The following is a 72,089-nucleotide window of genomic DNA, read 5'->3' on the forward strand; positions in this document are numbered from 1 at the left end:
CGTAACAACATTCTTGAGTACTAAAGTTTGAAAAAAATAATATTGCTGTTTTTGTTGTGAGGTACTAGCAGGTTGGTTCCAACACATAGGGACTCGCTGTATAATAAAGCAGAATGGAACACTGCCCAGTCCTGGGCCACCCTCATAACTGTTGCTATAGCTGAGGTCCAGGGCTGTAGTGTCAGTCAATTTTAATATTAGGTTACCAAATAATAATAATAACAATTCTAACATTTTTGTCTGCCGATCTTTTGCAGGGTGTTTTGAGTGCTGTATCAAATGCCTGGGGGGCATTCCCTATGCCTCTCTGATTGCAACCATCCTGCTCTATGCTGGAGTGGCCCTGTTCTGTGGCTGTGGCCATGAAGCACTTTCTGGATCTGTCACTATTCTGCAAACCTACTTTGAGATGGCAAGAACTGCTGGAGACACACTGGACGTCTTTACCATGTAAGTCAATCCTAGTACTTACATTTTTTGAGTTTATGATCACATTACTGTGTGTTAAACAAACTGGGCTATAGAGTTTAGTGGAGTGAAGGTAAATATGAAAATACAACTCTTGGAATATCCATAAGTCAAAAAACTCCTTTAAAACAATTACTCTTTACAATATATACAGGACACCTGGCACAAGGTCAGAGGGCAGCTCAATCTGGACTGTCTATGCTTTTGAGTTATATGCAGAGATAGGTTGAATATGGGTAGCACACACACTCACCCCAAGTGATTCTGCGGAGGATAAGGATTCTCTAACCACTCAATGAAGGAGTGCTGTTACTGCAGAAACTTGCTCCCTAAAGCTGCAGTATCAGAGCCTTGTCAATGGCACTGAAAAATGGAAATGGAGCATAAATAGCTTTTGAAAAACTCATGAATTAGAAAAAGTCAAAGAAATATCACTTTTTATTCTTTCCAATATAACTGTTTTACAAATTAGGTCTGAAAAACAACAGCATTATCTATGATATGGAATTATTTAAGCACAGTGGGCAGCTGATCATTATACATAAAGTATGAAGGTAGACAGATATGTGTGTTATTTAATAGTTTTCTACATAAAACTAAAATCCAGTGGTTGTTAACTTAGATTCAAGGAACTTGAAATGATCTCTGAGAGTTTATAGATGATACTCATCTCTCTGGATGTAGTTAAACTATTCAACTGTGCTTTAGATCGTTGAAGGTAAGTTTGAAAGAGTTAAGAAAATGGTTTGTGGTTATATTTCAATGTGTGAAAGCTGACATTTTCGTTATAATTTTATCTCAGCCTACACTGGACAACATTTTTTTCACTGCACAGTATTTTAAGCTACCACAGATGTCCTAAAATCTCCAGATTTTCTATCCTCAAGTTACATCCAAATTTATAAATTTGGAAATAAAATTAAGAATTTGTAGGAAATTAAAAACTCAAGTTAAGTAACATGTGTATATGTCTATCAGAATTCAATTGACAAGACATTTGCTGAATATGTAGACAACAAACTTAATGCAGCACAGAACTAGTAAGGCTCATAAGAAGCCATGTGTGGAGTTTCGTATCAGAGATTAGAAATCATATGCTTGATTTGAAATGCTTACCACTGGTCTGTAACATTCGAAATTAAATGTGAAATCAATAATGTTTTACTAGAATTGAGGAGTATCATTTTGTTGGAATAAAATTAAATGACCAAATGATCTCTTAGCGGTTTTCAACCTGTGGCTCGCAACCTCATTGGGAGTCGAACAACCCTTTCACTGGGGTCACCTAAGACCATCTGAAAACACATATTTCCGGTGGTCTTAGGAACCGAGACACTGCTCCTCTGTCTGTCTCCAGGCAGGCTTGCCCACATGCAGATACACCCACATATAATTATCTGGTGTGAAGACTGTTACCCGTGCTATATCATGCTTCAAGACAAAGTTTTTCATTTACTTGTCATTAGAAATAAATATAGATTTAGTATTAAGGAAACAGATGGACAGTGGGCCCCTCCTCAAGTACTCTCTCAGCACAAGAATACTTTGTTCTAACAATTCGGCAGTTAAGATGCTCAACTGCCAGGCACGATCACTGATGACAATGGGTGCACAGGCAAATGTGGTGAAGAAAGCTGATGGTGCCCGGCTACCAAAGATATAGTACCTGAAATCTCTGAAGACAATGGGTACACAAGCAAATGTGAAGAAAGCTGATAGTGCCCAGCTACCAAAAGACATAGCACCTGAAGTCTTAAAGACCTGACGACAAACATGCAGCCATCTAGCTGAGAGACAACAAAATCCACATGAAAGAAGCACACCAACCTGTCCTGACTAGATCACTGAGTACAAAGTGGGTGCATAAGAAAAAATTGTGAACAAAGCTGATGGTGCCCGGCTATCAAATGATATAGCATCAGGGGTCTTAAAGGTTTGAAGACAATCAGGTGGTCATCTAGCTAAGAAACAACAAAGCCCACAAGGAAGAAGCACACCAGCCTACCCCGATGTGAATGCTGAAGAAAAAGCGGGTGCATGGGCAAGTGTGGTGAAGAAAGCTGATAGTGCCCAGTTGTCAAAATATATAGAATCTGGGGCCCCATAGGCTGGAAGATAAACAAGGGGCCATCTAACTGAAAAACAACAAAGCCCACATGGAAAATGCTCACCAGCCTGTGAGATGACAAGGCATCAAAGGGATCAGGGATCAGGCATCAAAGACAAAAAAAAACCCAACAACAACAACATAGCATTGTGAATGAGGGGGAGTACAAAGTGGGGGTCCTGGGCCCTTGCAGAAGGGTTGTGGGGAGGTGATGAACCAGTCAGAGTGTAGTGTAGCAACGATGAAACATACAATTTTCCTCTAGTTCTTGAATGCTTCCTTCCCCCCACTATCATGATCCCAATTCCAACTTATATAACTGGCTGGACTGGGAGATATACACTGGCATGGATGGGAACGGGAAATACGGGGAATCCAGGACAGATGAGCCCCTCAGAAACAGTGGTGAGAGTGGCGATATTGGGAAGGTAGAGGGAGGGTGAGGGAGAAACAGAAAACAGATGGCAAAGTCTACATGTAACCTCCTCCCTGGAGGACAGACAGTGGAGAACTGGGTGAGGAAGACATCGGATGGTTTAAGATATGATTAAATAATTATTACTTGTAAATTATCAAGGGTTTGGGTGGAGGGGGGAGCAGGGAGGGAGGGGAAAATGAGGAGCTGATGCTCAGGGGCTCAGGTGGAGAGTGGGTGTTTTGAGAATGATGATGGCAACATATGTACAAATGTGCTGTACACAAATGATGTTTGTACGGATTGTAAAAAGAGTTGTATGAGCCCCTAATAAGATGATTAAAAATAAAGAAACATATTTCACAATATGTAATTACATATTGCTTTTGTGATTAATCACTATGCTTTAGTGATGTACAATTTGTAACAATGAAAATACATCCTGCATATCATATATTTACATTATGATTCACAACAGTAGCAAAATTAGTTATGAAGTAGAAAGGAAAATAATTTTATGGTTGGGGATCACCACAACATGAAGAGCTGTATTAAAGAGTCACGACAATAGGAAGGTTGAGAACCTGTCTTCGCTCCTTTCAGATATCTAGAATTATTTATAACACGGTTTTGCATTACTAAATGTATTTAAACTCTCCCCATACCATGAAAATTTCACGAAAACATAGAGAAAATGTGGAATGTGGACTGCTTGACACAATTAATGCCAATTGCTAAATTTACATTAAAGTTTATAGGCAATAAAGAATCAGATGTGACTTATAGGGTATTGGAGGAATGTGTAAGGTAAAAATAACACAAGGGAAGTAAAGCTAGGTAAATAAAAATACAGGAGAGGGAAATATAGATACGCAAGCAATGCATCTTGCTTGGTAATAAGCTGTATTTTCAAAAGTATAAGAAGACTTATTGGATAAGAAAGATCTGTCATGCAACTTCAGTGACTTACAGAGTATTTCTTGTTCTTAATACTTTCAGGCTTGATTCAATAAAATTAAGGAACCATACATCATATATTTATCAAAAAAGAAATCTACTTGATATATGACCTAAAAAATAAAACTAATTTTCCAGGTCCATAGGGTCTGCAAAACTAGTCCATCCTCGCAATCTCAGGGCACGAAAGAGATCGTCCTCCATGTCTTTTACTCTGCTTCTCCTCCTCTTCTTTGAACTTTCTCTCTCCTCTCCATTTCCTTCGTCTTTGACGGTCTTTCCCGACTTTTTTTCTCTCCTTCCTACTCTCCCTCCAATGTCTTTTCCGTATTCTCCCTCTTCTTATTTACACTATTTGACCATGTCCAATAGCTCTGCTTGTACAGGGAGACATGAAAGGTAGTCACACAAAATATGAAAGGGACATTTTGCCATCATGGCTATAATAAATAAAACCCACCTCTTAAATATATATTAGCAAATAATTTTCATTTTATTTAATATACTTTCCTAGTATGTAACTATTAAAACTCACATCTTTCACAGATAGCAGGTAATTTGAACTTCAGCTCCCATATCTGAATATGCCATCATTAAATCTTTTTTTTTTCATAATTTGTTTGAAGCCTTAAGGCTCAGAGAAGAGGGTAAAAGCATCAAAAATATTGCGACTCACTGTTATATTCTTTTAGCACTACTTTAACTCGCTTCATCTTAGTGTCTGAGAAGCTTTTTATTTACTTTTTAAGTCCCTTTATTTCCCGGGTCTCATGGTCATTTGTTGTCTACTTTTTAGATAATGTGTTAACCCTCTGCTCCCATGAGCAGATATTCCTAACTCAAGCCACAACATCATGAAGGTTTCCTGCAGACCGGTCTGTCCTACAGGTCCACTATGCGTAGAATGTACTCACCTGCACAAGCAAGAGCAATTTAAACTCTCCTGCTACAGTTTACTATGTGACAAGGAAGATATTTTCCTGAACTGATTTAAACTCTCTAATCTCAGAGTACTTTGTCAAGATGTTATGGTGCTCTATGAATGCCACTGAAATAGCAAGAAATAAAGTAGATCTTTTGGTATTATAAATTATATCATAGGTCTGTAGCGTTGATATAACTTTGAGATAGGACAGTGAAGGTGTGTGGCCAGCTGAAGGAAATTTGCTTCTTGTGGCCCTTAGAAACAGGTATGGCAAAGAGGTATTAGCTAGATCAATAGCATATCAGGGACCAAGAGATGTACTATGTAATTTGTTCATGAACAAAGTGGCTGGTGGCTTTTAACCAGTGTTTTCCCAAGTGAGAAATACAGCCTGGGCACTGGAACAACCCAGGAATGCTCCAAATGGCTTTCAGTGAAGAAAGATACAATGCTCTGTGAAGTTGCGGAGAAGAACCACTAGTGATGGAATGCAGCTCTGTCATTAGGTGCCTGCCATTCAGTCAGTTACAACCCACAGCATCTCAATGAACGACACACTGAAACACTGCATTGTCATCTGCGGTCCTCACAATTGTTCCTACGCCTATGCCCAGTGATGCAGCCACTGTGTCATTCCAGCTCATTGAGGGCCTTCCTTTTTTCACTGCCTCTCTACTTTACAAAGTAGCATGTCCTCCTCCAGGGACTGGTCACTCCTGACAACATGTCCAATGTACATAAGAAGTCTCATCATCCTTACAACTAAGGAGTAATCTGGCTGTACTTATTCCAAGACAGATGTTTTTTTGTCCTTTTAACTGTCCTTGGTATTTTCAATATTCTTCGCAAGCAACACAATTCAAAGGCATCCATTCTTCTTCAGTCTTCCTTATTCAATGTCCAACTTTTGCATGCATACGAAGCAATTGAAAATACCATGACTTATACGCCTTAGTCCTCAAAGCAACTTCCTTGCTTTTCAGTACTCTATAGAAATCTTGTGAAGCATATTTATCCAATGCAATGCATCCTTTGATCTCTTGACTGCTACTTCCATGAGCATTGATTGTGGATCCACGTGAAACAAAACCCTTGACCATTTCCATGTCATCTCCATTTATCCTGATGTTACATATTGGTCCAGTTGTGAGGATTTTGGTCTCCTTTATGTTGCGTAGTATGTGTACCGAAGGCTATAGTCCTTGATCTTCGTCAGCAAGTGCTTCAAGTCCTCCTCACTTTCAGTAAGCAAGGCTGTGTCATTAGCACACCTCAGGTTGTTAATCTTCTTCATATAATCCACCTTCCCTGATGATTCGTTCAGTATAAAGACTGGAGAATGTGATGAGAGGACACACACCTCTCCTGATTTACAGCCTGCAGTGTCCCCTCGTTGCTCACACAGCCGCCTGTTGGTCCCTGTGCAAGTGTGGCAGGAGCACACTGAAGTGGTCCGGAATTCCCCTTCCCGTGAGGGCTATCTAGGATTTGTTACAATCCGTGCAGGTGAATGACTCGGCACCGTCAATAAAAGACAAGGAAACATTTTTTTTCTGGCATTCTCTGCTTTCAATCAAGATCCATCAGACATCAGCAATGATATCCCTTGTATCTCTGCAGCTTCTCCCTTAGCATTTTTGGACAAAGCGTAGCCTCCAATACCATGATTTAGGCCAACTGAACTGAATTTTGATTTCTGACCTTCAGAGCTGTAAGAAAGTGCTGTTTCAAGGGGGAAGGGTTGCGGGAGCTTTTTAATAGCAGCAACAGGGCATGAGTGCATAGGAGATGAGTTTGGTGTGCTGCTCACTTCCACTGGCTCTCATGCTGTGGGCAACTTACATGGTAAAAGTTAAAGAGATTATGATTGATATTTAATGATCATCAAACTTTTGTAAATATGCTTCTAATGATGTAATGAATGTGAAGCTTAAAGTGTTCATGAAGTTTAGCTAAAGAAAAGACAAGTTTTATTAATCACAGTTAGGAAACCCCAAAGCAACTCGGATGCAGCCTTGAACATAGCTGAACATGCTGATGCTGTTGCCTTTGTTCATTTAACAAATCAAACGACAGAGAATCAAACAAATGGACCCAGGAACCTCAGTATATCTATGATTATTGACTGGGAAATCCACTTATCTCCTACTCACTAAGCCATTCATTTAAATTTTAGCAAGAAGCCACCATTTTAAATACTATTAAAATATCTCCATACCCTACTCTCAGAAGATATCTTATACACTCTACAAACTTCTCTGCATTACTATCAAACCACTGCATTCTAATACCTGATTTGCAACATACAGGTCAATTAGATGACTCAGAACTACTTTCAAACTAGTTCTTAAATTCTTGGGAAGAAATGAATACATGTAGATGCACACACATAAAGGGTAAATACTAACCACATTAGTTGCCATGGCTGCTGTAAAATCACCACATCGTTTTTAGCATAAAGCAACAAAAATGTATCGTCTCATAGCTTTAGGAGAATTAAGCTATGGACAGAGCTGTGTTTCCTCTAAAGACTTTTCTTAACCTCATCCAGCTTCCGGCGGCTTCTGAAATGCCTGGGCTGAAGGCTATTTCACACTGTCCTCTCTTCTGAGTATTTCTCTCAAAGATTACTCTGCCTGTGTCTCAAGTACACATGTGACTACATTCAAAGCCCACCTGTCACCCAATATACTCTCTCTTTCACAAACCTAAATCACACCTGCTGTGACATGCATTTTTCCCACAGGAAAGAGTATTAATACTTTCTGGAATTAGGAAGTAAGTGTATACGAGAAAGATGCAACTTTCTTTTATTTAGTCACATGACCATGGTTATTTTCACACTTGCAACAATTTCTGCTTGGCAAACACTTTAATATAAAATATAGAGCTATGTGGCCATAGGAAGGTATGAGAGCATGTTCATATAGTTCTTTCTGTAGTTTTGTCTAATATCCTATTAGGTGAGTCATAAGAAGGATTGAAAAACTCTAATCTTTTCAGGTTGGTGGAAGGAACTAGTATCATATCCATAACACCTAATGTAAACATATCTACACAAACATGTGCTTACACAAAATCTTCTATTAAAAAATTAATCTAGGTAGTATGTTACTAAGATGTTCTATTTCATAGTGAAGTCTTAGAAAATGCGAATAATGAGAAGTATAATGGAGCTTTAAAAAGCATGTGGAAAACTTCCATTATCCTTTAATTCCATTTTACCATGAACTTTCAAAGTACTCTGGTGTGTTCTAGTTATATGTATGTGTGTATCTATCTATCTATACACATATGCATATAGACATACACATATATAATATAAATAGATTAAGTATACCTGTAGACACATGTACACACACACACTGGTGGTGTCGTGATTAAGAGTTGGGTTGCAATCAAAAAGTTCTTATTCTTAAACCACCAGCCACTTCTCTGGAGAAAGATGGAGCTTTCTACTCCAGTAAACAGTTACAGTCTCAGAAACTCACAGGAGCAGTAATCCCCTGCCCTACAGTGTTGTGAGTTGGCATGTACTAAGCGGCAGAGAATACACACACACACACACACACACACACACACTAAAATTAGGAACAAGAGTGGTCCCAATCTACATGTGTTTACTGATTCAGGTGATGTGATACTGTACCACATTTCAGATCATGTGAAAATGTTAGATTATCATAATAAAATTCTATCCAATAAAAAAGTAATGTAGCAACATTGTTGTTAGGTGCCATCAAGCTGTGTGGGACTCATAGTGACCTTCTCTATAACAAAATGAAATGGAGCCCCGTCCTGGCCCATCCCCGTAACTACTGTCATGCTTGAACCAGTTTCAACTGCTCTGTCCATCTATCTTGACATGATCTTCTTTTTCCAGCCCCTCTACCTCACCAAGTGTCATGCCCTTGTACAGAGCTTGCTCTCTCCTCATAACACATCAAAAGTGCATGAGACAAGAGTCTCCCTGTCCTGGCTTCTGGAGCATTCTGGCTCGTCTTCCTCCCACAGTGTGGCAGTCGATGGCACTGTCATTATTCTTCCCCAGAACCATCGGTCAAATGCAGCAATTCTTAGATCTTCCTTAATTAGTGTCCAACTCTCAAATGCATAAGAGCTGCTTGAAAATACGAAGGCTTGTGTCAGGAACACTTTAGTCTTCAAGGTAATATACTTGCTTTTTAACACTTTAAAGGGGTCTGGGATAGCAGATGTACCCAACATAGTACATTATTTGGCTTACTGACTGCTGCTTCCATGAGCATTGATTGTGGATCTAAGCAAGACCAAATTCTTGACAACTTCAATCTTTTCTCTGGTTTTCATGGTGTTGCCTATTGGTCCAGTTGTAAGGATTTTTGTTTTCATTACATTGACTTGTAATCCAAACTGAAGGCTTTACTCCTTGAAATTCATCAGCAAGTGTTTCAAGTCCTCCTCACTTTCAGCAAGCAAGGGTGTGTCATCGACATATCACGGGTTGATAATAAAATAAGCCTTCCTCCCACCCTGATGCCACATTCATCTTCAGAGAGATGATTTGCTTGGCATTTTTCTTCCCTGATTATATGTTCATCTTAAAAACTGAATGTGTGGTGAGAACATACAACCTGACACACACCTTTCCTGATTGTAATCCATGCAGTATGCTCTTGTTCTGTATGGATCAATGTACAAGGTTCTGCATGATCATATTTAAGAGTTCTGGTGTTCCCTTTTTCTCAAGTCTAGTCATTGTTGATGTTGTTCTTGTTGTTTTTATGGTACCCACAGTCGAAGACCTTTGAATTGTCAATAAATACAAGTAAACATCTTTCTCATAGTCTCTTTTCTCAGCCAAGATCCATCTGACAATCATAGCCTTTGATGTATGTCCTCTTCTAGATCTGCCTGGGTATCTGACAGCTCCTTGTCAATGTATTTCTGCAACCATGTTCAGTTATCTTCACCAACATTTTAATTTCAAGTGATAACAATAAGTGTTTTATAATTTTCACATTCTGTTAGGTCATCCTTTTTTATGGGTACAGATATGGGTCTCTTCCAGTTCATTGGCCATATAGCTGTCTTCCAAATTTGTTCACATAGATGAGTGAATGCTTTCACAGCTTCTACACCTGGACCCGGTTTCTTGGCTTATTCCTTCAGTGCAGCCTGAACTTCTTCCTTCAGTAATAATTGGTTCTTTAAAAAAATAAAATAATAAAAATAATTGGTTCTTCATCATATACTACCTCTTGAAATAGTTGAATGTCATCTAATTTTGTTTTTGTACACGTCAATTGTATTACTGAATGTCTTGATCTTGAAAGCCAACCGAAGTACACTGATCCGAAGAGGGGAAATCTGAATCTAAGTTCAAATGTTTAATGGAGTCCAGATTTTCTGAAACCATAGCAGCAGATCCAATCACCAAAACGACTACACTGAGATCATCTTTAAACCGTAAACCTTAAGGCCAATAATAGCCCCTGAAGATTTATTTCCTAGCAATAACAAACAGCTTCTCTTAAATTTAAGTGATGTGCATGTGCTTTGGGCATGTGCTCTTTTAAAGAATAATCTTTGTGGTGCTAAGTTGACAACAGCAATCCAAAAGTTTAGATTTGGGGAAGCCTAAGAGCAATGAGTTCAAGACAATGACAGTGAAATAATTTGGAAAAGGATGGCCACAATAGTAGCATAACTTCAATGCAATCATCACCACTGAAGGGAACATCAAGAAAAAGCTTTGTGTATTTGTTCACCAAAAAAATATAAATTCACAACAAGCAAAAACATTATAACAGCATTCAAAATACCTAGATGTATACCAGCACTGTTGAACTTCCTATTTTTCATTTTTTATCTTGGGTAAACTTAACAGGATCTTTACATTATTGAATGCTCTCATATAATAGGCCCCTGCCTTATATACACATCATCCTTTAAACCAGTAGTTCTCATAACAGTAGCAAAATGACAGCTATGAAGTAGCAACAAAAATAATTTTATTGTTGGGGCGTCAGCACAACATGAGTAACTGTATTACAGTGTTTCAACATTAGGAAGACTGAGGACACGTAGCAATGAAAGAAGATAGCAAAATCAACCTTGAAAAACTGAAATAAACAGAAATGCCTTATCACTGGCTACCAGGTATACAGAGACAGAAATCTTGCTAACACTTCATACACAATGGGATGAAATGCTGTGTGGATCATTTGCAGATCAGACCTTTGTGATCCATAGAAGGTTCAGTAGCTGATTTTCATAAGAAGATAACTGGGTCACCACACCTCTAATTTAACTCAGTCTGAAACTACTGAAATCTACTAGCATCACAGCCAGCCACCACAGCCACATTGGTCATGATTGCCCATAAGCTTATTGGCTGTAACTGAACCTAGGTCTCCTACATAAACATGAGAATCCTACCATTGTACAACCACTGCTCCCAATTAATAAGTATACTCCAAATCCACTCCAAACCAAACTCTCTGCCATTGAGTCAAATGGACTTATAGAGACCCCCTGTGGTTTTCTGGAACTGTGACTGTTTACAGGAGCCGACCATGCAGAATGCCGCCCAACATGAAGCCACTACTACAGAGGAAATATCTTGTGAAGTTATCTAAATATTGTATCGTACTGATTTGGTCTTCACATGCTCATCTGTGTGTGTGTACACACACACACATACACATATACATCATGTCGGTAAAGCAGCAATATTTTAAAATTCAACCTCTATTATGAACATAAATATTCTACAGCTTTCTGAGCAAACGGACAGTGAACATCTGAGAATCCACTTCTGGAGTCCTGTCACAGAGCTTCTGAGGTCAATCCCTTTGTCTTTTCTCCCTCAGGATTGACATCTTCAAGTACGTGATCTACGGCATCGCAGCTGCGTTCTTTGTCTATGGCATTTTGCTGATGGTGGAAGGGTTCTTTACAACCGGTGCCATCAAGGATCTCTATGGGGATTTCAAAATCACCACGTGCGGCAGATGCGTGAGCGCCTGGGTATGTTATTACTCGATGTTCAGTGTTTAACATGGTCTATTTTAATAGCACACAGGTGTTTTCATTCATCAGATGTTCATTAAAGTTAGTTTTTTTAAACATAGTGAAGCTTTCTCTTTCAAGGCTATTGAAAATCTTGATTGATATTATTTTTTAATTAAGATTATTTCTTGTGAAAATTCAATGTCAGTTACTCAAGCCATACGTAATGCAACTAGTTTGATATTTGGAGACAGCAGAACAGTTGATTGGTTTACTATTAAATATTTCAAACGATTTCAGTGTCCCAACACAGTATTTGGACTTAATACAGAAAAATCCATTTACAAGTTATAAAAAATATATGTTTCTTTCATAACTTGAAAAGTGATTAAAATAAATTTATTCAATTTAGAGGCCAAGTATCTCATGTAATGTCTGTTTTCTATGACATGATATAAGCATCACATTAATTTAGGTTTTGCATCTTTATAGCTAATGATATTTAATTATAAAACGTTTAGTCACATTCTAAAACTAATGTAGACAATTTCATGGGTAAATCCCATACACATGCATGCACAGAGTGGCAATAAATACTATCAATGTAGCTGTAAGGACTTTGCTGTTTCTGGGAAATTGTTTTTCTATAACGAAAGGTTGGACTTGCCAACTTTGACTGATAATGTTTTCTTTTTTCCATGTTAAATAAGAACATACACTTAATTTCTGCATGTAATTCATAGTAAGTTTTCTCTAAAGAAAGATGATATAAATTATTGGAGTCTAAAATAAAGTCTGAAAAGATGCTTTTAATCAGCTCCTTCTTTTTAACCAGCATGTAACGTATTTTATAGACACGAATAGTGATAAGAATCTGATACAATAGACTAAATTTCTGTTTGTCTCTGGAATAATTTCTCACAAAACTCATTAATTTCCATTTAGAAAAATGCTTACTGTAGTACTCACGGGAACCAAATATATAAGTCTGAGCAAAATTAAGATATCAGTAATGTGCTTCTAACTGCCCTGGAGTCTTCTCTGACTCACAGTGACTATGGTGCTTTAAACTGTACCTCCATGTGTAAGTTATTAGGACGAGTGGTATCAAATTACTGACCCAGAGGAATATAAGATACACAAAGATTATGGATACATTTTAAATTGTGTGTATATTTTTTTGCGTGTAATTCTTTAGTGTGCTGTTTTTCAATGATGCTTAATCCCTTTCTCTCGTTAGGAGGCAGATCCCTATCTAGGTTCATTTAGGGCTGGCCGACAGGTTTTTGGATAGGATTGGAGAAATATCATTATAATGCTACTTGTGATCTGGTCATGGCTTGGTTTACTCATTTGAAATATAATGACATTAACCGATGTCTAAAACTCATGATGGGATAAAAATCTTTAATTCTAAAGCACTTGAGTAATGCTAAAAAATAAGTAGCATCTTAGCACATTTTTAGAAATTCCTGGGTATTGCAAGATATTAATAGGCTCGGCTGTTAACTGGTAAGCTGGCAGTTTGAGGACAATCCGAAGATTCTCAGGCGAGCGCACGGGAGCCTAGAGGAGTGAAGAGCCTGTGGTCACACGGGCGGGGAAGAGCTGGCTCTACTCAAGCATCTGACACAGAGCCCAACCTCTTGCCTCGCGATTGTAAGATTGAGCATTTCATGGCATATGTGGGCTAATGTTCTAGGACAGTTATGTTTGTGAGGATCTTTAATTTTCTGTATTTGAGAAATATGACTTTAGCATTTTAACAATATCATTTACTGTAAATTAGCAAACATCTTCATTACCCACCAATTCTCGGATACTTTCAGGTCGATTCTGACTCACAGTGACCCATTAGGACAAGCGGAACTGTCTCTATACTTCCACAGACTGTAGTTCTTTATCCAAGCAGATAATTCGTATCTTTCTCCTACAGGGAATCCGGCGGATTGGAACCAGTAACCTTTTGGTTAGCAACTGAACATTTAAGCACTATACAAAGAGGACTCCTTTATTTATAAACAGTCCCAATAAGTTCTACTTGGGACATTCATTTATGTTTCTTTCTATTTGTTATTTACACAGGTTGATAAGGTGGTAAAGTAAAACAAATAACTAGTTGAGAGATTTATCTAAGTGGTTTTGTGAGCAGGTGAATGTGTCCCAATAATAATACATTTCCTTCAAAATTCCCTGTGTTTCATAAAAGGGAATAGAAAAATCCTTAGGCAGATCTTTAAACATGCTCTTTGGTATGACTCACTCCTTTGCTCTGTTAAGATCTATGTGACCATATTTTCTTTGTTTCTTCTTATTTTTAAAATAATTTCATTGGGGATTCTAATAGTTCTTTTAACAATCCATATATCCATTGTGTCAAGCACATTTTTACGTATGTTGCCATCATATCTTACCATTCTTAAACTTTTTCTGCTTTTGCTTTGTTTTGCCTCTTTCTCTAGTTCTCCAAAAAAGATTCCTATATTAAGTGTTGGTAAATTAAGAATAAAACAAGCACACACACACACGCATGCACACACCAAGTCAGAAACCACTCTACAGCTCTTCCTCATTTCCTTCTACAGTTATTCCATTGCTACCACATGTGCTGAAAGGCAAGTTGTACATAATAGGTGCTTGAAGTTCTAAATCAATAATATACTCACTGCCACTGAGTCAGTTACTCCCAAATTACTTTTTTAACAAACATAAATTTCTTTTGTGCAGTCGTGAGATCAGATTTTAACAAATATTTTTGTAAAATTATATCAACATATTAGATTGGTCCATGTATATTTAGTCCATATAAGCAGTGCTCTAATGAGTTCCAATAATGATATTAATCCACTTTGTCTCAATAACATTTTAAAGGTTGCTTTATATTATATATATTATTGTTTATAAACATTTGTTATATAATGATCACACATAGAAATAATAACTTCTGAGCTGCCATTTTGTAGAAAAATGGACACATTACTGATCTATAAAAATCTTTCTCCTCTTCCCATGACAGTGATACCTATATGTGATCCATTCTTTCTATGACTCACTTTCTTGCTGTTATAACTTCCTGGAAGTTCTAGTAGAGAGACTAAGCTTGAAGAGGAACAACAGACAGGCGGCTTTGGAATGACCGCCTGAGGAAACACCTGCAAAAACAATCATTTCACTTTAGCATGACCTTCTTCACTGCCCCTGTTTGAAACTGTTAATTAAAACAAGTGTTTCTAGTGACTTGTTATCTGCAATAAAACAAGCATCAAGGAAAGCATGCTGGTTATCACTGACGTATATGCCATCTAATATAATCCTATCTCTGTTGGCTATTAAAGTCACTCAATGTGGTAAAGTTGTCATTCTGAATCTAATATAAGTAATATTCTAACCTTTATATCTCATTTATATTTAACTTTATTAAATATGAGGAGGCTTCCAAAACTTGTTATAAAAATGAAATTAGAAGAAAATGGAATTATTCCATGAACTTTTGAAGCCCAGTCATGTATATACTAAGTATTTACTAATACACAGTTAGATGTGTTCAAAGTTCATTAGCTCATCTGGTATCTTAATGAACTTTGGTTAATTATTCAAAACAACATTCGGTAACTGTAGTCAATAATTACCAAAACATTGAAGTTCACGATAATTACTCAACAGTGATAAAGGAAATTTCTGACAATTTGCTCCCATGTCAGTCAGACAAACATGCTTTCAACAACGCGATAATGTAATTATTTTTCAATTCTCTCAATTTAAAAAAATTATTATTATGCTTGTTAAGGAGGGAATTTGAGTAGTTTTAGTTCATGCCTAGGTTTGTATGGCTTATTAAAAATATAGCAATACTTATTTTCTGTAATTTTTATATTTTATGGCTACATTATTGTATACATTTAAGATTCCTTATGATGACCCCTTTCAGCATCATATTTATGAGAACTATTTATAAGTTATGATTACTCCTAGAGCTTCTTATGCTTTTGACTGGTGACATTTTAAAATTAATGACATTCATTTTATATAAATTTTTTAATGAAGTGCTATTAATTTCATAGAAAATGGAATGAAAAGAAAACGGGATTTTCCCACAAACTTCATGAAACCCTTTCTTAAGTGTGTGCACGTACATTTACAAGTCTCTGAGCGGCACAACGGTTAAGTGCTCAAGTATTAGCAAACAGATGAGCGGTCCCAACCCACCCACGCAGAGGCACCTGGAGACACACATTTGGGAATCGAGTTTTGAAACATCACCATCTTTAAAAGATGATCAAAACCTCGCTGGAATTAGAATACATTTTCAATAGCTTATATAACTGCATATAAGGAGATGAGGCTGACTTTGGGAAAAGGCAAACAGCTGAATGAATGTAGACACAATGCAGCTCATGAAGAGACAAGGGGAACAGAATAAAAGACCAAATATTGGCTAATCTTAATGTGACTGAACCTAGCCTTCTCTCCTTTAGGGATGGAGGTCAACTGTTATCAGTTATTTCTGCCCTTGCTGCTAATAACCTGGCCTTTCACCCCTCGTCAGGCATGAGGTTTGGGATATTTATATTGGGAAGTAATGGTTTGGCATCTCTCCTTCTTTAGCTGGGTAAGGCAAAGCATAAGAATAAGGTAACTGGACTAACAAGCATTGTCACAACAAGCAGAAGGAAGATCAAACTTATCAAGAGTGTCCTTTCCCTTGGACCCATTGACAATGCCCATCGAACCAGTAGTCAGGAAATCCAAAGCAGTATTGCATTGGGGCAAATCTGTTGCAAATGGTTCCATTTGAGTGTTAAAAGTAAAACTGTTGCTTTGCTTACTAAGGTGCTCCTGAGCCAAGCCAGGGTCTTTTCAATAGCCCCATGTGCGTCTGACAACTGGAAAATGAGTAAGAAACATTGGTGACGGATTACTGCCTTTGGTTTATGCTGTTAGGGAAAATATTAGATATCCTTTAGACTGCCAACAAATCTTTCTTTGAAGAAACAGTGCTAGGAAGTTCCTTACATGTGAGAATGAGCAGCCTTCAGCTCACATCCTTCACACACGCCATCAGGAGGAACCAGACTCTGGGGAAGGATGCTTGGTCACAGACGGGTCAGTGAAAGCCAAGGCGACTGCAACAATGGCCACAAACACATGGACTGGACGTCTGTGAGGCCCGGGAAGTTTCACTGAATAGTACACAGGGTGGCAGTTCATTGGCTCGGACTGAGGGCACCTGGCACAACAACAAGGTGTAACTTCAGAATGACTCCCAGTTTATGGTAGGGATGTTTTTTATGATTAATACTGGTTTTCTGGATATGGAAAACCTTACAATCAAAATAGAGTTGTCTTTGCTGAATTTTAATTTCCACAGAGCAGCAATTTCTAATCTTCGTTTACTAGGGGCCATCCAGTCAGTTTTCATTGCGACCTCACGCACAACAGAGAGAAACAGTACCGTGCTCGAGCCCACTGTTGCAGCCTCTGTGTCCGTCCATCTTAATCGACACTTTATTTTTTTAATCATTTTATTGGGGGCTCATACAACTCCTTATTTTTCAATTTTTCCCTCCTTCCCCGCTCCCCCATGACACATAATTTATAAATTGTTTTTTTAATCAATTTATTGGGCCTTGCACAATTCTTATCATAATCCATACATACACCGTGTCGTGCACATTTGTACATTTGTTGCCATTATCATTCTCAAAATGTTTTCTGCTTGAGCCCCAGATATCAACTCATTTTCCTCCCCCTCCCCCTCCCTCATGAACCCTTGATAATTTATAAATTATAATTTTGTCACATCTTACACTGACGTCTCTCTTTACCCACTTTGCTGTTGTCCATCCCCCAGGGAGGAGGTTATATGTAGATCCTTGTAATCGGTTCCCCACTCGCAGCACTGGTCTTGAAGGGATCATCTGCCCTGGATTCCCTGTGTTTCCAGTTCCTATCTTTACCAATGTACATGTTCTGGTCTAGTCAGATTTGTAAAGTAGAATTGGGATCATGATAGTGGGGGGAGGAAGCACTTAAGAACTAGAGCAAAGTTGTATGTTTCATCGCTGATACCCTGCACCAACTGGTTCATCTCCTCCCCACGACCCTTCTGTAAGGGGGTGTCCAGTTGCCTACAGATGAGCTTTGGGTCTCTACTCTGACCCCCCCTCATTTACAATATGATTTTTTGTTCTTTGATGCCTGGTACCTGGTCCCCTCAACACCTCATGGTCACTTAGGCTGGTGTGCTTCTTACATGTTATTTCAGAACTAGATGGCCACTTGTTTATCTTCAAGCCTTTAAGACCCAGACAGTTTATCTTTTGATAGCTGGGCATCATCAGTTTTCTTCACCACACTTGCTTATGCATCCATTTGCGTTCAGTGTATCAGGCAGATGGGTATCCACTGAGGCAAAACACTAATGGTGTGTGGCAGAGCAACAGGGGGAACAGAAGAGGGAGCTTCCTCGGGAGTACAAAGGATAGACTCTGGAGCCAGAGGGTGGCACCCTATCGAACTAGAATGGAGGAAATGCCTAGAGGTCTAAAATCAGACCGTGATCTATTTACAGGTTTTTCTTTCTTTTTTAAATTTTTTAAAATTAATTTATTCTTCTCTGGGTCATTGGTTTTCTTTTTTGTTGTCACCGTTGTGTTCTCTTTCGTTGCTTTGTCTTGCTGTGCCTTGTTTGTTGGTGCATATTATTATTATCTCTGCAGGTCTATCTAGATAAGATAGGCTGGATGAACAGTCTCAAGGAGAAAACAACAGGACCAGTGGTTCCGGGGGTACATGTGAGAGGGGGAGGTGGGGGAAAGGAGGTAGTATTGACCAACCCAGGGACAAGGGAGCAACAAGTGATCCAAAATTAGTGGCAAGGAGGGTATGAGAGGCCTGGTAAGGGCAATGTAACTGAGAGAAATAACTGAAATCCAAATGAAGGCTGAGCATGATAGCGGGACAAGAGGAGAGCAAAATGAAATAGAGGAAAGAACTTGGAGACAAATGGTATTCAAAGAGGGATGCACATATGTAAATATATTTATATAGGATGGTGGGGAAATAGATCTATGTGCATATATTTATAGGTTTAGTATTAAGGCAGAACATGCGCATTGGACATTGGACTTCCACTCAAGTACTTACTCAATGCAAGAACACTTTGTTCTATTAAATTGGCATTCCATGATGCACACCTTCCCAACATGATCTCTGAAGACAAATGGGTGCATAAGCAAATGTGAAGAGAGCTGATGGTGACCGGTTATCAAAAGATATAGTGTCTGAGGTCTTAAAGGCTTGCAGGTAAAAAGCAGCCATCTAGCTCTGAAGGAACAAAGCCCACATGGAAGAAGCACACCAGCCTATGCGATCACAAGGTGTAGAAGGGAACAGGTATCAGGCATGAAATTGTTGTTTTATATCTTACACTGCCTGACATCTCCTTTAACGCACTTTACTGTTGTCCATCCCCCAGGGAGGAGGTTGTATGTAAATCCTTGTATCAGTTCCCCCTTTCTACCCCACCTTCTCTCCACCCTCCCGGTATCACCACTCTCACCACTGGTCCTGAAGAGTTCATTGGTCCTGGATTCCCTTTGTTTCCAGTTCCTAGCTGCACCACTGTACATCCTCTGCTCTAACCAGGTTTGTAAGGTAGAATTGGGATCCTTCTGCAGGGACTGATCTCTCCTTATAAAATGTTTCAAATAGGTGAGATGCCATCCTTGTCCCCACACTTGCATGGTACTTCAAATATTTTCCAGCACCATAGGTCAAATGCATTTATTTTTATTCTGTCTTCCACAGTCAATGCCCAAATTTCACAGACATACAGGGCGACTGAAAATGACATGGCTTGGTTTAGGCGTACTTTAGCCCTCAAAGAAATTTTCTTGCTTTTTAACCCTTGAAAGAGGTCATGTGCAGATTTTCCCAATGCAACACATCATTAGATCTCTTAATTTTGGCTTCCGAGAATAGATTGTGGATCCAAGTGAAATTAAATCTTTGACGACCTCAATCTTCTCTCCACTTATCACGATGTTACCTTTTGGTCTAGTTATGAAAATCTTGGCCTTTTTTAGATTGAGTTGTAATCCATACTGAAGCTTCAATTTCTTGATCTTCATTAGCAAGTAATTAATTTTTCCTCATTTTTAGCAACAATGATTATGTCATTAGCTTCTGACAGGTTGTTAATAAGCCTTCGTCCAATACTGATACCACATTCTTCTCCAGAGTCCAGCGTCTCTGATTATTTGCTCAGCATATATCACCTCAAAATAATCTTAATATAGGTATTTTTTCTAAATCAGGAGAATTTTTCAAATATCTGTAAACCATACTAATAAAAATAAGAGTAACTTGAATTCTTTATAACAGTGTATAAATTTTTACATGATTTGCAAGTAAAACTAGAAATAAATGTATAATTATATATTTTATGATATAAAAGGCTATTTTTCCTAAGATGCTACTTGAACAATTTAAATAGTTCTTCAATTTGTGCAAATATCAGACAGTGAAATAAAACTCATAAAGGAGACAGATTGACTTTCATTGTTAAATTGTTTAATATTTACACTTCAGTGAATGAATTGCTATTTCCTGAAATAAAACTATTTGGTCATTGAAATTTGAAAGGAAAGTCATTTTGAATCTTTCATATCCCAAAGCTTCTCCACTAATTGGCAGTGAACATATTTTCTTACGGTACATTTACGACCTTCAGCTCTATTGCATTGCGATAACATCGTCCATTGCAGAGATGGGGAAACATGAATCGGGGTGCTGTGGATTCAGCAGTCATCCCTTTCTTTATTTTTTCAAGTAGAGGGAGCAACACGTTGAAAGTGGTTCAATCCACTCTGAATCTAAAGCCCCTAAACTATAAGGCCCCTTTTACTGTGAAAGACACCTTCAAAAAGAGCTTTTGGAAAATCCCCTAGGGCAGGAAGAAAGAAACAAGATACAGAGGATGTAGCCCTAGCGTGCTGACTGCTCACTCTCATGACATTTCACTTGCTTTTCATCCATTGGGCCAGTGTGCTCCAAACTGCTTTATTACACTTACTGTTCTTGGGACAGAAAATAAACTTAACACCTTCCATTGCAATCAAGACACAAATAAATACAGCTGTTCCTCCCTCCCCCTTACCCCTATCCTGAGGAGTTCCTTTAATAGTATTCCTCCCACTTGGGGGAAGTTTCCAGTAATTTCTGAAAGCTTTCCTGTAACTAGAGCCCTCTTTGAATAGTCTTACCACACCCAAAAGCTTATACTTTGAAATGATCCAACTATGAAATATAATCGAATTCCCTTATATCATATTTTTCTACCATTCAGCCCAAACATACATTCGGGTAGCAGCAGGAATAATCAAGGATTATTATCAAGAATAAAAGAAGCTAATATTTTCTCAGTGCTTCTAAGTACCTGCTTGGATGCTAAGGCTTTTGATGTATTATCTCATTTTAGCATCACTACAAGTGTATGAGGGTAATCAGAGCAATTATCTTCATTTCACAAACGCAGAAATGGAAGGATTAAGAACAGCCTAGATTCAATCCCAGGTCAAAATTGTGTGCCTCCAAGCAATGTTATAATAGACACCAAAACCAAACTCACTGCCATTGAGTCACTTCTCACTCAGTGGGTCCATAAGACATGATGCACAGCCCTGCCTCTGTGGGTATCTGAGACTAACTCGTTACATGAGTAGAAAGCATTGTCTTTCTCCCATGGGATGGATGGCTTTCTGCCACTATGACAGCTCCTCCCCGCCCCCATGATTGCTAAGTAAAAGGCATTTAAGTTAGATGTACAAGTAGTATAAGCATGAGTCAAATCAATACATTAACAGATCGATATCCCACACATTAGAACGAAATGGCAGAGGTTGGACAATGACTCCCATTGCATCATTATTAATACAAGAAGTGAATGAGTGCTGATAGTGCAATTTAAGCAGTCTCTGTGATAGAAGCTGAGTGCTCCCCTATGAACTAACAGGTTGGCTCTGCTCTAGTTGTTAGATTAAACCAAAAAACTCATTGTTTTGCAGACAATTCCAATTTACAGAGACTATAGGACAGAGTAGAACCACCCTCTTGAGTGTTTGAGGTTACACATGTTTACAGAAGTAGGGTGCAACGTTTTCCTTTTGTGGAGGTGCTGGTGAATTTGAACTGCTGACTCTTCAGTGAGCACTCAAGTGTTTAACCACTTGTGCCACCAACCCTAGGAACAGTTTTACTGTCGAATGTGGTTGTGATGGAAAACAAAGGAAACCACAGCACACAACAAGAACAAGTTGTATTATGCTTGTCAATATTTTGAAGCTTAGTCAAGACTGTATATACAAGTAATGATGGGATTATTAATCAAGGTTATTACTAGGCTAGAATTCTGAGCATGAAGCTACAGGACTGAGACGTTTGTTCTTTAATTTCATATTTAGGCAATTATAAGGTTTTAAAGCACCTTTCTAATATACACTGTGGCCACATGCTCAGAAACTAGTGTAATTAGCAACTACTAGTGTAATTGTGAAATTGTACACTCATTCTACAGACCTCGGGAAATACTGCTGAAGACCAAACACATAAAGGAGATACCAAAAGAGGAGCTGAAATTCAAACACTAGAGAATATATTTCTGTTGTTTATGTGTTGGTTATGGATAAGCCAAACTCCCCAAGATTCAGAAGAAAGTCTAAAAGCAACAGAAAATGTTGAAAATGCAATAAAGCAAATACTGATCATCAAGTAATTCATCATCACAGAAGAAGCAACAGAAGAAAAAAATCAATGATATCAGTGCTCCAGAGTGATCACTGGGCGCCAATGATCTGTTTTGTGCAACCACATTCTATATCGTGATTGGTATACTTTGATTTTTCATGAAAAGAAGGGTGAAAATGTATGATTATTTTTCCAATGGATTTTCATTCTTAAGCCATGTGGAGAATGCATGAAGATATGTGTGTTAGTCCAGGGTAGAGTAGAGAAACAAATCCAGGGAGACTCGTGTATAAGAGAGAATTTTATATCAAAGAGCAATTGTACAGTAAGAAAACATCCCAGTCCAGTTCAGAACAAGTCCATAAGCCCTATATTAGCCCACATGTGTGATACCGGTCCTCTTCAGACTCATACAACACATGCAATAATGTCTAGCGAAGGAAGTTCACAGGCCAGTGGGTGGAGAGTCTTGCGAATCCGGTGGCAATGGAAGCATCTTAGTGCTGGCATGGGTCATGTGGCTCCTCCCGCTCTAGGGCTCGGGCTATCATCAGTATAGCTCCATGTGGCTTGTTAACAAGTATGTCTTGCAGGGAGTCTATGTGTATCTGACCTCCAGTGAATATTTATCTCCATGGTGCCTCCAAATTAGGTCATCAAGCTGTGACCTGACTGATAGGCTAAACTCCACCTCTTCTCAAGGTGACACCAGATTATGTATATATCACAACATCCAAGAAACTAGTACAGGTTTATTATGATGCACCATAAATGCAAGTTTTCATTTTGAAATGTGGAAATTTCCCTTTTTGAGGAGAGGGTGGTTTTATTTATTTTATGATTATTTACTTCATTTTCTTCTCCACTTATTTTAATTCTTACATGAGCACCAAGTTTAAAGATTCAGGAAAAACACATTTTACTCCTATAGGCATTTAAGATTCTTAATAGAATACAACATAAGTGTCATCCTTTAGGTCTAGAACTGAATTTAGACTCCTGTGTTAGAATAACTAATCATTTAAGGTCAAAAGGGCAGCATTTACCAAAGAAAACAGTTACAGGGTGTTAGGAAAAAAAGAGGAATGAAAACAAGCAACACAAGGAGCAAGTGGAATACATGGTAGTACACGGAGAGGATCACAGTGGATGAGTTGAAAGAAAGTGTCTGTGAACTGTCAGATGTAAAACTGACGATCTGCTCTGTAAACCTATATATACACAATTCACAAAAACAGGAGTTACATTATGGATAGCTAACACAGACGCAGACACACACATACACTCATGCACGTGTACTTTATGAATTACCCTCCTGATCAAATGCGTGAATGTGTGAAAAGGGGAGAGGGGTAGCCAAGATTTAGTATTTAGGTCTCTTACATGCCATAATCTGCACTTGAGGGGCAGTGCTATTTATCTCCTTTTTGAAGTGAAGGGATAATGAGCAAGTCATTCCGTCAGTGAAAAAATGGTCCAGGTGGACATAAGAAAATGCTTTTCTGGTTTTTTTTCTTTCCCCAAATTATCTAAGGTTTTTATGGTGAACATCATGAAAAGTGTGAGGTCAAGTTTAAGAGCAATGGAAGAGAAAGCCCGTTATTCACTGAGACTGAGAAACAATCAGCACAATTCAGATGAAAAATCAGTGGCATAAATCAGTGACATAAAAGTTGTTCGTGGTGATCTTATTTGGCTACTCTTATGGATGATATCAATTTTAATCTCCAGAACTTGAGAATGATTCGTACCCATTGGAGAGATAATTCAGGAACTCCAGTGAGCAGATCTATCATTTTCTATATCTGGATGGCATTTATCTGCATTGGTGTTCCATGTAGTGAGTTATTTCTATGACCATTTAAAATAAATTAATGAATCAAATGACATATTATCTATTAAGAAGTACAATCAATTAGCCTTAATGTGAATATTTAAGTACTACATTTACAAATCAGGGTTTTGTGCTGCTTTATTCTCATTGTTTTTATCTGTATATAAATACAACCATTAATACATTTGCTATCATAGTCAATTAAAGGCTGTGTGTATATGTATGTATACAACATACATATACCCATGCATTTATACATAAACACACATACTGCCCTTGAGTGAACACATGATGACCCTGGCTTTCTGAAACTATCAAACTTATGGGAGCAGAAATTCTTATCTTTCTCCTGTGAAGCTGCTAATAGATTGAAACTTCTGATCTTGTGCTTAGCAGCCCAATGCCTAACCCACAATGTGACCAGGCCTGCTTATATACATATATAGGTGGATATATATATACATACACACATATAATTATATGTAAATAAATATATAGGGTATTAATGTAATTGATAATTTCAGAAAATATTATCATCAGCCAATTATTCAACCACACACTAAAACATCCATCTGTTTGGTTTTTTAATTGAGCAACCAAGCCATTCTTTAACTATAAATTCCCTTTGAATATACACTTGCAAAGAAACAAGAATTTTTAACAACTTTTTCATAAGCTTTATAAATATTAAATGTGTTTCTGAAATGGTCATTTATTTTCATATTAAAAATAGACTATTAAGCTTCTATAAAAACATCAATATGCAAAAAAATAGGATTTAAAGTTTAAAATGTATCAAACAAAAGAGGAGTGAGACTGGAGGCACAGTTATTTTATCCTAATCTAAAGTGAGAAGAGACCACCACTTTTGTAATGTTAAATGCAAACATGTTCATCTAGTTTGAATGTTTCCAATATGAAATTATGTCAGTTAAGTGTAGTATAAAATTTCAGATAACACTTTAAGTTATCTTGAATTCATTATAGTGAAATTTCCATTATGGAGCATTTAAAAATGTGTGAAGATTTTCAGATAAAGACATGAATGAAGCCAGCTTTCAAATGACAAACGGGGTATTTCTTGCCGTGTGCACTGGGTCCTCTGCCAAGCTGCAGGCTTATACTCATCACCGCTACACTCACCTTCGCTCAGCCCTCACCTCAGGCTGCTGTGCCCACCAGTACGGTGAGATGACTTGTGTGACATGTCCCTTCACACCTTCACGATGGAGCTGTGCACATTAAACTCAACATGCCCCTTCCAGCTGATGACACATTCCTCTCTACCTTTTCTCTGTTGCAGTTTATCATGCTGACCTACCTTTTCATGCTGGCCTGGCTGGGCGTCACAGTTTTCACCTCGCTGCCAGTTTACATGTACTTCAATCTGTGGACCATCTGCCGGAACACCACCCTGGTGGAGGGAGCCAATCTCTGCTTGGACCTTCGTCCATTTGGTATGTGGATGTTGACTCCTAATTGGGCAAAAACATCTCCTATTTTATTACAGAACTGACTACCTCTAAAATAGTATCAAATATTTTGGAACCATCCTAACTTCTGCAACCAAATATGCAAATTTATTATTAACTTTTAAGATAAAGTCTGTAAATTTAAATAAACAGGAATTAAAGAGTGAGTAGAACTTGATATAACAATATTTGCATATACACATCTATCTAATCAGATGGTCACATTACACTTTCTAGAATTATTTGTAGTTAGAAAGTTGTGGTTGCAATTTCTCTTTTCTGTGTCGGGTTCTTTTCCAAACTGTAAGCACCTCCTTTTAATTCTCCCAGAATAGATGGTACAAATTTTGAATTCCAGGAAGAATTATATACATTTATGTCTTCTATCATAGGTAATAAACAAGAACATCAATCAATAAAGTGATGTTAAATAAAGCAGCAATCTGTTTTGGCCAGTCTTATTTAGGGTTAAATCCTCTTGACATAATGTTTACTTATAGTTTTATCAACTTGCAAATTGTAGATCCTTTTCTAAATCTTTCAAATGTATTACCAACTTGCTTAATTCTCAAAATTATACCACACATGTGGTGGGTATTATTTTTATTGTGGGTGGGTGGGTGAAGAAACCGAGGTGCAGAGATGTAAATGACTTGCCCAAACTTAGAGTTACTAAGTTAGGAAGAATCGCTCTGCCCTAACCATGTCTTCTCTCATCGGGAAACAAATGATGAACTAGGGGTCAAGAGGTAGGCGAATCTTACCTGTCTGTGTCTACGCCTACTGGGATTCTGTTCCTCACAGGTAAAAACAGCAGCTATAGAACTTACAAAACATTTTCACATCCATATGTACAAATGAATTCTTTTTCACTGAACAGATATTAAAAGCCTATATATTAACATCTTAGATACTTCAATTTTTTTTTCTCTAGTGATTTTCGCTCAGACCTCAGAAAAAGTTGGAAAAAGTGCACTCAATAATATCCAAACACCTTCAGGATCTATAATTTGGTTTCTATAGAGAACTAGATGTGAACTTGAGAGCAGTTGCCCACCCTCCGTACTGCCAAGAAAAAGTCCTCCCATCCCTTCTCTGAAGAGCGCTGATGGTGAAGGGGTGCTGAGTTGGGCCGGAAACCTAAAGCAGAGCCAGAAGCCACCAGCTGTGCCACAAGAGAAATGTTCAGCTTCTGCTCCTTGGAAAGAGCTGTGGTCTCGTAAACCCACAGGGGGCGCTGCCCAGCCCTGTCGAGTTGGAATGAACTGGAGGGCAGTGAGTTTGGTTTTGATTTTTGGTGACTCCACACTATAGTGTGATTCCAATTAAAAGCAGAGGGTCAGCTTTATAAATTAACTTCATGACAAAAGGATGAGAAAATATGGCAGGCACATATTTTAGCAGTCTTACTATTAGAATCTTAGCACTTATAAACACAGGAAAAGCAGATTTCATCAGTTTTTAGAACTTCTTAGAAAACCGTAGCTCAGAATTCAGTCTGTCTCCTTCAATGATTTTTTTTTGGAAGTTAAAAATTAAAAAGATATGGGTAGCTTTTTATATCAGGTTTCCAAGCAAAATATAGGGGTTCCAGTTCAATTTTAATTTTAAATAATATGATGTTTTTAAATTACAAGTATGTATTCCCAAATATTGTTGTGTGGGACTTATTTTTACACGAACATCCAAAATATTCTATGGGACAAACTTTTACTAATACATATTCGATGTTTATGTGCAATTCAAATTTAACAAAAAGTTTTGTATTTTTATCACTAAGTCTGTCAACCCTACTCTCAGAGCCTAGTTCTCCCCTGAAAGCATCATCACAGGACTAGGTGGTGTGGATAGGCTATATTTTCAGGACTACAAGACAGTCCATCATACTTCCAGTTGGAAGCATTCTATTTCTCATGTGGTGGTAAAGAAAGAATCTATTATACAGAGGATTACAAGATCGGTCAAGAAAATTCTAATTTTCGCCAAGTTTGATATTGAAAAAGATGGGAAAATTATCTTTAAAAGGTTACTAGATTGCCATTATTTCTTAATTCTCTGTGTAGTCACAACCTTTTGATTTCATAATTAATTTATTTTAAAATGTATATTCAGACTTAAAACTACCCACAGCTTTCAATTCCCTAACATTAACCTCAGAATATGGGTTAGAAGGACCAAATGTTATCACAAATCCATTGTCTGGTCTGAAATAAATGGAATTCTAAGAGGTGAATGAATTGTCCTAAGGATCAAGCTGCTTCCTAGGCCACCCTGAGATTGGAAATGCAGGTGTGCTGCATCTTGGGGCACTTGTTCTAACCAAGAGTTTTTCTAATCATTTTTAGAACCATCTTTATGATACACTTAAATAAACCACTACTATATGTAGACGAGAGAATAATGCTCCCTACACACACAGAGAGAGAGAGAGAGAGAGAGAGAGATTGAGATTGAGATTTCCACTTCCCAACTCCTAGAATCTGCAAATACATTCAGTTACAGGTCAAAAGTGATTAAACTATCGGGCGGAATCAAGTTGTTTATCAAATGACCTTAAAATAGGGAAATTTTCCTGGATTATCTTTGTTGGTCCAATGTAGTCACACAGGCCAAGAGAAGTCAGTCAAAGGGAGATGTAACTACAGAAGAAAAGCACACAAAGATGCTGGATTATAAGGGGCCAGGCAAAAAAAAAAAAATAAGGGGCCACTCACCAAAGAATGCGGTGGCCCCTAGGAAGTTGAAAATCCTTAGAGAGCTGCTTCTTATAGATTCTCCTGAGGGGAGTGCCCTGGTGACAGTGCCAGGCAAGTACTGGTGACAAACCACCTCGCCGGCTGGTTAACCACAAACCCACCAGCTGTTCCTCAAGAGAAAGAGAAGGCTGTATCATTCCATGAAGATTTACACCTTTGAGGATTCTACATTCTAAATATAGAATATATAAACTTAAAATTCTAAATTCCGTATTCTAAATTCTCAATAAGTCAGCACTGGTTTGATGGCAATGGATTGAGGCTATTTATTGAGGTTATCTAGTGCAGCCCTGAGGACACCCTGATTTTAGATTCCTGTCCTCCAGAACTGTAAGAGAATGGATATGTTGATATAAACCATTAAATGTGTGATAATCTACTATAGTACCAAGAGGAAGTCAATACACCATCTAAAACTAGAGTCCATAATTTTGTTTCATAGACTCGTTATTCATTTATTTTTGGTGACCCTGTGGATTTAACCATTTCAGCAGTTCCTCTTCTGGGAAACCCAGAAGTGTTGGGTTTCTCTGACCATTCTCCTGAAGGCTTAATTATCCTTTGACATGTAATCAAACATATTGCAAGCCCTGAGGATTAGAATATGAGTATCTTTGGGAGGCTCCATGATGTCTACTCTGATGCACCAAAATCCCTATTTATCTCAACTGCATAATGTAATCACCCCATCCCAGGGTCCAGTGATTTTATCTCAGTGCACTATCAATGTCAAGTAAAAAATGTAATCTATGTGTTATCAAATCAAACTTCGCTGTCCTTCTGATAGCAATGTCCTACAGTATGAGTGAAACATAACTACATCATTCACGAGACTGTACTTTGTGCCTTGATACTTCTTTCAACAAAACCACGACACTTCAAATTGTACTCTTTATTGTGGATATGAAAGAAAGAAAAAATATGTTTCAGAAGTCAAGCAAACTTTTAACATTAGCTACGATACTTAAGTATAGACACCATCTTTACTAAAAAAAAACCTTCTTAATAATGGTTATTTCTTAAACAAATATTGCAGGGAATTGTTTCATTTGTTTTTCCTTAGAAATATTTTTGCAGAAACATCTCTGCATTTGAAGGGAATAAAGTAATTTTTAAAACAAATTTATCACACAGACAAACTATCAGAGAATAGTTGTGTTCTGTTAGAAAGCTACAAAAAAAAAAATCACTGCCATCGCATTGATTCTGCCTGTTACCAAGCCATGGGACAGACAGAACTGGCTCTGGGGGTTTCTGTGCGTATAACTCTTCACAGAGTAGAAAGGCTCCCCCTTTTCCCCCTGCAAGCTAAGGATATGTAAAATGTATGCACTTATTAAAATTTAATAAAAAGAATACTAAAGCTTAGAAACAAGTTCCTGTTATATGTTATTTTATCTTTTCTACATATAAGTGTTTAGCACTTCAGTAGTTCTCATGCAAAATTACAGCGTCACTTTCAGGTGAACTTCATTACTGTTGTACTCTAAGATTAATTTTAGAATAGTTGACATGAATCAACAGTGAGTTTTTTAAGATTTCAATATTCCAGGATTAACATTCATAGATTATAATGAAACAGTTCTGCAGCCCAAAGATATTTATCTTAATCAATTTCCCCAGGTGATTCTGATTGAGTTGGTTCATGAAGCAATTATAGCAATGGTAAATAATGGGAGAAATGTCTTCCTCTTCTTCGTCTTTTTAATTCCCCTCTACTAACAGCACTGTTATACTTGTCAGCAGAAGAATAAACCGTTACTTTAGAGACTAACTGAAGCTTTGTTCCAACCGAACAAACGTGAACGCTGACTTCAACACCGTCCTGGGGTATGATTACCGAAAGAATCACGATGCCTGTACCCTCCGTGATAGACGAAACCAACGCACTAGCTCCAAGCAACTCTGAAACTTTTCATCGTTAGATTCAATTTCATTCAGACTGAAAATGTTTCAAATTTCACAAGGCTAAAGAGTTTTAAACCTTACACTTATAATTAGTATCTAATATATGGGAAATAAAGACCTATATTAGAAATGAATGAAAACTGAGGAAGAATTGTTCCTTTATATTCTAAAAAAACATTTAAAAAAATTGGTGCAGGTTTGATTAGCAAAAGTTCCTTATTCTCTCAGTTGGCTCTTGAAAACATTTATAACACTAAGCTATAATTTTCTACATATTGTAGGAATTGTGACAATTGGAGAGGAAAAGAAAATTTGCACTGTCTCTGAGAACTTCCTGAGGATGTGTGAATCCACTGAGGTGAGTGTGGTTCCAGCCTTTCGTTCAACAGAGTTTTAGCATTCCATCTGGCGATCTAAGAATATAGAATTAAGTCCATATTGTATTTTCCCTTTTTTTCCTCTCAGAGGCAATGCTGACATGCAGAAGTGCTATGCAGGGAGTGGTGGTAGAGAATTAATATGCAGGAGATACTATGCACATTTCAATAAAACTATTGTTATATGAATTTTTGTTTTCTGGAAACCTCCATGTTTAATGTGCTTGAAAATGATAAAATTAAAATTACAAAGTGATGACTTAGATTCATATTGTTATATATTACTGAACACTATCATTATCAATCATGATTTCATCTTTTCCATGAAATTATAGTAAAACAATGTAGTTGCAAGGATTTAAAAGTTAAAAGGAGAAAAGGTGATTAACTCAATTATTTTCATTGAAGATTCAAAGAGATATTGTTTATAAGATATCAATAGCTATTCTTGCCACTCTTTCACTTATAATCCTGACGTATGTTTTCGTTTTCTGTGGTTTTCTCTGCAGCTGAACATGACCTTCCACTTGTTTATTGTGGCACTTGCTGGTGCGGGGGCCGCAGTTATTGCTATGGTGAGTCCTAAAAGTGCTTGTGCTCTATTATGCAATTGGAATAACAGCAAAATTCATTTGCAGAGCTGATCATTCCCCTCCAGTGACTAATGCCCATTATCAACCTCTCAATGCCAGAAGAAAGACGGAATAAAACAGTGAGTAAATAAACACATTTATAACAAAGCTTAACATAAGGAAATAGTATCTCATGATGGAGATAAGAGATATTGAAGCCACTTACAAAAATAAATTTGTTAGACTTTTAAATATTAAGTCACTACTAATGTAAACATGATCGTTGTAGCACATAGGTGCAGTATGTCAACATATTATGAGTGTTTACTTCTAAAAACCTTTTTTCTTAATGAAAATTTAAATATATATTTGTGTATAAAAATGACTAATTTATTCTCTTAAAGTAAATCTCAGAAGTTTCAATTCCTATCTTCTAAATCCAGTTTTCTTATGATATTTTAAGAAAACTCCCTGCTTTGACAACCGGTAATATTTTTATAAGATCTTGAAGACACATCTTGCTTCTTTATTTGGTACCCACCCTGAATTCCATTGTGCTCATAAGATACCAATTCTCAACAATAAAAACAGACAGTGAACATCAGTTATTGCTATTGCAATAAGGTTTTCTATTATTATTCTTTTGTTCTAGAAACAGTATTATAGAGGAATCTAGAAGATTCTTAGTAATATTACAGCAGTTAGAAGTAATTCAATATCTAAAAGATATTTTGAAGTAATTAAATATATAAAAATTACGAACTTTTGATAAATTTAATAACTTTTCTTGAGCTGTCCATACAATAGCTAATCTATTGTTGAAAGGAATAGTTAAAAAGTTGTTTTAATCTTTTGTCAAATGCTAATAATAAGAAAGATGAGCAATACTAATACTAAAAAGCCAAATTAGCCCAGTTATTTTTAGTGACCATATAAACTATATTTATTTTCATGAGGATTGGATTGAGTTTTACCTCATTAAAGTTATTTTTTAAGAATCTAATAATATTATGGCAATGTCAAATTTTATTTTCAAATATTTTTGTAATTTAAACATTGCTCAAAATTTTAAATATAGTGACTATGAATTTCTATCTAGGAATTTAAAAATATGGGATGCTTACTGAAACCGTATTGGATGATTAACTGGAAGGATCAAAAATAGGTCATTAGCCTTGCATCCATAGTCAAAAATTGAAATGGGTCCTGTGGACCCAATAATGGCCTGGTCATTGATGCTCTCAACACTCATGCTCCCTGAACCACGTAGCCTGGCTGTCAAATCAAAGAACTATCTCTGAGTGTGTGTTCATAAAGACACTGCCATATAGCAGATAATTTTAAGGCCTAATATATACATAATTAACATATACAGTAGATTATTCATAGCACTTACATATTCATAACTAATATATACTCACATAAACCCAATAAATAATGTTTTGAAATAAATTTTGAGATGACTTACATAATAAAATATTTGTTTCCTGTTTGCACTTGCTCTCTCACGCTGGTATCTAGATATCTTTATAGATTTATAGAGAGCATATATTTTTGTTTAAATTTATAAATACTCTTTTAACTTTAAACATCAAAATGGTAAAATATTAACATTATTAAATATTAAGCTCTCTCTTGAGTTTATAGCCTCCTATATAATGACATCAACAATCATTGACTCCTTTAGCATCCAATTCCATACTGGCTTAAATGATTGGTGTCAGTATTTCTCATTCATTAGCTTTGGTAATAGTTTAGGAGGTAGGGAAAATATCAATTGCTACTAATGCTGGTAATACGAATGGTAATACTATTAGCTAATATATTAATAAAAGCTTTCTTTGTTGAAAGCATTATAAATGCTTTCTGTATGTGATCCTAATCAATGACATAATATAGCAACTGCATTATCTTCAATTCTCTTTCCATGTGTAATTGGTTATTTCCCATGTAAGCAGATGAAGACTGTGAACAGCCCTCCAACGTAAACCATCTTTGTCTTTGGCCAGGTTCACTACCTTATGGTTCTGTCTGCCAACTGGGCCTACGTGAAAGATGCCTGCAGGATGCAGAAGTACGAGGACATCAAGTCAAAGGAGGAGCAGGAGCTTCATGACATCCACTCCACCCGCTCCAAAGAGCGACTCAATGCCTACACATAGAGCCCTGCTCCCCTTCCGGCCATGAGAATGCTTTGGTGTTGAATGAAAGGCCACCCACCTGACAACCATTAAAAAACACAGTGAAAGTGCTTCTCATCAATGACGTGTAGGGTGACTTATGAATCACCTGAATACAATTCTTTGTTGAGTTGCACTTTGCTAATTCACTAAATTGGTCTAATTAGCTGTCTTCTACAAGCTCCTATCCAGCCCACTCCTTTTTTTCAATTTCTCAAACTCATTTAACAGTTCTGTAAGATCAAAATCACTAACATTGTCAACTGCAAAGATTTGATTTTTAACCACTTCTTATGTGTTAAGCATAACACATTTTGCATTATTTCTTATGTTTTTGAAAAGAAACAATAGCTTTTTATACTTTGGGGTTTTTATTTCCATAACTAGCTTAACTACAGGTAACCTTCAAAGGGACCACTATACAGAATGAACAATAGACAGATGACATCACGGTGATTCTTCTTGAAATATGGGTATCCTGGCTGAAGATCAGTGGCCACAACACTGCAGGCCCTGGTTACGGTTTTCATCCAACTAAGGTGCAATTTCTAAATTTGTAAGAGTAGGTTAAAAAAAAGTGCTTCTTATCTTTGTTAACATTGTATTTTTCTTGGTGTTCTTCAAAGGAATTTCTCCCGGATTCCTCATTTTTATGTTGTGAGCATGTAGAAATCAGTGACGCTAATGCATGGCTAACTGCCTTCCTAAGCCTGACACCAGGCTAACCTTTTCGAGTGCACGGTAGAGAAACACTAACGCAGACAGCTACTTGTGTTCTACAGAATAGAGTCTTTGTGGCAAAAGCGGTGGCTGGATTGGAACTTTGATGGTAATATAGAAAATTAATTACCTTTATGAAGGTGACATATTAAAAATAAGCACACTAACCTGTCAGAAGTTGTTTTACCTGCTTTGAAAGTTTTGATGGATTGCACCTTTGTAAACTATCCCTAAAACGTGTATGACAGATTTGAAAAGGGTTCCACTAGTCTCATAGATTTGCTTGCAGCCTTCCAATCCACGTTGGTTTGCCTGTAGTGTTTTTAAAAGTGTGGTCAGAAGCCACAATAGAATGTATCATTTTGGAGTGTAATGATAGATTTGTGTTTTTATTTCTAGCAAGTCATTTTAAACTAATGTTCAATCATATTCATTTATAAGAACCTGTATCAAAGGAATTTTAAAAAAAGAGCAATCAGTATTATCGGACCAAATTTGGTGTTTGTTTTAACCCTGACTTTCTTCTTTTGATTATTTTCAATGCTACAAGAATGCTGTAAAGTGTCTTTGAACATGATGTAGCCTGACAAGACATGTTTTGTCAGTGATTACAAACTAGGTAGTATCGTGCACTGATTTGACCATTGTGAACCTTTTCTCAGTGTAAGTGAATTTCTAATAAAAATTTATTCAGTGAGCCAATCTTTGTACAATGACTAATCATGCATCATCAGTAATTTTACAAGTTCTTGTAGTATGTAGAGAGATAGTGTTCTCTGTGGCATGATTATGCATTCTGTAGAATTATTTAATTAATTTGGGGTTGGTTTTGCTTCATTTTTTACACTTAGCTTAACTTACTGGTTGAACTTTTTCTGATATACGCAGTATTACATATATCCAACAAAAAAGTATTAATGGGCTTCTTTCAATTCTATATTATAGTGTTTCAGTTCTGTGTCTTAACAGTTTGTGATGATTTTTAAAACTGTCTTTTAAACTTATGTAATGATGTTGACGCTTTTGGCTTTTTTTCTTGTATTAGAGTTTGTATTTTCACAAAGAGTGCTTTGTAGCAGGCATTACAACTAATCTGTTTTGTACATAAATGTGCCAACAGCTTGATGGTGGCGTTTTTGAAATGTAGAACAAAGTGCTTGCAAAATGTAATAAACACACTTGTGTAATTTGTGTACTTAGTATTCGTTTCTGCGGTGTTATTTTTTTTTGTTTTACTTCTCTAATGTGTGTGTACATTTCTTTCCCACGAAAGAGGCCTTATCTCTATGTTGTTCTTACGTCAGTTCAGTTGACCTAGAATTCAAGCTCCCGTCAACATTCTGTGTGGACATGTAGTGGGGGAGTCCTAGGGCGCCCAGGCAGGGATGGGAAGCGGGTAAAGACTTAGGAGGTTTTTTCATCTAGCAACTATTCCCTAGGGATTTTATGTCTCTGCCTACTTTATTATTTTTGTGATTTCCTTAACCAAAGACCCAACCACCTGCGGTTGAGTTGATTCTGATTCACTGAGACACTGACTAGGGCGTGTGAGGCTATATCTTTCCCAGGGCAGATAGCCCCATCTTTTCCTGCTGTGTGGCTGGTGGTTTTGAACCGATGAGCTTGACATCAGCAGCCCAACTTACCCTCACTGCCACCACTGCTCTGTGTACCTTCCAGCTGCTCAAGCCAACGTGGAACCAGAAGGACTCGTGTAGTCCTAAAAGAAAAGGGAGGTCTTGGTTTGCCTCAGGAGGTCGAGATGAGAGCAAGGAAATGAAGCACTCATTTCTTAGGCTTTCTGTTATGAATCTAAGTTTTTAGGGAAAACTGCAAGTGATATAATTTTTAAATCTTTGAACAGTTATCAAAATATTGATATTCATATTGCTTAAAAAGTGTACTAATTTTCAATTGTATGTAAACAATTAAGAATTGAACCTTTGGGTTTTTATGGATTTAGGTTTGAAATAGCAATAATAATTCTAAATAGATCTGGACAATATTGTATTGTTTATATTTTAAGTAGTCATTTTAAAGTCAATGAGAAAATCATCACCTATTTAAGTCTAACTTAGTTATAGGTATTACTATTTCATGTTATGAAAATTTTAGCCTATGAACAAAACAATAAAGAATATCACACATGCACAAAGATCCATAGTATATGCTTTTCAATCTAGCTATTATAAGATTATTACAAATTTGGAAACTGAAAGTGTGTTTCCATTTACAAAAATATGTATTTTCTATGGAAGGGTTTTAAATCTTCTGGGATGTGTAAGGCTAATATAGGAATAAAGAAATTACACAATGTGAGAATAAAATGTGTGTTATCCAACTCTAATGGTCTAATCAGATTTTTTGTGTGTATTAAAATAAAGAAATCGAAGATTGTGATTTTTGCAGTGAAAGGCCAGGTAAACTTGTTTCTTTCCTATTCTTTTATCTTTATTTTTGGGGGGGCGAAACAAAAGATATAATTTTTAAGTACATAAGTGGGACCAACAAGTTAATGGAAAAAAATTGTAATTAAAATTTTCAACAAATTTGTTGAGGCCCTACCTTATATTTCATTTAAGTAACTTGAGAACTGATTTATGCTGTCAATGTTGAAATGTAAATTAAACCATGCTATCTAAAAAAAGAGTCAAGTTTTCTATGTTGTTTTTAAATTTTAAATCAACGGGGAGCCATGTTTGTGTGAAATACTGCTAGCTCAAATGTAAACACTTATCTACTGAAGAAATGAGCTATCCCCTGTGTTTCTCTTTAACAAGTACACTTTTTTCTTTTTGGTTGTTGTAGATTCTTTTCCATAATAATTCCATCATATTTTAATATGGAAAAATATTGATGTATCAGAATTAAAAAATGTATCTCAGCCAGTGTGTTCCAAAATTGTGTAATTTCCTATTGTTGAAACACACAACAGAGACAAATAATAGAATAAAATCGAAGAAAGACAAAATTAACTGAGAAATATAAACCCAATAAATACGCTACTATTGTTACTTAATATGGAAAAATAAATAAGCATTGTTATTACAGATTTATCTCACTATGGGGGAAAATATACAAACTACAAGTTAAAAAATGCAAACTTATAAAAACAAAAATTAGACCTAGAAATAACATACATGATGGCAGTGAGTTTGGAATTTGGGAAATGAAAAAAAAAGTCAAAATGCAGCTAAGTCCACCAATTCTATTTTCATTTAAGTTTTTCCCCTCACTCAGGCCCTTGAGACCAATGTAAAGATTCTTTAGTCTTAGAGACATTGAGGCAGAGACACACGGGGCTCTTCGTGGTCAAGCTGCCCATTATAGGGCTCTGATTTTGTTGCTTATCCAAACCCTCTTGATTTATGGTGACCGAATGTGTGCAGAGTATGCTGCCTACAGTTTTCAAGGTTGTGACCTTTCAGAATCAGATTACAGGCCTCTCTTTCTTTCTAAGTGTCTTTAGGAGGACTTGAACATCTAAACTAGCGGTTCTCAACCTGTGGGTCTCGACCCCTTTGGGGGTTGAATGACCCTTTCACGGGGGTCGCCCAATTCATAACAGTAGCAAAATTAGTTATAAAGTAGCAACGAAAATAAGTTTATGGTTAGGGGGTGGCCACAACAGGAGGAACTGTATTAAAGGGTTGTGGCATTAGGAAGGTTGAGAATCACTGTTCTAAATGACTCCTTATTTGTCTAGCATTTAACCACTTGCCCTATGCAGGGAATTTTATGCTTTTGTTTGGACAAGGGGACCATCTTTAACTGTTACATAAATGTTATAATTTGTTTGATTTGCTAAGCAGATTTGTCTCTTTGGATCATTCTGACAGAAACGCATTTCCTCGGACAAATCCAGCTCTGTGAGTCCACATTCCTGTGCCATCTCATCTAGATTGCAAGGAGAAACATTTCAGTGCACACACCAAAAGATGGAGCATTCTGTGAGTCATTTAAGATTCTGCATACAAAACACAAAGTCTTCCATTGTTTTGTTTTGCTTCTAGAGGGGGGTCTGGAATGAAAGGTAGAGTTGGTGTTAATATGTGTAGGAGGTTCCTGTAATACTTAGTTCTGAAAATGGCTTATACAAGTTTTTATAAATAAATTAATGTCCCCATCATGACTGAGGAACCCTGGTGATGTAGTGGTTATAAGTTGGCTGCTAACTGCATGATCAGCAGTTCGAAACCACCAGCCAGCTCTGCAGGATAAAGACAAGGTTTTCTACAGACTCAGAAACTCGGAGAGGCAGTTTCACCCTGTCCTGTAGTCATTGTGAGTCACCATCAACTCGCTGACTGTACCACGACATTCACTTTTAGTTCACAAGCCAGCAAAGACTCATCAAATGTGATTCAATAAAAACCTATATAGGTACATTTGTGCTCTCTACTAATGTATACTTAGAATTGCTAAATTTTTGTGCTTTGAGAAAAATATTAACTGTTATACCCATTGATCTGTATATAAATACTATTAATCTACAGCGGTAATTGTTTGTATTGAAAAATAAGGGATAGGATTCCAGAAATAAGAAATGGATTTTACAGTACATATTCATTATTAAACATTCTAACATCATTTGAAGGAAATCTTGATAGCCCAGCAGATTTCTACACGCTGATATTGATACTTTCTCCTCATTCTCCTTTTCACCCAAATGATTCAACACACACATACTCCTAGTCGTTGGAATTAAAAGTGGATTTCCCTTTTTCTGTGTATATAGGCACCTATAATGCTTATTCTATGTATTGTCTTTCTCAGATTTATTTTTAAACAAGAAAGAATCTATTTTTCTAGTAAATAAGCAACAATCTGAGTGAGAACTGGGTGTTCTTGGCAAGTGAATGGAGTTTGACAGGACTGGTTTTTCTAAACCATCATGGCTTTAAAAGTAAACTTCCTAAATAACGTAAATCACACCTTGCTCTTAGCAAACACATGATCTGAGACAAATGCACATAGAGTAGCCTTGAAAGAAAGGTCTGACATGCTACTTCCCAAAGCCCAGCCACCGAAATCCTTCCTGCGCAGGTTTCCACCCCGACCTCCAGGAGATGCCATGAATCTGAATCAGCTTGATGGCAGCTGTTTTGTTTCATTTCATTTTTACATTTAAGACTCGGGTTATCTTTCATGTCTCCCCATTTTTAATAAATACTTGAAGCAAAATGGAAAAGAAAAAAGGTGTCTGTCGAGCCAGTGAAACATACGACTTTCCTCTAATTCTTTACTGCTTCCCCTCCACCCCCACTATCATGATCCTAATTCTACCTTATAAATCCGGCTATAACAGAGCATGTACACCAGTACAAATAAGAGCTGGAAACACAGGGAATACAGGACAGATAAACACCTTAGGAACAATAATGATAGTAGCAATACCAGGAGGGTAAGGGGAAGCAATCACAATAATCTATATGTAAGCCCCTCCCTGAAGGATGGACAACAGAAAAGTGGGTGAAGGAAGACATGGTAAAGTATAAGACATGAAAATATAATCATTTATAAATTATTAAGGGTTTGTGAGGGAGGGAGAGTGGGGTATGTAGGGGAAATATGAGGAGCTGATAGCAAGGGCTCAAGTAGAAAGAAAATGTTTTGAGAATGATGATGGCAACATCATCAAATGTACAAATGTGCTTTACCCAGTGGATAAATGTATGGATTGTGATAAGAGTTGTAAGAGCTCCCTTAAATTTGATTTTAAAAAAGAAGAAAGAGGTGTCTGTGAAGCCAAGTTGAGAATGTAAACATTAAGTTTAAATATCCTGACATTGGTTACAGAGGCTAGTGAAAGTTTTCTCTCTCATTATAGTTTTACCCCCATTCCTCAGCCTCACACTCTCTGAGTGCTATAGTTTCCAATATTTATATGCTGAGTCTGGGCTAAGTTTTTTGAACTTCCATCTCTAATTTCCACTTCCTATACTACAGGCTCATTATGAATCAAAAGCAACTCGATGGCAGTTATTTTCTTAGTTATAGCAGATCAGTACATTTTAATATTATTATTATTTTAATCCTGATTTTTTTAAAGTTACCATTCAAAAGGAAAACAAAACTCTATTAACTCCTCAAAAGTATTAAGACATATTTTAGGGATGTTTTTGTTTTGTTTTATTTTTTTGCTCTGTTTTACAGAAGGGTCACACTCAAGCAGCTTAAATTTCTTCATGGGACCAGGTAAGCCCACAGTTGTGAAAACAATCCCAAAGTCTCAGTAGCTTTACACAATGCACTCTTGTTTGTCCTTTACTTCAAAGCTCTGTGAATCCACAGGGGAAGCTCTGCTTCCTGTAGTCACTGGAGACACAAGACTCTCTCTCTTTCTCTCTGAGGCTTGGGGGCATCTTCCCCCAGTGGAGGAGGAAGTGAGCAAGGAAGACCCAGGACAGTGTTTTACCTCTAGCTCTGGATCACGTGGCATCACAGCCATATAGAGTCCCCACTTCCCCTCAGTAAAACTTTGAGAAATGGAGCGAGCTGTGAGCCCAGAAAGAAAAGTGAAGTGCTTTATCATTCCCCATCTGGTTTGTGCCGCACATGACCTGCTCTACATCTTCCCTCAGAGACTTCCAAGACTTCTAAGTCCCCTATCCCATGTTCTGGAGCTTAAAAAATACCATCAATATCAATCCACTTGTACAGGCAGAAACTTCCTCGTGACATTTTATGGTTAACACAATTATTCTTAACCAGTATGGCCTAATAATTTTACCTTCCAAATCTCTCTCAAAATTGTGTACTATAATAATAATAAATCTATTTAAAGCACCAATATTCTTTTTTGGAATTTCCATAATACTTCGAATCTGATCATTTTACAATGAATCCGGCCTCATCAGTACATTACTTGCAAGTAGACAAGGTAGAACTGCCCCTGTGGATTTCCAGTTTGTAATTCTTTTTTCAATGGCTTAAATGTAATATTTCTTGGGTTTTTCTGGACACTAACAACAAAATGTTTCATAAAATATACACTGATGAGCAAGTGGCCATCTAGCTGAGAAGCAACAAAGTCCACAGGGAAGAAGCAGACCAGCCTGTGTGATCATGAGATGGTGATAGGATCAGGTACCAGGCATTTAAGACCCAGAACAAAATCATACCCAATGTGAATGGGGTGGGGCAGCAGGGAGTGGAGACCCAATGTCTATCAGTAGACAATTGGGCATCCTCTCATGAAGGGGTCACAGGGAAGAGATGAGCTACTCAGGGTGCACTATAGCACCGATGAAACACACAACTTTTCTCTAGTTCTTTGGTGCTTCCTTCCTCCCACTATCATGTCCTGAATTCTACCTTACAAATTGGACTAGACCAGAACATGCACAAATGCTGCAGGTAAGACCAGAAACATAGGGAATCCAGGATAGATAAACCCCTCAGAGCCAACAATGAGAGTAGAGATACCAGGAGGATTAGTGCAAGGTGGGGGGAGAAATTGGGAACTGATCACAAGGATCAACCTAGAACCCTCAGGGGGATGAACCATGGAAAAGTGGGTGACAGGCAACAGAGTACAATGTAAGATACGGAAAATATTATCCATCACTTATCAAGAGTTCTTGAGTGAGGGTGGGTGGGGGAGGGAGGAGGAAGAAATGGGGAGTTGATATCAGGGGCTCAAGTGGGAAGAGAATGTTTTGAAAATGATAATGGCTGCATATGTGCAAATGTGCTTGACAAGCTGGATGAATGGATTGTGATAAGAGATGTAAGATACCCTAATAAAAGTATTTAGTAAAAAAGTATACACACTGAATTATTACATTATTAGTTACATCACTGGTAGTTGAGTAGTAGCCTTTGTTTACATTTATTATTAATTTGGAGTTAATACATATATCATATCATTTCATAATTGCTACCACAATCAGTTTCCAAACATTCTTTTTCTTGGACATCCTTTCTCCCTTTTATGTCCCACCATCCACCCCCGCTACGCCCACCCACACCTCAAACCGTTATTCTCCTTGCTGTCCCTATAGGTCCATCAATCCTGGGTTTCAGATACTGAAAAACAGGAAAACCTTTAACACAATTTTAAGAAGGCAACTCCTCATAAATATCACTTCTGATATAAACCCTTATATGAATAAACAAAAACAAAATACAGAAAATATTGGAAACCAGATCAGGTCCAGCATGCCTTAGGAGGAGGGGAGTGGGGGTGGGGTGGAGATCAACTGACGAAGTTGTACCTGTTTGAGTCAGGTTTATCCATTTGATCTTTTATACTCATCTCTCCAAGCACTCTTTCGTAACTACCTTCACCCCATCCTCCAATTATGATCAAAGGAGGTCACCAGAGGTTTATTTCCCATGTAGTTCACACAAGTGTATCTTGGCCTCCCACACACTGGATTCACAAAATTTAAGCTCTGATACTAATCCCTCATTGGCTTCATATTACATGATGTACCATTCTTCAGTGACTGATGCTACTGTGCTTCTTCCATGTGGACATAGTTAACATCTCACTTACATGGCTGCTTGTTTGGAGACCTCAGGCACGAGTTTATCTCAGAGCTGGGCACCACCAGTTTCATTTCTTTATGGGAGTAGGAAGCCAGGTCTTTCTCCCACAGAGTGGCTGGTGGTTTTGAATTGCTGATCTTTCGCAGACCAATGCATAACCAGTACACTGGCAGGGCCCCTTTATTGTCTTTTACATGGTGACTTCACAGGGAAAAATCATGTCCAGAGGGATGGGAGCTATAATGATTTTATATTAGATTTCTGTGTCAAGTACACATATAACCATGCAATGTATCGGATAATTCGTGTATTTTGTGACAAACCCTAAAATAAAGCTCTACATTGAGTTCTAAATGAGCAGGGAGAACATCAGTGTTCTTTTGCTTCCCTCCCTCTAATCTCAGTACTTTTGGAGGCGTTATACAGAAGACTGATAGGGGCACAGGTTACATGATTATTTACATTCTTAATCATCATCATACTAGGAACTATGTATACATGAGGGTAAGTCCAAAGATATTGCAGAATCATAAAAAATCTTTATTAAACAAAACATAAAAACTTAAAAGTTATTGTTCCTTTTTATCTAAATAGTTTTATTGGTATAGATTTCACATCCTATAATCATTCAATCATATTGAGAATATTTGTGCAATTATCACAATTTAAGAACATTTTCTTCTCACACTAACTGTTGTTCACCTCCCCTCCAACTCGCCCCTAGTCCTCCCAACCCGTGTGCCTAGGTAATTATGAACCCAGCTACTGTCTCTACATTTCTATCTATCCCATGGTGGTGGTGTTAAGGGTCATGGAGTTGATTCCAACGCATACTGAACCTTTGCACAACAGAAAACCAGAGAAAAACCACACACCAAAAAAAATCACTGAATGGTAGGTACCAGTTCATCCTTAAAATGGTTTCTCTGCCTGAGCCTCTGGTTGCAGCCAAAGTGGCAATTCATCTAGTTAAAGGTCTTCCTCTCTTTCGCTGCTCCTCCACTTTACCAAGCCACTTATCTCTCCTGACAATATGTCCAAAGTATGGAAGGGAAAGGCTGGGTTAGCATCCTTGCTTTCTAAGGATCACTCTAGATTATTTCTTCAAAGACAACTTGGTTCATCCTTTTAGAAGTCCAAGCCACTTTGAATATTCTTCTCTTGAATCACAATGCAAGTGCACTGGTTCTTTTTCCATCCTCCTTTTTCAATGTCCAACGTTCACTTGTATTTGATGCAATGGAGAATACCAGGGCTGGAGCCAGGCACCTCTTAATCCTCAAAGTAACATCCTTGCTCTTCAAACCTCTGCAGAGATCTTTTGCAGCATTTTAGAGATCTCTCCACTGCTCCTTTCATGAGCATGGATTGGGAATCTAAGCAAGATAGAATCCTTGACGACTTCAAATTTTCCTCCTTTTATCATGGTTTTACTTATTGGTCCAGGTGTGAGGATTGGAGTCTTCTTAACATTGAGCTGCATCCATACCAAAGGCTACAAGCCTTGATCTTGATCAGCAAGTGCTAACTTATATTTTACTATTCATAATCCTTGGATCCCCCAGGCTGGTGTGCTTCTTTTATGTGGACTTAGTGGATGCCTCACTTAGATGTCGGCTTGTTTCAAGATAAGCTTTCAAAACTCCAGATGCTATTTTTCTTATAGCTGGTTACCATCTGGTTTATTCACCTTCTTAACGTATCCTCTATCTAGGTCTCTGAACTTCTTAAGGTAGTGTTACTATCTCTCTGACCCTGCCTCAAAGAATTGTGTGCTCTTCCATTTACACAATGTGCAAAGGACAGTTTGGACATCCTGAGAAGACACAGATAATGCTTCTTTGAAGTATTGTTTGAGTTTTGTCAGCAAGCAAAAACATGAAAGAAAATAATCAGGGTGGATGTTGTTTGAATTTTTTTAAGCACCTAACAAGACTAAGATAAATTTCTTATAGAGAAAAATGTGTCTTTCACCATTGATTCAGTCTAGAGATATGCTTAAATACATTGTGTTTGGTATTTGTCCAAGTATATATGAATCCCCATTCCTGATTTTTTGAAATAGTCTTGTATGTGCACGAGTGTATGCGTAAATTATTTTTTGAGATATTATTATTCTCATGTCCTAATATTCATAATACTGTCTCCTTTTCCTTCTAGTAAATTTGACAGTCCACTGTAGTGGTTGCACAGATCTCACATACAATGTCCATGAATAAGTGCTTTACTGAGGAAAACACAGGCTACAATGCAGGTGAGAAATGCTCAGTCAGGGCCTGTTACATAGTTCTTTCCTGGCTCTTAAGACGTCCAAAGGCCATGCCCGTTGCTATGGGTCTGAACCTCAAGGGACTCAGCTCCAGCTCCAGAGGGCAGCAAACCCAGTTCACGCCACAAGCCAGCCTCCTGCCCCCAAGCACTCAGCGTCATTCGCTCTGAGGGCTGGGAAGTCGCTCACTCTGTTTATGCACTGACTCCTATTCTGCTGCTGCTCCTCTGATCGCAGCTCTCTTCTGAATCAAGGAGATTCACTGTACACGGACCTCAGATTCCAGAGCTATGGCTGGTTGTGAGATCTCCCTCCTGCCTCTCACAGGGATCATTTTGTACCCAACAGGAAGGAAATCCAATGATTCCTGTTAATAATTGCTCACATGTGAATTCTATGAATGCCTTTCTTGCCTTCTTGATTAGACTTAGTGAGGGTGAAGTAGCCCTACAACAAAGGTTGAATTGAACCTAAAGAACACTTAGAAGCAATCTTGACCACCTAAGAAAACACACTAGTCTTTGCAAGATCATGCAGTCCTTGGGCCAGAATAGGGTATAATTTGGTCCAATGACCATACTGTCAAACATTTAAATAAAGTGAAGTAAACAAAACTTTTGGGGTTACAGGAAAACTGACCTAGTGAAAAAATAACAGCAGTGTGTTGAAGAGCTGCTTAAATTTGGAGATGAAATACACACTACTAAGTAACTCATGGGTTAAAGGGAGAAATAAAATCACAACTGAAATGTGAACACATTTTGAACTGAAAGGGAAAGCACTACATGTGAAAATTTGTGGGATATAGAAGCAGTACTCAAGATAAATATTCAGAGAAATAATTGCCTAAATGAAGTTTATAAACTACTTTGATAAGAAACAATAAAAAGATGAGCAAATTAATCTTTACGTGAATAGAAAAGCACAGTATAGCGATGATATACAAAGTTAATAAAATAGTTTTAAAAGAGATATGCAATGAATCAAAAAATGGTTCTTGAAAAGATCAATAAAATTGATGAACATCTAGTCAGAACATCTAGAAAGGGAAAATGATATAAAGTAACAATATCAAGAAAAAATGGGAAAATATAATGAATCCTGTAAAATTAAAATAATATAAATAAGCCTATTTTCATAAGTATGGTAACCAACTAAAGTGAAATGTTAAGTTCCTTAAAGGACATACAACCAATGCCTACTCAAGAAGTAGCAGTTAATATAAACAACCCTTTATCTATTTTTTTCCCTTTATCTATTTAGAGAATTTATTTTATAGTTAAAAATCTTCCCATAGAGAGAGCACGGTGAGTAATTTAAGAAAATAGCAAGAATTCTACATACATTTTCAGTTAATAGAAATATGTGCCAGTGTCACTCTTTTACAAAATAAAAAAAATTCCAAAAGAAAGAAGGACAGACAGATGGATGGAGAGGCAAGAGGGAGAAATCAAGGGAAAGAGAAAGGAAGTAAGTTATGGACAACTTGGGTTGAAGTTCACAAGATGACTAAGATATTGTCCACGTACTCAAGGAAATGTCATATAAAAATGCACTATGAGGAGACAGGATATAAAATGTTGGGGTTTATTTGGATCACTTTTATTTAACTCATAATAGTGATAAGAATATGCTGGGTGTGTTAGGCTAGGTTACCTAGAGAAACAAATCCAGGGACACTCATATGTGTATAAGAGAGAGCTTTATATCAAGAGGAAATTATATAACAAGCAAACATCCCAGTCAAGTTCAGAACAAGTCCATAAGTAGAATACTAGTCCATAAATCCCTCTTCAGACCCGAGCAGCCACATGCAGTCATGCAGAAGGCAGGGAGATCAAAGGCCAGTGGGTGCAGAGTTGTGTGGATCCAGGAGTATGTCTCTGGCAGCTCTCTGAACGACTCCACAACTAGAAGGTCTCTCACACACACACACACACACACACACACACACACACACGAGACAGAGTCAGAGCGAGAGCAAGAGAGAGAGAGAGAGAGAGAGAGAGAGAGACAGAAAGTTCCCAGGATCCTCCTTATGAGAAAGTCATGCCCACAAGGAGGCTCCATCAGGCTGTGACCTGACTGACAGGTTAGACTGCACCCTTACAATTCAGTTGACACAAAATTATGCAACTTCCCAATAGGTTCTGCTCTTTATGAATCTTGGCTCTCTTGCATTGTGCTTCCTGTTCACTCTATTCCTTCCTTTTGAACCTATTAAAGGGATCTCTGCAGATCCCTGTCTTAAGATCTCTGCAGTAGAACTTAATTCTTTCAACTCATTTACCTAACACTTATCGTGCAATAACAAAGGGTTTGCAACAGAGAAAACAAACAATAACTGACAAGCTGGTAAATACAAATATTTCTTTCTTTTTTTCTGTATAAGAAAGTTTTATAACAAATGGTAATTGTTTATCAAGAAAACATCCCAGCCCAATCCAGATCAAATCCTTAAGTCTGATAATTAGCCCATAAGTTCAATACTAGTCCGTTAATCTCTTTTCAGACCCACGTAGTCACATACAATGACACAGAATACAGGAAGATCACAAGCCAGTAGGTGAAGTCTTGTGGACCCAATGGTGGTAGAAGCATCACAGGGTTGACTCAGGTCTCCACATAGCTCAATGTGTCTTGTCAACAAGGTGAAGCAAGCAAGCAAGTTCCCAGAATCCTCATGAGAAGGCCACTCCCACAAGGAGGCATCATCTGGCTGTGGCCTGATAGACAGGGTAGACTCCACTCCTGCACTTATTTATCAAGCTGACATGAAATTATGTAACTACCACAGATGACCCTGGTCAAGTTAACACCTTACACCACCCTTTAGCTATACATAATTTAAATACATTTTTATTAAAAGATCATTTTATTGGGGACTTTTACAGCCCTTAAAACAATCCATACATCAATTACATCAAGCATAGTTGTACATATGTTGCCATCATTATTTTCTAAATATTTATTATTTAAGCCCTTGGTATCAGCTCCTCTTTTTTCTTACACTCCACACACTCATGACCCCTTGATAAATTATTATTTTCATATCTTACACTGATCAGTGTGTCACTTCCCCCCATGGTTTCTGTTGTTCTTCCCCCTGGGGGGTGGGGTGGTGACTATATGTCAATCATTGCAACTGGTTTCCCCTTCCTCCCTGAGACAGTTAATGTTTACTGTGCCAACCTGGCTGACAGACACATGTGAGGTTAATTGAAGGGCAGAGAGATACATGGCTTGGTGAGCCTCGCCTTTCTATTTCTCAGGTCTCTTGCTTTCTGATGGTCGAACCAGGGTTCAGCTGCCTTAGCCAGTTCCCTGCTTTACCTGGCAAGGCTCACTTCCTGCAAGACATCCCTGCGGAGAAGCCACATGGACCTACCCCGATGCAGCCCTGAGTGCTGGAGCAGCCATGTGGAGACCCCTGCCAGCGCTGAGATGCTTACATGTTCACTGATTCAGCTTTCCTCCTGCTATCAGCATCATTGCATCTGTTTTGTGAGATAGAGGAAGACTTTGTTGGACACATGGGTTAATGGGTTAATATTGGACTTGTGGGCTTGGGCAGCACTGGGTTGTAATGTTTTCTTGTGGGCTTGGGCAGCACTGGGTTGGAATGTTTTCTTGATGTGCACTTACCCTTTACATAAAGTACTTATACATATGAGTTTCTGTGGATTTGTTTCTTTAAGGTACCCTGACTAACACACTCCCCATCTTCCTCCTATCCTACTGGTATTACTCCCATTGCTGTTCCTGGATTCCATGTGCTCTTATCTCTTATCTGTTCCTGTGCACGTGCTCCAGTCTACCCCTCAGTAAAAGGCTAGATGGGGTCATGATAGTGGGGGGTGAGGAAGCCTCAAAGAAACAAATATTGTGTTTCATCAGGGATATACTGTGCCCTGGTTCACTCATCCTTTCCTTGTGACCCTTCTGTGAGGGGATGTACCATTGTCTACACATGGATGTGGGGTCTCTGCTCTGACACCCCTCATTCTCAATAATAAGGTTTTATTTTGTTTTCTGATGCCTGTGACCCAACCCCATCTACACCTCATGATTGCACAGGGTGGTGTGCTTCTTCCATGTGGGCTTGTTTCTTCTCTGCTAGATAGCCGCTTGTTTAACTACAAGCCTTTAAGGTCCCAAATGCTGTATCTTTTGACAGTGAGGCACCAACCGCATTCTTCACCACATTTGCTTATGCACCCATTTTGTCTTGAATGATCATGTCAGGAGGGTGAGCATCACAGAATGTCAGGTTGTGAGAACAAAGTGTTCTTGCATTGAGGCAGGGCTTGAATAGAGACACAAAGTTCATCCAATACCTCAGTTTATTGTCATATAAATACATGTACATAGGCCAATACCTCTATTTTTATGAATTAACATATTTATATATGTACACGCCAATGTTTATACCTCTATCCATAGCTTTGCTTCCTAGATCTTTTCTGTTTCCTTTTACCTTTCTCACCATTACACTCGCCCTTCTTCTGTCTCTGAGTCATTCCTCAGCTAGATTGCTGTGGCTCCAACACCCTCAGGATCTCTGTATCCTCCTCATTGTTGATTTTAATACTTAGTTGTTCCCGTCTTTATGGCATTGTTTGTTGATCACTCCCTTCCCCCACATTCTCCCCAGCTCCCCAAGTCCCTCCATAGCCATTGGTTCCATTGCTTTCTCCTTGAGCTTGCTTCCCATGCCTATCTTATTTCGGTAGGCAAAACCAACAATAACGGAGATAAAACAAAAAGAAAAGATTGAATAAAAAGAAAAATAACTAGGAAGAAAACAAAACAAATTCAAAAAAGCATACATAAGTCCAGGTCTGACCTTTATGACTATCTCCCCAAGTGGTCCTAGGGGAATTCCGGGAACTGCCTCTCCTAGCCTGAGGTCTATATTTAGGTGTAAGGTGACCAGATGTCCCATTTTTGGTGGGACAGTCCCGATTTTTAACAATTTTTCCCGTGTCCCATGGCATTTTAAAACAGTCCTGATTTTTGGAAAGAATGCACGACAAGCTAGGGTATACAGTTTTCGGCTGCCATGTAGCTATTTTACCAGGATATGAGTTTTATCAATGGTGTCCCACTGGGGTCTCTTTTTACCAATGTTAAAATCTGGGCACCTTAAGGGGGGTCCTAGGGGCTTTATGGCTTTGCTCCCATTGCTGATCTGTCATGTTCTCTTCTTGGTTTCCACTACTGTGGGGGGCTCAGTCCAGACTAACTCCCCACTGTGTATCCCCAGTATTGTCCTCTGTCGCAGTATGCTCCAATGAGGGGACATCATGTCTTGAGCTATATTGTCAGCCCTACAGTCCTCCCTGTGCATTAGCAGGTCCGTGCATGGATGTCTGCCGGGCTTGGTGTGCCGATATGGAGTCTAGACTCTCACTCTCTCTTTATCCTTTTTAGTTTGCTTCTGTGTGGGTGTGGCAGACCAGCCCCTCTCCTCAACCTGTAGGTTTAGTGTTGTCCTCTGTAGCACAGACTTCTAGGGAGGGGTCAGTTTGGCTCTGACTGGAGCTGTCCCTGTACACCACTCTGTTCATGAGTTGCTCCATATGGTTACGTTGGCCTCAAAACTTGATGCGCCATGGTGGAATCTGCATGCACACTCACTTTTCTGCCCTCCCAGTGCCATCTCCCTTTCCTCTTTTCACCCATTTCCCTCTTTCCCCCTTCTGTATGTTGGCATAACATACATAATTTTAAACAAAACCATAATAAAATCTTATCTGTGTCTAACAGGATAAAACTAAATTGCATACAACTCAAAATACGCCAGGCCCATTTAAGTATTCTATAAGCAGACAAAACAAAAATAGTCACTACTTTACAACTGCACTTATGTGAACACTTATACCATAATCCTATGAACATATTCCCGCACCCACGAACGTTTATAGGCCAGCCATTTCATGCCTTTCTCCCCCCAATTTTGGGTATCCAATTTTTATACTGCCCACTTATATAAATCCAGTGCTCTGAGGAGATGAGCATGTTCTTTGATATGAAGAATCTTAATTCCAGTTGAATCTGTGAATCAGTGTCCATAGCAAAGTCAAATCAGGACAGGCCGTCCATAAAGTCAGCAGCAATATATTCCAATTCACAAGCTCTAAAATCTCATCTCCATTTGGTCGGGGTCTTGTCAACTCAATGTGAAATGCTGCCTCACTTAGCCTCACCAGGGTGCCTATTGGCTGTCTCACCTTTTGACCATGGGCCTACTCACAAATTCTCAACAACACGAGCCCCCTTGGGCTAGCTCATGACATAGGTCAAGGTTCTGCACAACTCTTTAATAAACTTCAGACCAGCCAACCAACTCTCATCTGTGAACCAGCTCCACCGGAGTTAGTGGTCAGACTCAACTCCTCTCTCTATTGCTGCCTTTCTCCCACTTCCACTCAAGTAAATCCAGGTGGTCACCTAGCAAGCATTTCAGTGTGCCCACAGGCTGACTGTTCAGTCTTAGAGCAGAGAGTTCCTTCATGGCTCCAGATTTTTCCAGCTTTAGGCCCAAACTACTCGTGCAAAAGTTCCTTTTTCCCTTCAGTCTGTCCACAACTCTCTCAGAAAGACTTTTCAAATGCCAATTTCCAGAGCACTCAAAGCACTGAGTGGGGCTTATCTTTTCAAATAACTTCTTTGTAGCATGTCCTATACCCAGTTAAAGATCCAATTTAATGGCTGAAAGCAAGCAGACTTACAAACTCTCTTTTTATTTCCCAATAATAATTTCTATCATCACACATTATATCAGTAGCAGCAGGCAAAAGAATACCATGTAAACCTAGTATAGTTAGAACCTAAACTCAATTCTTAAGTCAAATTTAATCCTTATCTAAACTATCCCATTCATATACAACATGGCCTTAGGCCTCTGACTGCATCCAGTCAGGGCTGGACCGTCTGCTGGCCATTTTAACTATACACATGGTCTCAGAAATTCAAGGGGCCATTTTGCTCCCCAATCTCAAAATCTACATTTACCATTCATTTTCACCATTTCAGACAGGAATAGCCAAAAACAACTTCTAGGAAACAAAACCTTCACTTCCCATGTCTTTTCTAGAAAATTCTCCATTAAATTGCAAAGTCCTATCTGACCCCTGGTTAGTCAAAGCAGAAAACTACTTTAAAACAGAAGGCAAGCGAGCACCTACTCTCTATCTTCATGATTGGTTTCTCTTGTACCCTACTCCCAAGGTACCATAATGATCTGGATTGGGTTGACTAGAGAAACACATCCAGAGACACTCAGATATGTATAGGAAAACATTTTACATCAAAAGGTAATTGTATATCAAGAAAACATCCCAGCCCAGATCAAGTCCTTAAGTCTGATAATTAGCTCTTAAGTCCAATACTAGTCCATGTTTCTCTTCAGACTCACATAGCCACATGCAATGATGCAGAATGCTGGAAAATCACAGGCCAATGGCGGTGGAAGTGTCACAGGGCTGGCTCAGGTCTCCACTTAGGTCAATGTGTCTTTTCAACAAGGTGAAGCAGTGAGAGAGGGTGCAAGTTCCCAGAATCATGAGAAGGCCACATCCACAAGAAGGCATCATCAGGCTGTGGCTTGATGGACAGGCTAGACTCCACTCCTGCACTTACTTATCCAGTTGACATGAAATGATGTGGCATCATCACAACCACAAGTAGTGAAAGAGAAAGGCATTTTGGATTGATGTGGAGAGTCCCTGGCTCTGTTGGGTTGTGGTATAGCTGACTGGAAGGATGGGGGAAATTCCCCCTAGGCAACAACAATTCTTTAGTTTGAGCCTAAAGAATAGTTCAGAGAAGCCTCTAAACATGCCTGCTTCCTGGTTGACATCTAGAGTTTCAACCCAAACAACGATCTAGAGAAGGCTCACGGCACAGGCCCCTAGACAACTACAAGAGTTTCAGCCCCACTTGTTGGAGGACACAATAGTGTTCGCCCAAAGAAGGCTCAGGAAATATCTCCCCTGGGGGGGCAGCAAGAGCCATGCCATGAAAGAAAACCTAAGGAAACTGCAGACTCAGGGGCAAAAGACCAAGAAACCAAAAGGAAAAAGAACTTCGAATCCCAGGATCAGAAGTGGATACAGGCCAGCAGTCATCAGAACTGGAATTGCCAGGGGGGGTAAGCCAGTAATTTTCCATGGCACAAGACCTGCTATAAATGCAGGAAAGTCGGTAAGAATGACAACCTTGACCTAGGAGAAACTCCTCACTAATTTCATAAAAGGATGGTGCAGTGTGGGGGTCCCTGGGCTCCAGGGAATCTTAAATTTAAAGAAGTTGCACTTGTCCCATTAGAAGATCTGCCAGGAAGCTAAAGCAGTAACACCTCAACTCAGAATGATGGCCCCCAGCGAAATAAGACAACTCCGACGGGATGCAGCTGAGATGATGAAAGTAGATTTGGGCTTGTGTGTGGGGGGGGAGCACCCAATAATTTTGCTACACTTCAATTTCTCAGCTGGAGCAAGAGATTTACTTGGAAGAGCTGGGGAGTGGTATTAAGTTCCACAGATGATGGCATCTTTGAGCAATTTCCTTTTAGTCACTGTGTAGTAGTGGTTAGGAGTCCCTGCAGTAAGCGCTCACCATCACCGAGAAGCCTAAGCACAGCAGTTTGAAACAACCCTTCGAAGTTAGACCTGGAAAACCCCATGGAGAAGCTCCACTCTACACACACAGGTACACCTGAGTCTGAAAGGCCTGATGGGGAGTAACGACAACTATTCACAGTACTTAAGGGCGGTAGTTACACATCATCTTATGCACACAGCATAACCCTTTTTAAAACTGAGTTTGGTCAGATGCAGACATTCACCTAGTTTGACACGTGAAATAGTTCAGGGGCAATTTTTGTGTGTGTGCCTTGCATGTAGTCTGACCTTGGAGTACACAAAATTGAAATAACATCCAGATCCCTTATGCAAGACAATTAACAAGACTTTCATGAAAGGACTGGAGCGAGCAAGCAGCTAATTTCACTGGTTCCAGAGGAGACAGACGAATGCGCGAGTCCAGGAAGCACTGCTCTGAAACATTCTTCCTTTCCAATTCCCTCCCTTAGGAGGCTCAGTTATATTTCTGGTTGCCCATTGGCCTGGTAAAAGACCATAGAGTTTTCCAGAAAGAAGACAGTGCCCTGGGAGAGGGATAGCCAGGAATCCTCAGCCTTCGGCCATGCCCATCCTAACCTTTCTAGTCAACAGGCGATGAACAAAATGAAGAACCCAAACACCAAAAGCTTTGGGGAAGCAATCGGATTAAGAGAATTGAAGATGCACCTGGCCCCATCTCTGCACCGCAGGGACTAGGTAGGAGGGAGGAGCCCAGGCCTTAGGTTAGGAGAGAGTTAGACTTCAGAATGAAGAAGCTAGTTTATCTAGCTCAACAGGATAAACCTGTTTTTGGTTTTAAGCCATACTGACTAAATAACATTTTAAAAATAATGGTAGAAATGCAGGGCTAGCTGCTCGTCAACATTTACAGCCTAGGAAGCGTGGGATCCGCTCCATGGCAGTGGCTTTATTTTGGGGTGACCACGAGTGGCAGGAAACGGCCGCGTGCTGGGGATGGCGTCATTCCTACCCGACATGAGGCTTGCTGAAATCTCAGGAAGGGTCTGGGAGGCAGGGATCATCCTGGAAGAAGAAGCGTCTGACTCCGGTAGATCTCCACTCTCGGAAGCCCACAGCGCAGTCCGACTCGGCCCTACGGGCTCACTGTGCGTTCGAATCCACTCGAGGGTCGTGAGTGGGTTTTCTTCGTGGGTTGAGTGGAAGACTCTCCCAGTGGTCGGCGTCCGGCTCCCGGTCCGGGGGTCGCTTGGCTGGACGACTCTGGCTGAAGCCGAGGCTCTGCTGGAGGGTTTGTCCTGAGCCAGGCGCCGCCAAGAGCCAGGGCAGGCCGAGGACGCGGGACGGCCAGCATGGCGGCCAAGTGCGCGTTCCTCCCGCGCATGCGCGCAGCGGCAGCAGGCAGTTTGGTGCCTCTGGGCCACCGTCGTCTCGTACTCTACGAATCCACCTGTGTTCGCCTCCCGCGTGCCAGTGTCCTCCCGGCTGTGAAGGTGAGAAAAGAGAAAACACGTCTAGTCTGTATCCCCCCCCCCCCCCACACACACACACACTTTCCGGTTCGGAGAAGTACAAATATTTCTTAAGAAAAGGATTTCTGCATTACAATTCTGAACTGTATTCCAAACATTCTATTCTAAATGTGTTCCTCAAAGATTCTTTAAACATTTGCATAAGCTTAGTAGGGACTTTAGCATAGTTCTTTCTAAGCTAGTGCTTCTACCAGTCTTCCCAAATTCATTCAGTAAAAGAGGTCTAAATACACTGGATTTAATACAGGCGTGTACATATATAAATATATTTATATATGAGGATGGGGAAATATATCTATGTGCATATATGTATAGATTTAATATTAAGGTAGCAGATGAACATTGGGCCTTCACTCAAGTACTCCTTCAATGCAAGAACACTTTGTTCTATTAAACTGGCATTCCATGATGCTCACCTTCCTGACATAATCACTGAAGACAGAGCAGGTACATAAGCAAATGTGGCAAAGAAAGCTGATGGTGCCCAGCTATGAAAAGATATAGCGTCTGGGGTCTTAAAGGCTTGAAGTTAAGCAAGCAGCCATATAGCTCAGAAGCAACAAAGTCCACATGAAAGAAGCACACCAGCCTGTGTGACCACAAGGTGTCGAAGGGATCAGGCATCAAGCATCAAAGAACAAAAAATGATAGCATTGTGAATGAGGGGGAGTGCGGAGTGGGGACCCAAAGCCCATCTGTCGGCAACTGGACATCCTCTTACAGAAAGGTTGTGGGGAGGAGATGAGCCAGTCAGTGTGCAGTGTAGCAATGATGAAACATACAACTTTTCTCTAGTTCTTAAATCCTCCCCCCCCCCCACTATCAAGATCCCAATTCTACCTTACAAATCTGGCTAGACCAGAGGATGTGCACTCATACAGATAGGAAGTGGAAGCACAGGGAATCCAGGACAGATGATCCCTTCAGGACCAGTGGTGAGAGTGGCAATGCCTGGAGGGTGGAGGGAAGGTGTGGTAGAAAGGGGGAACCAATAACAATGATCTACATATAACCTCCTCCCTGGGAGATGGACAACAGAAAAGTGGGTTAAGGGAGACATTGGACAGTGTAAGATAAGGCAAAATAATAATTTATAAATTATCAAGGGTTCATGAGGGAGGGGACAATGAGGAGCTGATGCCAGGGGCTTAAGTGGAGAGCAAATATTTTGCAATGATAAGGGTAACGAATGTACAAATGCACTTTATACAACTGATGTATGTATGGATCTTGATGAGCTGTGTGAGCCCCCAATAAAATGATGCAAAAATATTCCAATTTTACATAGACTCCAAATTCCAGAGTCAGTTTTTTTTCCCCTATTTCCCTTTTCCATTGTGTTATTATGGTTGTTCGGTGCCATGTCAGTTTGGATTCATAGTGAACCTATTTACAATAGCACCTTACACTTGTTTTTGTTTGAGCTCATTGCTGCAGCCACTGTGTCCATCCCTCTCGGTAGGGCTTTTCACAGCCTCTCCATTTCCTGAGAACACTTGTAAAATACCTGAGAAGTCTTGTCCTTGCTTCGAAGGAGCATTGTGGCTGTGCTTCTTCCAAGACAGATCTGTTTGTTCTTTTGGCCGTCCCCGGTACTTCCAAGATTCTTAGCCATAATTCAAATGCATCAATTTCTTCCATCGGCCTTATTCAACGTCTAACTTGGATATGCATAGGAGGTGAGTGAAAATACCATGACTTAGGTCAAGTGTATCTTAGTCCTCAAAGTAACACCCTTGCTTTTCAACACTCTAAAAGGGTCTTGTGCAGCAGATTCATCCAGACTCATCTATTTATTGGCTGATAGTTTGTGATACTATCTGCTGTAGATTTCTTGGATTCAGTCCCATATAGAGAACTGAGCACAGTGAGTGCTTTCAGAAAATAACAAGAATTCTACATACACTTTCACAGTTAATAGAAAAATATGTCAGTGTCACTCGTTTATAAGATAAAAATACCATCTACACCCACAAACCTGCAATTGATATCACTTAAAGCAAGACTTAGTACTTTCAATGTTTACATGAAAAAGTAAATCAAATTTCAGAATTTAATACAAATTTTTCTGTATAGTTGTTTTTCTATCTCTTAAAATCTCATCAAAAGTCTAGGCGTTTATATCATATGAGTATATATCTTTAACCAGAAGACTGATTCTGGTGGTAGGACTATATATTTTGTTAAGAAGATCCTTTGAGACTCAGAGCCATTCTCAGGCCTCTCCCTAGTACATGGGTATTGGCTTGGTAGAGATTCATCAGTTGGCTTGAATCGTGTCTCCCTAAGATATATGTTGACTCCTAATCCTTGGATGCAGTCCTTTATGGAAGGAAGGTGGGTTCTAAATCTGACAATGGCTGAGTTATCAAAAGGCCAGAGTCGATACAGAGGCATGCATACATGCAGAGGAAGATCAATGCAATGTGAGGATTGCCAGTGACTCAAGGAATGTCCAAGGCGACCCAGGAGGAAGGACTCCATGTGGCCAAAACCATGATTTGCATAAAATACTAGCCAACAAAGACAGTCACCATCCCAAAAGAGCTATCCCAAACATCGTGCCCATCCATATGCAAAAATGTGCAAGTACCTCTGAAACTTGTCCATCTTAAATTGAGATGATATAATAGATTCACTTAGTGGTACTTGTTTGTGTCAGTAGCCATAATTGACAGGTTGTTTGTGGAAGGGTCCTATTTTCCATTCTTATTCTGTCACAGCCCAGCCTACACAATCAATGCTAAGAAGGGAACAGATCAACACCAACGAGTAGAGATATAATTTGCCCCTTTCCTTTCTATATCTCAGTTTCTAAAATTTTCCCTGCATGTCGCACAGTGATCATTATGCATGAAGTATAAACTGTAATATGATGGCTTTGCGAATATATGTTTTGATTGTGCTAATTTGTTTGCTAATTTGTTTTAAGCTCTAGGAAGGCCCATCTCTGACATAACCTTACAGAAAGCACTCATTAAAATGTGTTGTTTCATGGTCCTACAACTTTATAGGAGCTATGAAAATGAAGATTTATGAATTAGTTAAACTGGTATAGGTAGTTGATTTTGCTTTCAATGAGTAATCAGCTTTAAAAGGATGACATTATCTATATATGTTGAATCAGTTTCCCTATACATGCAAATAACCATTTTTCCCTATAAGCATATTTTCTTCCAGTTGTCTGTGAATACTTGAAGCATTCTAGTGAAATGAATGTCACAGACTCTTTAAATCTCCAAAGGAATCCTTGCTTAATATCTGCTTGGTCAGTTAGTCATTTTCTCAGATATACCTAGTTATTTTCTAAATTATTTTTCTGATTTTATATGCCATGTCTATTTTATGAAGTAATCTGCATATATGTGTTCATTTTGTTATATGTCACTAGTCAGAATATGATCAGCATATCCAAAAACCTTATTAGCATCACACAGAAAATATGAACAGTGAAGAATAAAATGTGATTTAAAAGTCTATTTTTAGGTATTCATGAATAAACCCTAGAAGTTTGCAGGAAGAATCAGTGTTTGATTAGGCTGAAAGTTTGTGAGAAAATTGAATCCAGGTTTTAGTTAAAGAAACTAGACATTTTGACAAAATCATAAATATAATATGAAAGCAGATTGAGAACTAAGTGATTGTTGAATATGTTCTCTACACAGTTCCTCGGGGCTGTCTGCACATAGAAAATGTCTCCCTCCATCTGTTCCCTCTGCTTGAGTGACAGATCTGGTCCTGCCAGCACTCCATTCACCAGCGAGAGGCAGAACACAATTGCAAGTAACACGGAGGGGGGTGGGGGGCAGACCAGGCCTCTCTGCTCACCACCCTACGTGCTTATCCAAGACTGAATAGGATTCAGAAGAAAAAAAATGATGTTTAATATATATGAAGAAAGGGGAGAAGTTAATCACCTGTTTTCCTCTAGAATAAGCAAAAATCAATTCTCTTGCACCAACTGTTTGGTGGCCGGGATCCATCTCACAGTATTACAATACTCTCCGTCACACTGGATGAAGGCACGGTTAATGCTCAGGTTCTGTTGCATGTATTGCTTAACAAATTGCTTTCAATCAAGACGTTGTAGGTGTGAAAACGCACTGCCAGCAGCAGCATGACAGGGCAAGGTGCCACGTAATCTTACTTTACTCCTTAGCCAGAAGCTTGCAATTTCTTGTTAATATTTTAATTGACTTATTTTTAAAAATCAGCTGGTAAAACTTGATCTTTCTATACACTGAACATACTAATGAGAATTTTCGCATGATTCCATGTCCTCTGAGGACTAACTGTGTGATATAGATTTCAAATATGAATATCCTGTGACACATGATAACTGTAATATGTTGTCATTTAGTTTCACTGATCAATTTCCAGTTCCATGGGACAAGAACCTATTGAATACATCCTTGGATCCCCACTGCAGAATCTATCACAGTGCCTCACAGAAAATTGGACTCAATAGGTATTTGTTAAATGAATAGATTTGGCAATCTCCATCTGTAGCTTCAGTTTCCCAGGGAAAAAGGGAAGACCTTGTTCTAGAATGTAAATAGAAAGAATGGTCTCACACCAATGACCTGAAGGATTAATGCAGCCGAACTGTAGCTCCATGCACAACAGGAAACCATTGCATCTAATCTTTAGGACCTTTGTGAGTGTCGAGTCGCCCCCATTCCATCTGTGCCTTTGTACTTCCCCTACACCCACACTTCGTTAGTATTCCATGTTCAACTGTTGGCAAAGGGTCTTAACATTCTCACTTAATTGTTGTTGGATTTGGGGAGAAAATCATATTAGAAAAGAGGCAATCTGTGATTTCTTAGTTGTTACCTGATTACTGTTAATATCCAAGAACATTAGATGACATGTATTTTTAAACATGCCGTCTTTCAAACACCTCTAATTTGATTTACCAGACTTGTTTTGAGGTTTAAAATTACTGCCCTATGTTGTACTAATGAACTCATTCATTAATTCAGTCACAAATTCACTGACTGTATCCTTACAGCTGATGGGCAATATCATCTTCTAGCTTTTAAGAGAAAACACAGTTCTGCAGGGATGTTGAGTTATCTAGAAGGGGCTTAATTTAACACTAGAATAAAAATCAGAAAGAAAAATTCAGGTCTCTTCCTAGTTTCTCTCTGAAACAGTGGAAAAGGAGGAGGCGGTGTGAACAGTTAAAGCAGGCTGAAACATAAGCTCACATCCTTGCAACAGCTGCGTGCAAAAATGTACAGACGGGTTGCTGCTTTTACTATCTCGCTCCATAACATCCATTACATTGGGCCTGGTGCTGGTCGTCTAACGTGATGTGGTGATCTTAAACAGCATCGATTTCTTGCTCACTCTTTCAATAGATGAAGAAAATGGCTGAACAGAAAGCCTGTCGCAGAGAGAAATAAAAGGCAGAGTGCTTCCATTCAGAAAGTTACCCGATACTGACATCTACTGGCTGATCATGATGGAGGGCTTGTAGCAACACTCCGGAGTTTCCATGTATATGCAATGCCACGGTCCTTCAACGTATAACAATAGATATTGTGTACACACATAATACGTATATATAATTTTTAGCCTTTTGCCATATTTTATATGCAAATTTGAAATTTAGAGAGAGTTAAAAATTATAGTTAATGGACATTGGAAATCTCTTATACTCGACATTCCACACAGAACTGAAGATAACTCTCATTTTATATTTTTCATTTTACTCATTGTGTGGGAGACCATCTTTAGGAATAGCCATGCATCCTCCTAGAAATTCGGAGTTTGGTTAATTTGATATGAATCATGTGTATTAAATTCTGGCATCTGTAAGCACCTCCCTAAGGGTCCCATCGCTGCTCCGCTTTACCACATGACTTTAAGGCGCGCAATTGATATACGTGCAATGATGCGGCCCGGTCACATTTATTTCTTTGTTTTTGCTTTTGGTGTTTTCTATTCCGTGTAGTTATCAATATATATTAATATATTATTCTGTTAAATACATTTCGATTGTATTTCTTTCCTCCACTCAAACCGAAAAAACAAACTCACAGCAATCGCAAAAAAATTCCAATTCACAGCGACCCAGGAGGCAGGCAGAACAGAACGGCTCCTGTAGGTTTCCTAGCCTGACAAAGTCTCTTCTTTCTCTTGTGGAGCACCTGGTGGTTTTCACCTGTTGCTCTTACAATCAGCAGCCTGATACTTAACCAGGACACCACTTAACTGCTACATCACCCAGGCTAGCCGAAAGGAGGTGCAGATGGTTATGTGTAAAGCTACTCACAGAAAGTTAGAGATTCTTATCCACCTAGAAGTGCCTCCTACAAAAGGCCTTATGATCAAATAATTAGCCACACCTTGTGGGGCATACTCCTATTGAGACATTGATAGAATGGACATGAGTTAAAATTGATCTGAAAGCAATTGACTTATTTTATAGTCTCCTTATTAATACATGGATCAAATTTATTTTATTTTAATTTTAATTTATTTTATTTATTTTAATTTATTTTCCTCCCTGATGCCATTTTTATTTCCTTCTTTTCAACAGCTTTCTTTCTTTAAGTTCAACAGTTGCTGCTAATATCCATTAAGGATAACTTTAGTTTGGTTTTCCATCAAAGAACATTGCTATGTATTTTTAAGTTGATTCCTGCTAATAGAGGCCCTACGTACAACAGGGTGAAAGAGTGTGTGGTCCTGCCCCAGGCTCACCACCATGGCCATATGTGAAGTCATTATTGTAGCCGCTTTGTCCATCTATCTTAAGGTAGGAGGAAGACAGGGAGGTGCTTGGTAGAGGCCTTCCAGCCTATATTGCAATCATTAGAAACAAATGCAATAGATTGGGTTTCTTTAAATTATTTTTCTGGCACTCCTCAATTTCTGTTGCAAGATCAACAGGTGCCAACCATACACAGCCAGGGCTTAAAGAGACATCAAAGAAAGGGGTGTGGGGGGGGCGGTGACCAACAGAAGCCAAGGTCATTGGTTCCACATAGTACAATAAATTATGTCAAGAAGTCCTATCTAAGACTGTATGAGCACATCAACATTTACTATAAGTCCAACTCTTCCCGCTCAAAGCTCCACCTGTACCCAGCAAAGTAATTAATAAATATGAGAGTACTTCCAAAAACCCTTTATAAGACCAAGCTAGGCAATTGTTCAGAAGAAAGGCCAGGCTTTCTACTCCATGAAAGAGGTACACTTGCAGAAGCCAACGGGGGCAGCTCTACCCTGTGCTATAGGGTTGTTATGAGTTGGGATAAACTCAATGGCACTGAGGGGTTGTTAAGCGATTTGGGGGAGGGGCAGAGGGCCTCATCCCTCTCTGATAGCTTACAAGTTTTTAACCTCCCAATTCTTTCTGGACCGTTTGTGTATGATGGGGCCCCAGAGCGTCACATAGGCAACAGTGTCATTGAGGCCTTCTGTCTTTTCACTGTCCTATTTTACCAAGCATGATGCCCTTTCCCAGGGACTGGTCCTTCCTAACATCATATCCAACATTCTCGGTTCTAAGGAGCATTCTGGCTGTACTGCCCCTAAGGCAGATATGTTTATTCTCCCAGCAGTCCAGGATATATTTAACATAATACCAAAAAACCAAACTCACTGCCAGTGAGTCCGTTTCTATTCATAGTGACCCTATTGAAAAAGGTGGAATTTCCCTGTGGGTTTGTGAGACTAACTTATTCCGGGAGTAGAAAGCTCTGATTTTCTTCCCCCGTGTGGCTGGTGGGTTCAATCTGCCTACCTTGCGTTTACCAATCCAGTGCACACTGTGAGCATAGCCTATGATATGCTACCAGGGCTCCTGGTTTAATACAATAGAGAGTTTAACAAGTTGTTATAAGATGAAGTTAAAGATAATGGAATTTTTCCACAAACTTTTTTAGGGTTCCTCTTCTACATGGTTAAAATCACATTCTGAAAAGCATGATATGTTGAATGTCTTCTTGGTTTTCTTCTTTTTATCTCCACATCAAGGCTTCCCTCTTTAACTCCTCTGCCCAAACCATCTAGTTAATGAGTATGCAATGTAATTTTCTTCTTTGTGGCACTTGCTTTCATTTTTCCCTGGAGACTGCTCAGACGACAGTTAGGTGACAAGAAAATGCACAGTAATCATCTTGATTCCCTTATTCATGAGTCCTGCCAAGTTGAACTGTCAGAAATCTAAAGAAATGAAAGGAGAGAAAGAGAGCGTGTGAGCCTGAGCACCAGAGAGAAGTAGAGATAGATGATCGTGCCCATGGGGTGGGAAAATTTACTTCCGACCTTAATCTGCAGCAAACTGGAAAGTCTGATTTAGACTCACTAAGAAATCTGAAGTGGGGCAATCATAGGACACGTACCAGAGGCGTATTACAGAAAGAGACTTACTTCAAGAAGTGGCACACACAGCTGTAGAAGTGGGGAGATCTGGTCCTGCTCATGCACTTGGGTTACATGAAAGCTGAAGGCTTCTCCTGACTCCTGCAGCTGCTGGTGCTGGCAAACAGGAAGCAGGAAGATGCAGGTTGTTGGATGATGAGCTGAATGCACCCCAGGTCTGCAGAATGCTGATCGTTCCTGGGATCACCGGGTAATGTCAGGAGATAGAAACTAGATTCAGCAGAAGTGAGCTAACTTCCACACAGTGTCAATCTACACCAAGAGTACACCTTGAATGAAACATCCTTCATTTGTATCAAGGCTGTGGCCAGATTAAGACTTCATTTTACATACTTTGGACATATTGTCAGAAGAAACCAATCCCTGAAGTAGGGCATCCTGCTCGGGAAAGTGGCGGGGCAATGGGAGAAAGGAGTTGGATGGACACAGTAGATTTGTGACAGTGTTTTGCTCTATTGTGCATAGGTTTCAATGAGTCAGAATGGACTCAACACCTAACAACCACTTTGCCCTATTTCCCCCACTACTGTGTGTCTATTTCACAGAAGATCCCATCATTAAATTGATCATACTATGTTAGATTATATCATTATATTGCATTTGCTTTGATATATCCAAGGGTCCTTGGTCTCAGGAAGTAAAGAATGTACTCACAGGTCACGAATTTAGAAAAAAGAAAAGTACTTGACACAGTGGATGGGGCCTGGAAGAAGTTACTACTGAATGAACTGCCTAGGGGGTTTTCATTGGCTGTGAGGTGTGTAATCTGTTTGTGTCTCCAGTTTGTGAATCGACAAATCCCAGGACTTCTCACATTTCCTTATGTCCATCATGAACCTGCTCATGCTTTCTCCACGCTGGGTTCTTGCATGTGCATAGTCAAGGAAGTAAGCAGGCAGTGGGTCAACAAAATTAGGCAGGAATTAGCTGACTTTGGAGATTAAAATGAGTGTAGGGGCCCACTCTCTGCTGTGTGTAGCACTGACTTGTCCTGGGTGTAGCACAGTCTTAAGGGTCAGGCTGCCTACTATGTGGGCAGAGTTGGCCTAGGCAGAGGGTAGGTGTCTGGGAACCAGCAGTGGCATGTGAAAGGAATGAGAGGGAGAAGAGAGAATCATACAAGCAGAGAGAAGCGAAGAGGACAAAGAAAGAAATAGGAAAGAAAGAAAAAGAGAAGAAAAGAAAGGGGGGGAACCCATCTGTGTTCACTAAAATTGGCTGAAGAGGGAAGAGCGAGAAAAGGAGGAAATAAAGAATAAAGAGATAACTAATCACTGATTACTAGAATGTGGGGGTAGAGGGGTATAGACACTGCCCCACAATGGCAGGTCCATGTGCACTTTTAATGCCAAGACCCAGTCGTGCTGGGCAGAATTTCCTAGTTGACAAGATTGCCTTAGATGTCTGACGGAGGTTTCCTCAGCAGTGCAGTGCAGTGTAGATGGTTGTCCCAGCTGCCTTTTGTGGTGTAGAGCACTCCCACGGAGGGCAGGCTGGTGTTCCTCCTGTTATTTGGGTTGATTTGCCCTAAGCGGAGGGTAGTGACCAGTAGTGGTGTATGATAGGAGAGAGTTGGAGAGAAGAGGAGAAAGAGGGAAAAAGAAGAATGAGAGAAAAAAAACAACACAAACCTGAGCTCATTGAGACTGATTGTGGTGGGAACGAAAAGGGACTAGTGAATAAAGTGAGAAGTAGAGTAGTAGGTTAAGAGATAACTGATCACCTGTCCATGAGGCTGGAGGAGTTCCAACTCTTCCTCAAGGTAGCGGGGTGGTGTGCCCATTTAATGTAGGGTTCCACAGATGCTGTGTGGGATTACTTTCAAAGACAAGTTTGCACCCATGGCCAGGCATCAGTTGAACGCTGGAGTTCACTGGTATACCTGCCTTGTGCTATATGTAGCACTGCAGCAAGGGGGGTGGGGTGTTCCCACAACCCCGTCTAGGGCCCCAGGACAAGCAGGACCTCCCCAGCTGTGTGTAGAATTACTGAGAAGGAAGCTCGGCTTATTGTCCTATCTAGACTACTACTGCCCTACTAGATCAGAGGATTTGATTTTTTATTTTTTTATCCCCCTGGCCAGCTAGAATAGAATCTAATTAAATTGTCTTCTATAGTGTCTGGGCTGCAGCTCTGTTCTATTTGAAGCTGAGACTTTCAACAGTGGGTCTTTGTTATGCAAAAAGCTGCCAGGCCCTGTAGTTTGAGTTCTGACATTCTTTAGCTAGGCTTCTTCTTATGCTGATTTATGTTAAGACAAACCCCAATTGTCTATGTGCCCTTGGAGCTGAGCAACAAGACTGGGGTTTGAGTCTTTAACCAATAATATATATTTCACCCTTTTTCTATTATGCTTGTGATGTGCTCTGATTTAGGGGTTGTCAGGCATCTGACCCCCCAGAGGGGGAGATCAGCTTATGGAGGGGGAGTTGTTTCCTTCTTGGACAATTGGAACTAAATTTGCTCCCTGGACTCCAACTGTTTGCCAATTTTCTCCCACACCACGATCTACCTCAGGTAAAAATCTGCTATTTCTTCTACTCTAAATTATGGCTACCCTGGGGCACAGGGCACGAACCCACCCAAGGTGAATGTATTGTTTCTATATCCACAGGGAAAGAAGGACCAGACTTCAACCAAGTGCTGCAAGATGTGAATGCAACATGCCGGCACAGAGAAGGGAACCAGTGGATAGGTCTGTGGGGCTAGCCCTAATCCCAACTACAAAGTGGACACATGCCCCTCTCCCCATAAAAATTTATTTCAAAAGTCGGCATTGAATCTGCAGCTCCAGGAGAGGGACATATCTGATGGTAGCACACGGGAGCAGATGAATGAGGAGGAGGAGAGAGTGGAGCACATGCTGGCCCACCAGGCCTTGAGGACGATGATCCCAATTAGAGCACCCAGTCCACAGAGAGGACCACATGGCCAGCCCTATATGAGACATGACACATGTCACTAACCCACAGCCCTAAAGGGGACAACACTGGAGACACAGTGTGTGAATTGCAACTTCTCTGATCCCACCACACCGAGGCAAAACACTAAGGGGGTGCAACAGAACAGGAAGAGAACGGAGCAGCGAGATCCCCAGGGAATGCTGAAGGTGGACTTTGGGGCCAGGGCATGGTGCTCCAACAGACTGGACTGGAAAACACTCCTAAAGGCCAACAAACAATCCTTGAATTAACTATAAGCTTTTCTTTCTTGAGTTTTGTTTTGTTGTATATTGTTACTTGGTTTTGTTCTGTCTTGTTTTTGTGCATGCTATTCTCTCTGCAGGTCTGTCTAAATAAGATAGGCTGGATGAACAATCTGGAGGAGAAAACAATGGAACTACAGTTCCGGGGGGACATGGCAGAGGGGGAGGGGAGGGAAAGGAAGTGGTGTTAACAAACCCAGGGAGAAGGGAACAACAAGTGATCCAAATTGGTGGTGAGGAGGGTGTGAGAGGCCTGGTAGGGAATGATCAAGGGTAATGTAACCAAGAGGAATTGCTGAAACCCTGGTGGGGACAGAGCATGATAGTGGGACAGGAGGAAGGTCAAGAGAAATAGAAGAAAGAGCTGGGAGTCAAAGGGAATTTATAGAGCTCTAGAAAAAAACGTATATATGCAAATATATTTACGTATGAGGATGGGGAAATAGATCTATGTGCATATATTTATATGTTTAGTATTAAGGTAGCAGAGAGACATTGGGCCTCCATTCAAATACTCCCTCAATGCAAGAATACTTTCTTCTATTAAATTTACATTCTATGATGGTCACCTTCCCGACACAACCATTGAAGACAAAGCGGGTGAATAAGCAAATGTGGTGAAGAAAGCAGATGGGCCTGGCTATCAAAAAATATAGCATCTGGGGTCTTATAAGCTTGAAGGTAAATAAGCGGCCATCTAGCTCAGAAGCAACAAAGCCAGCATGGAAGAAGCACACCAGCCTTTGAGATCACGGGGTGTCAGAGGGATCAGATATCAGGCATCATCAGATCAAAAAATTTTACCATAGTGAATGAGGAGGGGAGTGCGAAGTGGATACCTAAAGCCCATTTGTAGGCCACTGGACATCCCCTGGCAGAGGGGTCTCGGGGAAGAGATGAGCCAGTCTGGGTATGATGTAGCAATGATGAAAAATACAACTTTCCTCTAGTTCCTAAATGCTTCTTTCTCCACCACTATCATGATCCGAATTCTTCCTTGCAAGTCTGGATAGACCAGATGTACACTGGTACAGATAGGAACTGGAAACACAGGGAATCCAGGGTGAATGATCCCTTCAGGACCAGTGGGTGAATGGCAACACTGGGAGTGTAGAGGGGAGGGTGGGTTGAAAAGGGGGAACCGATTACAAGGATCTACATGTGACCTCCTCTCTGGGGGACAGACAACAGAAAAATGGGTGCAGGGAGACGTCAGACAGGGCAAGATATGACAAAATAATAATTTATAAATTATCAAGGGTTCATGTTGGAGGGGGGTGCGAGGAGGGAGGGGGAAAATGAGGACCTGATGCCAGGGGCTTGGGTGGAGAGCAAATGTTTTGAGAATGATGAGGGAAATGAATGTACAAATGTGCTTTACACAATTGATGTATGTGTATGGATTGTGATAAGAGCTGTATGAACCCCTAATAAAACTATTAAAAAAAAAAACAAGAAAAATTATGACTACTCGCCACCCCAACTCTCCAAACTGTGAGCTCAAGGTAGCCAACAGCTCGGAGAGCTTGGCGTGGGATTTTCCTCATGTCTGGGATTCTTTCCCCTTGAGGGTGTCAGCCTGAAGAAATCGCTGCTCCCGGCAAGGCTGCAAGGAACTTTCCAGCTGGCACCTGTGGGCTTGCCAACCCTACAGTCTTTTAGAGCATTCTTGATTTGTTTTGTGAGTGGAAATCACACACAAAAAAAGGGGTTCAGGAGAGACCCTAGTAAGCTAGTCTAATTTCAGGTCTACACCTCCCCATTTCCTTCACCTTACCTCCCAAATGTCTGGTTTTGCAGCAGTAGCTTCGGATGGGTGAGTCCTATAGAGTCACCATTTTCCCCCGTATATATATTTTTTATGCTCACTGATTCTTGGTTTAGTGTTCCCTTGAACACTTCCTTCTCTCTTGTTATGGTTTTTACCTTGAGATCAATTTTGTCTGAGATTAGGGTTGTAACCCCTGCTTTTGTTGAATTGCCATTTGCTTGGTATATTTTTCTCCAGCCTTTGATTACAGCCCTTGTGTGTAATTTTGAGATGTGTCTCCTTTTGGCAGCAAATCGACAGGTTGTGTTTTCTAAATCAGTCTGCTAGCCTTTTAATGCCTGAGTTCAGTTCATTTATATTCAGGGTTATTACATCCGTCTGTGGACATTGTGCTGTCCTCTTGTACCATTTGTGTTGGGTGCTTTCCTACCTCCCTTCCTTATTAGTGCATTGTGTATGTTTGAGTGCGTGTGTGTTTCATTTTGCCTTCTTCCAATTCTTGAGCCAAAGCTATCTTGGGGCCTGTTTTCTCTTTGTTGACCTCTCTGTGGAGTTGGTCTATTGGGCAGTTTCTTATTTGTGCTCGGTGAATGTTGTTCTTCTACCCATACTGGGTGGGCAAGGATCTTTTGTAGGGCTGGGTTTCTTTTAACATATTCCTTGAGTTTTTCCTTGTTCGGAAAGACTCTTCCTTCCTCATATATCTTGATAGATAATTTTTCTGGAAGGAGACTGCTTGGGTTTGTGTTATTTTCCTTCAATTTTCAGAATGTTACTCAACTCTCTCTTCTTTATAGTGTCCACTGATGTGTCTGAGCACATTTTCTTTTGGAACCTTTATAGGTGACTGCTTGTTTTTCCCTAGCTGCGCTTATGATTGTCTCCTTTTCCTCAAAGTTGGATAGTTTAACTATTATATGCCTTGGTGACTTCTTGGGTTTTGGCCTAGCTGGTGTTCTTTTGTTCTCCGGAATGGTTACCTTGTTTTCATTTACTAAACTGGGGAAGATTTCCTCTAAGAATTTCCTCCCTGTTTTTGCCATTAACTTCTTTGTTGTGTCTTGTTCTGATAATCCAATTATTCTAATGTTGTTCCTTTTCATAGCATCAGATAGGATTTTCAGGGTTTTTCCCAGCTTTTCTGATAGTCTTATTTGAATGTCTTTTCCTTTTGTTGAAATCTTCCTGGTTATCTTCTAGTTCACTGGTGCAATTCTCTGCCTCCTCAAGTTTGTTGGTGAAGTCTGTCAATTTGCTACAGGCTTTTGTTATTTTGTCCCTTAGCTCTTGTATTTTCCTTTGGTGCATGACCCTTATCTCCTCTACCATTTCATCTTCTTAAAAATTTATTATTGCTTCCCTCATGTCCTTTATTACCCTAAGCAACATTCTGAAGATTTCATTATGTGGTAGGTCAGTGTCTGCCTCTTCTCTGATTGCCGTTAGATTCAGGTTATCCCCTGATGTTGGATTTTGTTTCACCTGTTTTCTTGTTGAGGCAAATTGATGTTTATGTGTCATTTTGGAGGAACTCAGTGCCATTTTCCCGGGAGTCAGAGAGTCTAGGGCTCTCTCTTTGGGAGGGTGGTATGAATGCTTCTGCAGTCTGCAACTGCCCTGAGGGGTTGTTTTTCACCTTGATCTAACTGGGGTTTCTCTCTCGTCCTAGCCTATTGGAAATCTGTTGTTTGAAGGGCAGATTGGATGGACCTCTCAGCTGTCTGCCTCTGAGGTCAGCCTGTGTTGTGATCCTGCAACTCTCAGGCCTCCATTTGGGCCACTAGCAAGTGTGCAGGACATGGACTGAGGGTCTGAAGGAAAGTGCTGGCCTGGGCATGGGAGCATGCAGCTCTAGGAGTGCGGATGGGACAGGAGTGGGGGTCATCTGCTTCCAACTAGAGGCACCATGGACAGGCAGGCGGGTGGGAAATAGGGCCCAGCTACATCTGTTAGAGGGCGGGGGAAGGCTGGGAAGAACAGGGAAAATGTATGAAGAAGATGTCAGTTTTGCAGGAGGGATGTGCCAACATGTAGTGCAAGGTCCCCAGGCCATTTGGGCTATCAAACCATGGCTGCATGAGCTTCTGCTGTGGCTGGCCAGGGTTTGGCAGGCTGTAGTGGTGCCGCCAGCTCAGTCCGAACCAGATTCTGTGGCAAGTCCAGGTCCTTGGGACTCTGCCACAGGTTCAGGAACCGGGGGTGGGAGTCAATTCCTGGTTCAGGGAATCACTTGAACTATCGTGGAAATTAACCAACAGCCTTAGAACCCCTACTCAGCCCCTGATATCTTTGAAGCTCCCAGTGTCACCTGGCCTACCTGGTTATCATCTTGCCAGAAATAATCCCATAGAATCTTTTCAGATTGCCACCTGAGGCTTGAATTTTTATTTTTTGAGCTTTTTCAGTTTAACTTATGCTAAGTATGTGCTTACTTTTTGATTTCTAAATTTAGGTTTTTGCAGATTTCTTTACAATGTTTGTCATCTCGAGCTACCCTTTGATATTTTCCATTCAGCGCCTCTATTTCATTGGTCTTTCCAGCTGCTGTGGCGTCAGTCTCTCTGGGCAGTCACTCTGATCTCTTTGTTCTTTCCTTTCTTCTAATGGCCTTTTGTTTTCTTCACAAAGGACGGCCTTCATTTCCTCCCACGTCTCCTCAGATCTACTGTAATTAGTGTCCATTGCAGGAATTTGCTCTTAAGTTGTTCTCCCTCAAGGTCATATTGGGCTCTCATGGCATGTTTTAATTTTCTTCAGCTTTATGGTGAATGCACACATGAGAAACCAATGGTCTATTACACAATCAGCCATAGCATGGTTTTGGCTCTAGATATTGAGCTTCTCCATCATGTCTTCCCATAGATGTAGTCAATTTGATTTCTGTGGCTTCCATCTGAAGAATTCCATGTATAAAATGACCTTTTGTGTTGTCTTAAACAGGTATTTCCTGGGAACAAGTTGTTGGTTTTGCAAAATTTTATCATGAGGTTTCCAGCTTCTTTTTATCATCACAACCATATTTTCCAACTACTGCTCCTCCCTCCTTATTTCCATATTTTGTATTTCAATTGTCAATAATTATGAATATACCTTTAGAGCATATTTGATCAATGTCTGATTGATATTGTTGGTAAAATTCTTTAATGTCTTCATCACTAGCTTTTGTGTTAGGTGCATAAAATTGAATAATAATTGTAGTGATTGGATTTCCATGGAGCTAAATGGATAAAACCCAATCATAGACATCATTGTACTTAATGATTAATTTTGGAATGTCCTTTCTGATCATGAATGTCATTTCATTCCTCTTGATTGTGTTGTTATTATTCCTGGTTTAGCAATTGATATCCTTTTATGATTCAAAATTGCCAATATCAGTC

The 72,089-nt window shown here is 39.3% G+C and overlaps 1 protein-coding gene across 1 annotated transcript; it reads left to right on the plus strand.

The window, feature by feature from the left end:
- Window positions 1-11,793: 11,793 nt before the first annotated feature.
- On the plus strand, window positions 11,794-33,692 carry GPM6A (glycoprotein M6A). The gene is made up of 5 exons (XM_075555789.1): window positions 11,794-11,883; window positions 25,749-25,902; window positions 30,863-30,939; window positions 31,468-31,533; window positions 33,540-33,692. The coding sequence occupies exons 1-5, from the start codon at window positions 11,794-11,796 to the stop codon at window positions 33,690-33,692; spliced, it is 540 nt and encodes a 179-aa protein (XP_075411904.1).
- Window positions 33,693-72,089: the final 38,397 nt, after the last annotated feature.

This window comes from Tenrec ecaudatus, chromosome 8 (genome assembly GCF_050624435.1).
Source record: "Tenrec ecaudatus isolate mTenEca1 chromosome 8, mTenEca1.hap1, whole genome shotgun sequence".
Taxonomy (NCBI): domain Eukaryota; kingdom Metazoa; phylum Chordata; class Mammalia; order Afrosoricida; family Tenrecidae; genus Tenrec; species Tenrec ecaudatus.

Coding starts and splice junctions, on each gene's coding strand:
- GPM6A (XM_075555789.1), top strand. CDS start 11,794: ATGGTGGAAGGGTTCTTTACAACCGGTGCCATCAAGGATCTCTATGGG. Junction 30,940..31,467: donor GGATGTGTGAATCCACTGAG/GTGAGTGTGGTT, acceptor TTTTCTCTGCAG/CTGAACATGACCTTCCACTT. Junction 31,534..33,539: donor GGGCCGCAGTTATTGCTATG/GTGAGTCCTAAA, acceptor GTCTTTGGCCAG/GTTCACTACCTTATGGTTCT.